This window comes from Coregonus clupeaformis, unplaced genomic scaffold, assembly GCF_020615455.1.
Source record: "Coregonus clupeaformis isolate EN_2021a unplaced genomic scaffold, ASM2061545v1 scaf0534, whole genome shotgun sequence".
Lineage (NCBI taxonomy): Eukaryota > Metazoa > Chordata > Actinopteri > Salmoniformes > Salmonidae > Coregonus > Coregonus clupeaformis.
Window position 1 is genome coordinate 100,760 of NW_025533989.1, and position 72,089 is coordinate 172,848.

The following is a 72,089-nucleotide window of genomic DNA, read 5'->3' on the forward strand; positions in this document are numbered from 1 at the left end:
AAGACGTTAGTGCGGCTGGCTTCGGGTTAAGACGTTGGTGCGGCTGGCTTCCGGGTTAAGACGTTAGTGCGGCTGGCTTCGGGTTAAGACGTAGCGGCTGGCTTCCGGTTAAGACGTTAGTGCGGCTGGCTTCGGGTTAAGACGTTGGTGCGGCTGGCTTCCGGTTAAGACGTTAGTGCGGCTGGCTTCCGGGTTAAGACGTTAGTGCGGCTGGCTTCGGGTTAAGACGTTGGTGCGGCTGGCTTCCGGGTCAAGACGTTGGTGCGGCTGGCTTCGGGTTAAGACGTTGATGCGGCTGGCTTCGGGTTAAGGCGTTGGTGCGGCTGGCTTCCGGGTTAAGACGTTGGTGCGGCTGGCTTCCGGGTTAAGCCAGCAGTGTGTTAAGAAGCAGTGCGGCTTGGTGGGGTCGTGTTTTGAAGGGGACAAGACTAACTAACAAATTGGGGAGAAAAAGGGGTAGAAAGTAACACAAAAAAAAAGAAAAGAACGGTCTTGAGTGGCAACCAATCTGCCCAATTAGCTGTTAGGTTTCCATACACCCACTTGTGATGATCCTCCCACTTATTTAGCAACACCCACTTTCAGATACACTCCATGTATGCAGTTACCCATGACTCCAAAGTCCTGCATGTCATGATGACACTACCTGGTCTCGGTCAATGAGAGAAGATTATTTGAAATAGACAAAATGGTGTACACATTGTTGGATTACTTCATGGAGCAAAACATTTAATAACAGAGCATTTTCTAATCTCAAAACGAACCCGGTGCAACTACACATGGACGTTTAGAAGACATGGGTTGTCTTCCAAGACGTCCTCTAGTGATTTGTTTTTACTTTTACTGTTGAAAAGCAATATCCCAAGTATAAATACAGTAAAGTACACACACTGAAAGGTTAGAAATATATATGTTTTCAGCAAAATAGTTTTTTTTTTTTTGACAACTGCAAAGTTCAAGGGAGGTAGGGTATTCAAGGGGTTGGCCTGATGGGAAGTTGTGATGTCATCGGCCTCCCCCCTTGCTTGAGGAACAAAAGAGGAAAGGTCCACCCCCACGTGTCTGTTTGTACCATGTCAAGACTTACCTGGACCACCTATTGAGATGTACCTTTTGTTAAGTAAATCAGGTGTTATATGAGGTGAAAAGGAGACCTGAGTGCCACTTTAAGGTTGGATGAGTGGCGCAGTGGTCTAAGGCACTGCATCGCAGTGCTAACTGTGCCACTAGATCCTGGTTCGAATCCAGGCTCTGTCGCAGCCGGCCGCGACCGGGAGACTCATGGGCGGCGCACAATTGGCCCAGGGTAGGGGAGGGAATGGCCGGCAGGGATGTAGCTCAGTTGATAGAGCATGGAGTTTGCAACGCCAGGGTTGTGGGTTCGCTTCCCATGGGGGGCCAGTATAAAAAAATATATATATAAAAATATATATATATAAAATATATATATATATATATATATATATATATATATATATATATATATATATATATATATATATATATATATATATATATGTATTCACTAACTAAGTCGCTCTGGATAAGAGCGTCTGCTAAATGACGTAAATGTAAATGTAATGAAAATTCTCTGCACTACACCCAACAGTACCTCACTTTTTTGGAGGTATACACCGTATCAATTAATAAGGCTGATGGAACAGATCACAATATTTAGCTTCAAATGTTGATAAACTAAATTTTTCTTCACATTTTAAGCGCAGCAATGTGCACACGGCGGTATGCCTATGCGCAAATGTTCCAAAATGCAATTTGCAGGAAAACACAGTTCTAAAATGCACACGCGAGATTCTAAAGTTGCAACAACTATCATGGTTTGCTAATATGACTAGGATAATGCTTTTGGCTGCTAGACAATTAAAAAAGTTGATAAGAAAACCAATACATGAGAGCGCGTGAGGAAGTGTTCATAGAATATTTCCCTCAACGTTTCTATGGTGTGATTTTGGCTCAGCTACTTTGAAGCAAGGTAAGACATGCCTCAATATGAAGTAAAACGTCCAGGTTTCAAACCATTTAGGAACAGGAAAAATATAGAGATGCTAATGATAGGCCTAACCATCTTCTGGTAGATGGAAAGGCTTCCCAAAAACCTTTCCAATTAAATGTTAACTAGCTACAAAGTAGCCTATGCCTACCTGGCAGAATGATATCATGATTATTTGCTTCAATTTAGTGGCAATTTGTTTTGCAAACTCCACCTCCATGTGTGCTACAGAAACACTGCTAACCAAACAACAGTGCCTGCACACTTAAAGGGTAACTACACTCAAAAATCTAAATGTCTTAATGGGTTCACTGCACCTTAGCCCAGGGCTAGGAGCCTGCTTAACCCTGGGATAAGGGAGCTTTTAGCCCAGGGCTAGGAACCTGCTTAACCCTGGGATAAGGGAGCTTTTAGCCCAGGGCTAGGAACCTGCTTAACCCTGGGATAAGGGAGCTTTTAGCCCAGGGCTAGGAGCCTGCTTAACCCTGGGATAAGGGAGCTTTTAGCCCAGGGCTAGGAACCTGCTTAACCCTGGGATAAGGGAGCTTTTAGCCCAGGGCTAGACCTGCTTAACCCTGGGATAAGGGAGCTTTTAGCCCAGGGCTAAGCGACTGTTCACACTTGCACATTCTAAAGTGGGCTAGCACCAACCTCAGCCCAGGGATAGCTGGCCCTGTTCCGGTGCAGGGTTAACACATTGCCAGTGTGAAACAGGGTCAAGAACAACGCCTAGAATGCTCACTGTCCAATCACAAATTCTCACTGTCACTTAATTTACATATGCTTGTGATGCCTGTAAGGCTTTTCTGGCCGTTTTGATAAGTAGCGTAACATACCATTTCATCCTTCCATCCGAGGATAAAAAAACGAAATACTTTCATCCATGCAAAAACATTGGTTGCTATGCCTAACAAAAATGATGACTATGCAGGCTGGCTATCATCTTCTCACTTATGTTATTTATAATGAGGGATACCTGGAGAAAAATCGGACCTCTCTGAAAGGAAAATGGATGGCCCTCCATTCAGTAAAATAGATTTTTACAGACTCTCCCTGAACACTTGAAAGAAAACTAATAATTAAACCAAAGTGGTTTAGATATGCAGTTTTAGAAACTGTTCTTCGTTCTGTAAGCATTATATGGAAAAGTAGCCAGAAGGTTGTGGATTCACAGACCACTGTGGACAAGGGTAGGGGTGAAAAGATATCCCTTATAATAAAAGCACTGCATGAACCTATCATCTTATTTGCGGTCCGATAATTTTTTTTTTGTTGCCTTTGATAGACGCATTTCATGTAATTCTACGTCATTTTACATGACCGGAGACAGGCTGAATATTTTTTTCATACCACAACAGAGCATGACAACGAATGAGCGCATGCTGCAGCACAGGAGATGTTTTGATTTCTATACAGGCTATTGTTTAAAAGGAGGAGATAGTCTGTGTTTGGAAGAGTGCTAAAGTTGTCTATCGACTGTAAAGACGGAGCGCAACAGAACCAGTTACAACTGAAGTATCTGATCATCAACGAATTCAAGAAAAGGCTATTAGTTGAATAACACAGCAGCCGCATATCATCAGGTAGGCCTATAATGCAGTAAAAAAAAATCATTTGGGAAAACTATCATTTTTGTAAATTATTCTATTTTATTCCATGACATTGTTGTTACAAAATAGATTTGTGTTGACTGTGATTAGGGTATGGGAATATAAGAGCAGCTGCTAGACTAAATTAACAAACTAGGCCTGCATAGCTCACCGCATGATCCTCAAACCAAAGACTGGCCAAAGTCCTGTTTCTAAAAGTGAATTCAAAGGCACTGTAGAATTAATGTATAGCCTAATAAGGCATTTTTTTTGTTTCATTATTAATTTTCATTTTATACATCCTGAATGCGAAACGTATAGGCATGTTGAAGTGCTGTTGTTGATGTGTTCTTGAAATCCTGAGCGCTCCTGCCAGCCTGTAGCGTGTCACAAATGTTTCACTATTTATTTCTTAAAATGGCGGGCTATAGCCTTGAAATAATACTAATAATATAGCCTAAATAAGGCTACCTGGTTTGCTCCTGACTAAAATGTAAATGTAAATGATTTGGGACCGACCGCCTCGATTCGGTCTTATGTAGTAAAATTTGGAAATTGTGTTTTTTTTTACATTGGATAAAAGTTGAGACTCGGAGCTACAAAATGGTATATCATACACTGCAGTTGATGAACAATGGGAAAGTAATTCTGCTTTGAAAGTTAATAAACTTGTAACACCACTTTGAGAAAATGGCTCTTGAATGTTTTGGTACCTACTGGAGAGCTCTTCTTTGTCTACACCCATTCAGCATCGTTCACACCCTCTTAAGCATTAGCCCGACCCATCCCTTTAAGGATTCACCTGAGGCCATGTGCTAAACAGAGTAAGGTAGTGTAGTAAACAACCAAAGATTTCAAGACTAAAAGAGGTGAAAGTAGTAGCCTACAATAAGGAAAAACGCCATGTAAAAATACACTTTATCTAGTCCTTGGCCTATATCCTAATCATTACAGTCTCTGGTAAACACACACTATATCAAATAAAATCAAAGTGTATTTGTCACGTGCACAGGATACAGGTGTAAACGGTACAGTGAAATTGTTACTTGCATATTTGCATAGTAGCAATATAAAAAATAAAAAGTGTCCAGAAAAAAATATCTTATAATTATTAGATGATGCTTACCCAGACACACTTGTCTAAATTGATGGGTCATGTGAAAGAAATGCTATAACGACTCCCCAGCCACATCTAGCTAAGTGGATGGATCACTCTTGTCTAGACATGTACACATGTTCATGAAATACAATAGATGGTCGTAATCACCCCCTGACACACCTGGCTAACTTGATGGGTCATGTAATCATCTAGCAAAGTGGAGTCTTTTGTTTAGACATGTAGATAGCTAGCTAAATAATTAACCATAATTACAACCCATAACTACAGTACAAACGGATTGTCATAGCTAGCCACATGCATGAAATGCTGTAGTATGAATCTACAGGTAGCTAAAGCTAACCAATTAGGTTCAATGTTAGCTAGCTAGCTAACATTAGGCTATAACTAGTAATTCAATTGGCTTTCTAATATACTAATAATATTACTACACAGATCATACATGTAACATTAGTTAGCGAGCCAGCAAGCTAATGTTTGCTAGCTAGCTAACAGTACGCTTTAACTTGCAATGAACATGACTTTGAGAACATTTTAAACGTATAATATCTGAAAATGGAGCTAGACTCTTACCCATATACATGGATGAATGTTGTTTGTAGCCGTTTGTAGCTAGCGACAGCTTGTTTGGCCCGTTGTGCCAAGTCACGGTTTACACTGACCGTGTGCAGAAAGTAGTCCATCACAACTTTTTTCCCACTGATCTTTGTCGATAGCGCCTGCTGAATTCAGGGCAGCAATGTTGTTGAGAGCAGTGGCGCCAACAGACATGGCAGCTCTGCTTCTAGCTCCTAAGCAACTGTGCAGTATTTTGTTTTTTTTGTGTGTTATTTCTTACATTATTAGCCCAGGAAATGTTTTGTGTTATTACATACAGCTGGAAAAAATATATTTTACACAAGCATTTCGCTACACCCGCAATAACATCTGCTAAACATGTGTATGTGACAAATACAATTTGATTTGAACACTTTTGCAGTTCTCCGTGGCTAACGTTAGATCTTTCAAAAAAAGCCACGGTGGCAAGGATTACCTAGACATACTGAGCAGCTCATGTTATAGACAGAAGCAAGTTACATGGCAGACCAATCTGAACTAATCTCTCGGCATGTCCAGCCATCCACTATCTCAGCCAATCATGGCTAGCGGGAAGGTTCCTGTCTTTTTCCGTGGCTTAACCAACTAGGCTCGTGATTTAACAATTTTATTCGTATTTACAAGTTTGTTATTAAGGCCCCAAAATGCATTTAGATAAAAATAAAATAAAACAAAAACATTAAAATGCCTCTCCTGTGAAGTAGTGACTTGCGACATACGCCTAGCTTCTTGAAACAGGTCACATTTAGAGTTAGTATGTTGTTTAATAGCCTGTTGAAATGTCGAACGTCAATTGATAGTGACAGAATCACACATTACTTCCCAAGCAAAGTTTAAAAAGAAATATCCTCGGCTATGGAAGGTCCGAATGTCAGAGACAAACCAAAGATATCTCATATGTTTCTAGCTCAAAGCATTGCGGACAAAAGCGTTGTTATAGATTGCTTTATTTAAATCAGGTCCATTATTTATTGTTTTATCTTAAGTTAACAAGGGGTAGGCCTATGCTTTTAGACATGTTCTTTAACAAAACCCACAAAACCCTCACACACCCCTTCAATTCGAGCCCAGGTTTTAACGTAACACACCAAGCTCTTCACTGACACTGAGCTATTTAAGGAGTGCATGGTGACTGAAGGAATTGGCTGACAAAGTATATGGATAGTAGACTATAATTTAGTCTGTCAAACAGGTAGGCCTACCTCTTGTTTCTTGAATAGGAAGAAATAGGCTCCAACACAAAGCCCTCTTGTTGTTAGAAGCCTAAAGTCAAATTAAAATGTTTAAATGAATAAGTATTCTCGAATTAGCCTACTTTCGGCACCCATGAACTGTCCATCTCCACAGATACCGCTTCATTGTAATGGAAGTTATGTAAAATACTCGAATATGTCTTATTGTGAGGTCAATAACTCTGATAAATAGCTTCATTATGGGCAACGAAACATATTGTTTTTATTAAAATCAATTCAAGCAGCAGCAAGCTTACCTCTGGTTCTCCTTCTCATCTTCGCGCTCTCCCTCTCAAACTGAACATCAGTAGACCTGGTCTCCCCTGGACTACATTTTTAAAAAAAATACTAAACCCTCCCATTGACTGACATTGAAAAAGCATGACCCTCCCCCATTTTCCTCAGGGTAACAATTGTATAAATTTCGACCGCTCCCCAGTATAATTATATTATAATTATATAATTAATTATAATTAGTCATTTAGCAGACGCTCTTTCCAGCGACTTACAGGAGCAATTAGGGTTATGCCTTGCTCAGGGCACATCGACAGATTTTCACCGGGGATAGAACAGAACCACAAGACTGGCCCTAAGCTACAAACTCTGCAGCTCAAAAGACAGTAAAAGCTAAATTTTCCTCTGTTTTCATAGCTTTTATATTGACTTTTAATTGGATATATCCATGATAATACTTGTTGCATGATTTCGCCTGGATCAGAAAAGGTGATGTCTCGTTTGTGCACTGCACAGCATTCTCTGTACAGGGGCCAGATCGAATTTCAAAATGCTAGGCTAGAAGCAAGAGGAACAATAATGTGTTAATAACTGTCTTATTGCTTATAGCATTGGTTGTGTGTCAGAGATAGAATGCTGGTCGCATGTCAGTTAGCCCAGGGCTTTGGAATACATGTGTGAATCCTTAGCCCAGGGCTAACGCTTAGTCCAGGGTTCACAAATGATTGTGTGAACACAGGCTAAGCTAGCCTGGGACTAAGAACAACACTGTGTGAAAAGGCCTTTAGAGTGGTCTGAGGTGGGTTAAGCATTGTTGTGGACTCAAATAACAAAATCAGATGTTCTTTCTATTAAAACAGTGTGACAGAGCGAAAACCTGAAAACAATGGGAAATCCTAAACCTGTGAATTTCTGACTCAGTTGACAACCTCATTTATCTATTTCAATAGTAGGCCTATACAGTACAGCTTGGGTTGCACTCTTAGAAAAAATGTGCTATCTAGAACCTAAAGGGGTTCTTTGGCTGTCCCCATAGGAGAACAATTTGAAAAAACGTTTTGGCAAAATGTGAGTATACCCACTTCTCCAGGCACCACTACATCACTGGGAGCATCACATTAGCCCGTTACAACCTGCTAGCTAGAAAGAAATGTGACTGCCTACGTAGGCACGACTCCCGCTTACCATCAGTCTTCCAGAAGGACTGTACAGTCAGGGTGGCATTATCTGACAACGCGAAGCGATAAACATGCGTGAATAATAGGCAACAGTGTATATATTGGATTGGCACACTCACCTGTAGTGGCTACAATTGCGGCATTAACAGAACGGGTCGACAGATCTGTTGAGTAGCTGCTTTCCAATCCCAGTACCGCAGAGATTACGAGTCCACGTAGCAATAGAAGCACTGCTTGGTAGAAGTAACTCATCGTGGGGGGAGCCACTAATTCTTTTCCGTGTGAAGAGAGAATAAATACAAAAATAATGGCTCTCCCGAAATGGATCGCTTTCTCCAAGGATTCTGCCGGGTGCCAAGACTACGTGGAGAATTGCGTTTGGGGTATAAATATTCGAATATGTCGAGTCACAAGAATGAAACGCCAGACAACAGTTACATAAAATGCATCAACTTTAAAAACCCGCTGTGTTTAGATAAATACCACAAATGAGTAGATAACAGCGAAATAGACTAGGAGCTGTTGGTGTTTAGAAATGCTCCAATATTTGTATCTATAGGCTATACATAATGACAATGAATAGGCTAGGCCTGTCTACAAGAAATAATTATCTAATTCAAGTGTTCGCAACGTCAAATTAGGCCATAATACTTCAAAACTCCATCCAAAAAATGATAGGCCTACTCCAGTGCGTTGTATAAAGTAGGCTAGACCTCAAGCGATTCCCCTCATGCGTTACTTGATACCAGATTTTATAGAACGATTTAAAGCTAGCTCTACGAGACAAACCGGTAGTATAGCCTACTTTGTTAAAGTCAACTTCCAAAAGAAAAAAAAAAAGCTTGGATAGAAGTATGGTTCTTCTGTCTGAAAAAAAACACACACGAACAAATAAATAGGCTATAGCTCGCTGCCACGAAAGAATGAGCTGCGTGTCCAACGCGGTTTAAAGTGTAATGTATCCGATCCTCATGATTTAATAAAGACAAAATAGTAGCCTATCTGTACTTCCACATACAGTATGCACACATCGGGCTTGCTTTCAGCATATTGAACACGCAGTCAGAGGTCCGCCTCCTCAAATGAAAGTTGGAAAATAAAAGGTATTCATCAGCTTCTCCCTGGCACCCTATTCCCTCCAGTTTCACCTCCGCGTCCACATACGACAGACGCCCACGACGACGTTTACTCTCTTTTCCTATTAAAAGTTAATGTCAGGTTTCCATTTCTTCGTTTGACAACATCTGTCTGTATACCTCCCCTGGCTTCGTATCTCAACTGCTTGCCGGCTAACGCTGAACTGAAGCCAACGGGCGGAAGTCGGTCACTTGACATCAGCCACTGTAAATGTAGTGAGCGAGTTCGTTTTGCATTGCTCGCTGCCCCGGGAAGGTAGATTTCTCTTTAGGACTAATGGAATCGTCTAAAATACTCAAATTCCGTTCACCCGGGGCACCGGCCAATGCAAAACGAACTAGCCTATTCTCTCCCTGATGTGTGGAGGAGGTTTTTTTTACGCGGGGATGATATGCTAGGCTACATAGTAACAATTTGTCCTTCGTTTGACTGCAGTGGGGGGGATGTGGCGGCTACAATGTGTCGTGTTCTGAACACTGTGGAAGCCCACGCCGCAGACACTGGCATTTCCTTTAACGACTCACGTTCCCCCCGGGGCTTGTCGCTATGTTCAACTGCCTTCAAAGCAAAGGAATTCTCCAAAACTTCGGGGGTGTTTTCTCGCCATTGTGATGCGGTCCATTCGCCACTTCACTTTTTTGTTTTCCTCCCCATCGTGCGACACCTATCATCCACGGTTTCCTCCTTGCAGAGCGCTGTCATTGGCCAGACTGTCCAACATGGCAGAGTGTGATTGGTTAATCGAGACACCCCCTTTGCCACTTTTTAACACGCGTGGCGCCGGGGAAAAGCGTCTCATTCCTTTATTGATCAGACATACGTGCATGGCCAGCATTTCTATAGGCCAGGGCTCTCTAACATTGTTTCCGTTGAGTCATCCTGTACATTTTCACTCCAACCCCTAATCTAGCACACCTGATGCTAATAGATAGTTGGTAGATACACTAAATCAGGTTAGTAACAACCCTAACCCACAGGAGGGTAATGTAACCTATAAGCAACGAAATAAAATAATAGGCTATTAGGCTTTAGTTTTAGTTGTCAGATGACTGCACATTTAATATTAATAATACAAAAAAAAATGAAATTAGGAGACCGATTTTAATGCAGTAGCCCATAAATCCACTGGGCACAGACGTCAATTCAACGTCTATTCCACGTTGAAATGACATGGAAACAACGTTGATTAAACGAGTGTGTGCCCAGTGGGAAGTCTGCATTCATGGTCTAAAGAAAATTATTAACCAGGCTACAGTAGCCTAATATGTTATCTCAATGGGTCCCCATTTAGGCTATACATTTTATTAGACTAATAGTAATGACTCATATGTATATAGCCTTCTGTAAATTCGAACAGTGGCAAGTTATAGGCTACATTTTCATGTTATAGCCTAAAAAAAATGCAAACGCTTTATTGGATGTTTCTTCAGGGGCGGACTGGCTATCTGGCATTTCGGGCAAATGCCAGATAGGCTGATTCATTGTTAGCCCAGTGGGCCTGTCTAACTTGTTTTGTTTAGGGCAAAATGATCTGGCTAATTATTGGGGCCTCAAGGGAAAAAAATGGTCTGGTGTGATAGAAATGCCAGGGCCGATTTCTGGTCCTAGTCCGCCCCTCTGCTTGTTTGACACTGAAATGAATACATTTGGCCCACTATTCCCATATCTGTATCATTACTATCAACTGGACCACGCTTGCATAAGCAGGAAAGGCCGTGGGAGTCTGGGTAAACGTGGAGCAGATGTAGCAGGCATGACCAGCATGAGAGAGGGAGAGAAGGAGGGAGAGAAGGAGGGAGAGAAGGAGGAAGAGAAGGAGGGAGAGAAGGAGGGAGAGAAGGAGGGCAGTAAAAAAAAGGAGCGACATAATTGGATAGGAGCGTCCAGAATGGATGTGGGGAAGGCAGCCAATACCAAGGCAGAGCAGACGCCAGGGTGTGCTGGGGGCGGATCGTGTAGTCGCTCAGTGCTGCTACCTGTCAATTACTGATTCTGCCTACTGACTCCTCGGGCTCAATGCTCTGGTGAGCGGCCAAAGTACAGTACACCACATCCAAATATTTACCCTATCCAATAAGAAGACTGACATTTAATTATGTTGGACGACGGAGCATTCATGCTGCTGCTTTGGCAGAATGGAAGGAGGCTGCCAAACAGAGATCCAGGCACCATATGTTACATCTTAGTGAAGGGCGATGGAATAATGAGTTTGTCAAGGTATTAAGCTATTCTACAGAGGTGAAGTCAAACTGAAGATAAAAACTAGTAATTATACAGTCGTTCTCATTGTATTTTAATTGAAAAACAAAAATAAAACATGTTATGATTGATTGACGTCCCCTTAACTCAGAGACATTGATATCATTGACATAGAAAGAAACTTAACCCTTGTGCTTTGCTGGAAAAAAATGACATCCATTATGTTACGGGTCAAATTGACCCGCACAGTTTAAACACACTCAAGACAGTCAAAGAATTAAGTAAAAACAGAAACAACTTTATTTTGTCTTATCAGACATTTCAGAAAGAAGAAATACAATACTTTTTATTTTTTTTAAACAATATTTAAGAACTATTTGTTAAACATATTTCCTTTCTCACAAACAAGATTTTTCAGTTTCCCCAAGTAGGTTTTTTTCCCCCTATTGGTCCATATTATCCCTTCAGTCTTTCTCTCTACATGTTGAACACAATGTGTGTGTGTGCTTTCTGCAGATGTATTTATTGCATTCTACACAAGTGGTGCTTGTTTTACTGTCTTGTCGAGGGGGCAGAGCTGGCATCTTTTCCGTTTCTTGCCACTGCCTGTATCCACTGGATCCATTTCTGGTTGATTGGAGGCATGTGTTGATGGTCCAGCTTGAATTTTCTGGACGGCAGATGCAGCTGCTGTCGGCCGAGGAGGCCGGACTCTCCTCTGGATCTTGGGAGTGATGAGAGCTTTGCCGAGCTCCTCTAGGAAAAGCCGAGGCGTCGGTACAATTTGCCACCATTCCATTGCTGGTTGATTTCAGTCCACAGGACATAGGCATTGTAAGCAGACACATCCACAATGTTGTAGAAAATCACCAAAGGCCAGCGGGCAGTCATGCGCTGACAACTATATGTTGCTGTGACTTTATCCAAATTGTCAACTCCTCCTTTGGTGGAATTGTAGTCCAGTATTATTTGTGGCTTGATGTCCTCTCTTGCACTCAGCGATGCATCTTTGTGCATTGTGCTCATTACAAGAACATTCTTGTTCTTCTTTGGGCAGTATGAAACAACAGTTGCATTTTCAGAGAAAGCAAATTTAGAGGAATGCACAGTTCTGCCCTGCATTTTCAGAAGCTCACTGGGAAGTTCAGGTTTGTTTTTTCTGATTGTTCCAACCATGGTCAGCTTTCTCTTCTGTAGTTCAACACCAAGGCGGTAGGATGTGAAGAAGTTGTCACACGTGATGTTATGACCTTGCAGCCCTTCACTCATGTCCAGCACCACCCGCATCCCCTGGTTTTTCTCAGGCACTCCGCCCGGGTGGCTTCCCAGTGTAAACTTGCATATTCCATGCATAGCTTGATGTGGCATCACATGCTGCCCATATTTTGATGCCATATTTTGCAGGCTTGTTTGGCATATACTGTCTGAAGGGACAACGTCCTCTGAATGGAACAAGGCGTTCATCAACTGTAACATGAGGACTGGGATTGTACAGTAACGGTAGAATTTCCACCCATTTATCCCATACATCTCTGATTGCAGCTAGTTTGTCTCTTTCACGTCGACCCGGTCTGGTATCACGGTTATCAAAGCGAATCACCCGAGAAATTATGTGGAATTCTTGTAGAGACATTGTTGCCCGAAATATTGGCCTTCCATTCTCTTCATTCCACAGGCTGGCCGTTGCTTCTCCGTTTGACCGGTAGACTCCAGCTAATATGAGCAATCCAATGTATGCATGCAAGTCAATCCGATCCAGTGGCTTCCAGTTCTCTTGAAACACACGGCTCCCCTCCAAGTTGGTCATGTCCAGAACAATCTTCTCTATTGCTTGGGGTAAAAAGAGCTCAAAAGCTGATTGTATGTCATGGACTCGAGTGACAGCAAATCGTGTAGGTCCTGGAACCATTTTTATTACATTGGAAGCTGAGAGTCTACCTTGACCTCGTTGTGGTGACGGTGACCATTCAATATGACCATCTTTAGACTTCCATGTCTTCTCTTCTCTTGATGATGCTTGTTGCATGCTCTGTCTCTCATCTGATGTAGGGGATGGTACGGCAGACTCCTCCTCTGAATCCTCTTCAATGAAGACAAAATCTGGATCATCAACAGCATTGTCCTCTATCTCTGAAATATCCTCTGTCTCTGAAACCTCTTCTTCTTTTTCACTGTCACAGTCCAGAATTTGTGATAAGACTTCATTGATTGAAAATCTTTTGGAGCTCATTTTTGAGTGTCTGTGTCAGGGACCTGCTGCTCTCACACTGAGGAGAAGCTTGGGAAAGCCCTTTTTAACCCAAACACAATTCTAAAAGTGCAACCAGGACCAGTCAAAACAAAATACATCAAAGACACTTTTTTGTTTTGCACCTGTGCAAATATATATACACATGAAAGCCTCCGGGTCAAAATGACCCACAACATCATGTTTGTATACAAAATGTACACAGACATTCCACAACACATCAGTGTGTCCACATTTTGCAGTTAGGTTCATGACCCTAAATGAGGAAAAGTCATGTAATTTCATGGCGAAAAAGAGTGGTTAACTAGTATTTTAGACAACGCAAAAGTGGAAACGGGTCAAATTGACCCACAACATAACAGGAGGGTTAAGTAATCTGGGCAGATGCATTTGACAATGGGTATAAAACTGAAGGAAACAGGTTATGGGATCAAATAGTAAGATGAGACAAATACAATTGTAAACTGGGTGGTTCAAGCCCTGAATGCTGATTGGCTGAAAGCCATGGTATATCAGACCGTATACAATGGGTATGCGAAAGCATTTATTTTTACTGCTCTAATTACGTTGGTAACCAGTTTATAATAGCAATAAGGCTCCTCGGGGGTTTGTGATATATGACCAATATACCACGGCTAAGGTCTGTATCTAGCATTGTGTCGTGCATAAGAACAGCCCTTAGCCATGGTATATTGGCCATATACCACACCCCCTTGGGCCTTACTGCTTAAATCTAAAATGTGAATGCAATAATTCAGGAAATCCGTAAAAAAAATGTTTACAGATTTTTTTTAATATATATAAAACAATACTGAGAAAAACTTGGTAGTATTGTAATGCGTATAAATACAAGTCATTTCTCATTATAATATCTGGCATATTAAAAACTAACATTATAATATTATTTTAATAATGATTAATTACGACCTAGATAATTAACTGAGATAATTTGTTTGAGGAAACCGGCACACGGCAGCTTCCAATCCGCTCCTAACACAGGATTATTATTGCAGGGTGCGCTTCACTAAAATAAGATTTTTAAGAGCCCATTCAAACACTTATCAGTGTTTCATGAACACTTATCAATGGTCACACTGTAGATAGCTACCACTGTCCTCTCTCACAATGCCAATTACAACCCAATACAACACTGTTCCATGCAATCCAGCTTTCATTTGACTCTTCAAGCTGGTTCCAAGAATGTGGCATACTGTATGTATCATCTTACTTAAAGGGCATAGCTTAAGGAGGTTAGGTCTGCTTAGCTTATCTGAGGGCTATACTTACATAATGTATAATATATCTAATAATATGATACATGTTGATAGCTATTTATGTAGCGTGAATGCAGAGGACATGCAGCTTTGACCCAGTCAAAGGAAAGGGCGGGATGAATATACACGGTTTCAGAGGTCATTTTTTGTGCCTTTTCATACTCCATAAACGCTGTGGTTGGCATCTCTGACTGACGGACAATCGCTGGCGTTGGCATGGAAACAGGCAATTTTTCACGTCCCCTCCGGTGCGCACAAACACATCTCTCTCTCGCACGCACACACGCACGCACACACAAAAAGATCTTCAGGTGACAGGTGGCGAACAGGAAGATCTGGATGAGGGGCATGACCTTCCGAGTTGAAAGGTCGGCGAGGACAGCCTGTGGTGAGGGTGGTCGTCAAAGAGAACATTTACATCAGTCAGCGGCCATTTTGTCAAAACACCAACACACAATCTCTGACCAACAGCAGACTCACACAAACCAACCAGTGCATGTAAAGAAAGTTCCACATTTTAAAAAACACTATTGAGCTGCAGATTGCCCTGGCATGCTTCATGCAGGGAATATGCCGTTCCCCCGCCCGGGCCTTTTGGGATTTACAGAAAGGGTCTAATATTTCAGGCCCTCGGCTCTGACTCTAAAAATAAGAAGCCATGTTATGATACCTTCTCCAGTGGATCAGGTGGTAAATGAGCAAGCAAATACTGCGGGCCAGCATCTTAGCATCAGGTCAACCTGATGCCTGTGTGTCACATTCTGGAGGAGGGAGGCAAGAGGGGACAGTGGGAGGTTCACCTGGTTTAAGGTTTATTATGGCTGTCAGTCAAATGCTCTGGGGAAACAGTGTAAGGTCTGTCTTAAGTGGGTTCATAGTTGGTACAGATCGTGATCTTATTAATGCTCAATACATATGTTCTTGTGTCATCTGTAAAAAATTAAATAAAAAGTCATTTAACAAGACTTAATGGTCTCTCTCACTCACTCACTCACACACACACACACACACACACACACACACACACACACACACACACACACACACACACACACACACACACACACACACACACACACACACACACACACACACACACACACACACACACACACAACCTGTGTACAGACCCGTGAGCGTTTCGGGTCTAGTAAGGGGGTAGGGTGGGCGGCAGGGGGTTTGAAATGACCACTCAGCGTTTTTAGGGCATGTGCATGCAGAAGACTGGGTTACTGGTGCTAGTTGGGAGTCCGGAGCTATTTCAGTCACCCCGGGCCAGAGTGGAGGCCAGTTTGTATGTGTGTGTGTGTGTACACTCGTGTGCGAGAGAGAGAGAGGGGGGGGTGAGGGGACCGAGCTGGAACCAGAGAGTCACCCACCCCCTCTCTCCCCCTCAGTGAACGGCACACTCACCTCAGCTGAGGCCAGAGAGGGGGAGAGGAGAAAGGGGGAGAGGAGAGAGGGGGAGAGGAGAGAGGGGGAAATGCCCTCACTACACTTAAGCATCAGTGCAGCCCTTTGATAATACAATATAACACACATCTAAATAATTATGTAGCAACTAGTGAACTAACTTTTAATACTAGAATGCACTGTCACAAAGTGTATTGTGTTATTAATACGTGATTACATATCTCTATTATCACTAGTATCACGTGAGGGCTGCCATACCTGCAGCTATCTCCAGTGAATCGTAACCCAGGATTCGGTCCCACAGCAGAAGGAGCTGGTCAGTGGAGAGGTACCCAGAAAACGCCCTCACCATCCACTTGAAGGCAATACGCAACCTGAGGGTACGTTCACAACCACACAAGAGTTAGAGACTGTTGCATCGTGCTTTCATGTATCATCTTCTGAATGAAAGACAATCAATTCTATTCATATATATTTAAAGGTATGAAGCAGGCTCCCTCTTTACTTTTCTATTTTATGTGCATTTCTGCGTTAAGACACTTTTGTTAGAATTTCCTACAACCACCAAACTCTTCTGGACATTAGATCGGAAGCAACAAATGTATCTTTCAACCTACCAGATCTGAAATACATTTGTTCCTTTGTCCCCTGTACAACGGACTTAACTGTTATGGGATCACACGATCGAGACGACCGAAGCAAGCGCCCCCTTTACAACGGGCTTAACTGTTATGGGATCACACGATCGAGACGACCGAAGCAAGCGCCCCCTTTACAACGGGCTTAACTGTTATGGGATCACACGATCGAGACGACCGAAGCAAGCGCCCCCTTTACAACGGGCTTAACTGTTATGGGATCACGCGATCGAGACGACCGAAGCAAGCGCCCCCTTTACAACGTGCTTAACTGTTATGGGATCACACGATCGAGACGACCGAAGCAAGCGCCGGCGAAGAAGAGAAAGAAAAAGGGGCCTCTGAGCGAAGCTGAAACGTCGGGCAACACATCCTTCTCTTCCTGGTATTATTCTGGCTAATGTCCGATCACAGGATAATAAAGTGGATGAACTCAGAGTGTGGCTAACATCACAACGAGACGTCAAGGAATGCTGTGTTTTTGTCTTCAAGTAAACACGGCTGACGGAAACTACAACGAACACTGCTATTCAACCAGATGGGTTCTCAATTTTTCTCATGGATCGAACAGCGGCCTATGGCAAGAGTTAGGGGGAGGAGCTTCCTCTTCTTGGTGTGATGATGTGGAAGTCATCTCAAGCTCCTGTTCACCCAATCTGGAGTTTCTGATGCTAAAATGCTGGCCCTACTATCTGCCGAGGGGATTGACGTCTGTTATCACCACCGATGTTTACATACCGCCACAAGCCAACACCACAACACTGAGTGGTACTCAGCGAACTGTATGAGAAAATTAGCCAGCAAGAATCCTCTCATCCAGAAGCAGTCTTTATCATATCAAGATATTTAATCTAGGCAAACCTAAAACGAGTCCTTCCAAAATATCATAAGCATGTCTCCTGTCCCACGCGAGAGCAACGCATACTAGACCATGTATACATAAACATCCGCAACGCGTAAAAAGCCATCCTCCGCCCCCACTTCGGCCAATCAGATCACGTATCTCTGTTCCTACTCCACGCCTACAAACAGCTACTCAAGAGGACCAATCAACAGAGAGAATAGTGAGGTGCTGGATGGAGGAGGCGGACTCAATGCTGCAGGATTGCTTTGATGGTATTGATTGGAATATGTTCAAAGACTCATCCACCCAGGACTCATCCATTGACATGAATGGATTAGACATCATCAGTCACAGGTTTCATCAGGAAATGTGTTGATGTTGTTGAACCTACAATAACAATCCGGACATACCCCAACCAAAAACCATGGATTAACAGTGAGATCCATGCTGACGGCCCGTACTGCAGCATTCATCACCGTTGACATGGATGTGTACAAGGCAAGCAGGTGCGAGCTCTGAAAATCCATTAGGGATGCAAAAAACTGGAATCAGAGTACGACAACTAAGACGTGCGGCGCATGTGGCAAGGATTACCGGCTATTATGGACTACAAAGGCAAATCCAGCCGTGTGATGTCCATCAAGGCCTCGCTCCCAGACAAGCATAATACATTTTATGCTTCAAGGCAGACAACACTGAACTAACCAGGAGGACTCTCGCTGTTCTGGACAACCATGTGCTTTCACTCTCCGAGGCTGACGTAAGGAAAACTCTCAAGAGTGAATACTCACAAAGCCACTTGCCCAGATGGCCCTGATGTTATATAATATACTAGCCTTAACAGTATATACAGTGCCTTCAGAAAGTATTCACACCCCTGGACTTATTCCAAATTTTGTTGAATTCAAAATGGATTAAATATTTTAAAAATTACCCATCTACACATTAATACCCCATAAAAAAATTTTTTTATGTTTGCTAATTTATTGTGTATTCACACCCCTGAGTCCATACATTGTAGAAGCACCTTTGGCAGCGATTACAGCTGTGAGTCTTTCTGGGTAAGTCTCTAAGAGCTTTCCACACTTGGATTGTGCAACATTTGCCCATTATTCTTTTCAAAATTATTCCAGCTCTGTCAAATTGGTTGTTGATCATTGCTAGACAACCATTTTCAGGTCTTACCATAGATTTTCATGTAGATTTAAGTCAAAAATGTAATTTGGCCACTCAAAGGAACATTCTCTGTCTTCTTGGTAAGCAACTCCAGTGTAGATTTGGCCTTGTGTTTTAGTTTATTGTCCTGCTGAACGGTGAATTTATCTCCCAGACTGAACAAGGTTTTCCACTAGGAGTTTGCCTGTGCTTTGCTCCATTTCGTGTCTTTTTTATCCTGAAAAACTCCCCAGTCCTTAACGATTACAAGCATACCCATAACATGACGCAACCACCACTACACTTGAAAATATGGAGAGTGGTACTCAGTAATGTGGTCTATTGGATTTGCCCCAAACATAACACTTTGCATTCAGGACAAAAAGTTAATTGCTTTGCCACATTTATTTGCAAACATAATGCATGTTTTGGAATATTTTTATTCTGTACAGGCTTCCTTCTTTCACTCTGTCAATTTGTTTAGTATTGTGGAGTAACTACAATGTTGTTGATCCACCCTCAGTTTTCTCCTATCACAGCCATTAAAGTCTGTAACTGTTTTAAAGTCACCATTAGCCTCATGGTGAAATCCCTGAGCAGTTTCCTTTGTCTCCGGCAACTGAGTTAGGAAGGACGCCTGTATCTTTGTAGTGACTGGGTGTATTCATACACCATCCAAAGCGTAATTAATAACTTCACCATGCTCAAAGGGATATTCAATGTCTGCTTTTATTTTTATTTTTACTCATCTACCAATAGGTGCCCTTTTTTTGTGAGGCATTGGAAAACCTCCCTGGTCTTTGTGGTTGAATCTGTGTTTGAAATTCCCTGCTCGACTGAGGGACATTACAGATAATTGTATGTGTGGTGTACAGAGATGAGGTATTCATTCACAAATCATGTTAAACACTATTATTGTAGACAGAGTGAGTCCATGCAACTTATTATGTGACTTGTTAAGCAAATGTTTACTCCTGAACTTATTTAGGCTTGCCATAACAAAGGGGTTGAGTACTTATTGACTCAAGTCATTTCAGCTTTTAATTTTTTGTAATTAATTTGTAAAAAACATAATTCCACTTTGACATTATGGGGTATTGTGTGTAAGCCAGGGACAAAAAAAATCTAAATTTAATCCATTTTGAATTCAGGCTGTAACACAATAAAATGTGTAAAAAGTAAAGGGGTTTGAATACTTTCTGAAGGCACTGTACTGACAAAAGTACATATCACAGCATGCTATAGGTCGCTGAGGGACCTACAATTTCTTTGCGGCTAGTGACTGTGAAAAGGTCAATTCTGGTGACATTTTAAAAGGACATTCTACTCCAAAATGAATAAAAATACAATGATGCTGACATCTAAAATATAAATTTCCCCCTCCAGAAATGAGCCCAATAACATGTTGGTCCATATTATCAGGCAGGTGTGCTATTCAGCAATAAGCATCATCGTTAGCCCAACTGATGCTTTATAGTGGCTATAAATAGGCTGAGGGTTGCTCATCTGCATTTACCCCATTTGGGCCAATCATGAGCTAGATCGCAAACTTTAAAGATTATCTTGTTGCCAGTTGGCAACATATTGATGACTTGAACGTCCCCCAAAAAAACTTCCCTGGCACTCAGACAAGGATCATACTGTGAATATAATGTAAGCCTACGTGTTACATTTCGCCCCGGTCTCCCCTATGCATTCAACCCCGTAGACGCCATTGGTTAGCGCTAACGCGCATAAACCATGCAGCAGCTAAAAACTCCTATTCTAAAATGATGCAGTTCACACATTTTTGGGAATTGAGCAATAAGTGTAGTAACCCTAGAAAGCTCTGTGCTCCTCCTCTTTTAACAATGGCCATCAACTGCTTTCAGAGGTGTGTTTTTCCCGTCACTTGCCGCTTCGAATGCAAACTGACCATTCTATTATTGCCACGTTTTTTGACCTCGTCAAAATGTATTTTTGATCTTTATCTCTGCGTTATTGAAAAAGGTCCCGTAAGTAAGCATTTCACTGTTAGTCTAATCATGTTATTTACGAAGCATGTGACAAATAAAATTCAATTTTATATGAAGCCACATTAATTTCCAAAGCCACAAAATAACGTGTTTGCAGTAGTTGGCCACTAGATGGAGGCATTGCTTGGAATACTGCCACTCATTTCGACAGAGTTGTGTGAAGGTTGGGTTGGTGTGTGTGGTGTGTGTGTGTGTGTGTATGTGTGTGTGTGTGTGTGTGTGTGTGTGTGTGTGTGTGTGTGTGTGTGTGTGTGTGTGTGTGTGTGTGTGTGTGTGTGTGTGTGTGTGTGTGTGTGTGTGTGTGTGTGTGTGTGTGCGTGCGTGCGTGCGTGTACTCACGGCTCAGCGTCTATCTCCCGTAGAAGACCTGTAGCAGCCTCTCACACTGGAGGCACAGAGACACTACACCCTCATATACACCCTAGGGAATAACATTAGTAATGACACTACACCCTCATATACACCCTAGGGAATAACATTAGTAATGACACTACACCCTCATATACACCCTAGGGAATAACATTAGTAATGACACTACACCCTCATATACACCCTAGGGAATAACATTAGTAATGACACTACACCCTCATATACACCCTAGGGAATAACATTAGTAATGACACTACACCCTCATATACACCCTAGGAAATAACATTAGTAATGACACTACACCCTCATATACACCCTAGGGAATAACATTAGTAATGACACTAAGCCCTCATATACACCCTAGGGAATAACATTAGTAATGACACTAAGCCCTCATATACACCCTAGGGAATAACATTAGTAATGACACCACCCTCATATACACCCTAGGGAATAACATTAGTAATGACACTAAGCCCTCATATACACCCTAGGGAATAACATTAGTAATGACACTAAGCCCTCATATACACCCTAGGGAATAACATTAGTAATGACACTAAGCCCTCATATACACCCTAGGGAATAACATTAGTAATGTGAAGACATGTACATATACTGTACACAAACAAGTACAGCTATCCTTGTGGGGACACACAATTCAGTCCCATTCAAAAAAATTTTTTCCCTAACCCTAACCCTAACCCATACTCTTACCCTTACCTTAACCCAAAAATCTTAACCCTAACCCTAGCTCCTAACTCCTACCCCTTAACGTAAATCTAACCCTAACACTAATTCTAACCTTAACCCCATAGAAATAGCATTTGACCTTGTGGGGACTAACAAAACGTCCCCAGTTGGTGAAATGTTTGTTTAGTTAAACACACACACACACACACACACACACAAACAGAGAGAGACACACAGAAACACAACCATACTAAACTGTTAACCAAACACTTAACCACCAAGACAACATACTTTAGTGAATACAAATAAAGTGTTAAACAAATCAAAATATATTTTATATTTGAGTTTCTTCAAAGTAGCCACCCTTTGCCTTGATGACAGCTTTGCACACTCTTGGCATTCTCTCAACCAGCTTCACCTGGAATGCTTTTCCAACAGTCTTGAAGGAGTTCCCACATATGCTGAGCACTTTTTGGCTGCTTTTCCTTCACTCTGCGGTCCGACTCATCCCAAACCATCTGAATTGGGTTGAGGTCGGGGGATTGTGAAGGCCAGGTCATCTGATGCAGCACTCCGTCACTCTCCTTCATGGTAAAATAGCCCTTACACAGCCCGGAGGTGTGTTTGGTCATTGTCCTGTTGAAAAACAAATGATAGTCCCACTAAGCCCAAACCAGATGGGATGGCGTATCGCTGTAGTAGCCATGCTGGTTAAGTGTGCCTTGAATTCTAAATAAATAACAGACGGTGTCACCAGCAAAGCACCCCCACACCATAACACCTCCTCCTCCATGCTTTACGGTGGGAAATACACATGTGGAGATCATACGTTCACCCACACCACGTCTCACAAAGACACAGTGGTTGGAACCAACAATCTCCAAAAGGACACATTTCCACTGGTCTAATGTCCATTGCTCGTGTTTCTTGGCCCAAGCAGGTCTCTTATTATTATTGGTGTCCTTTAGTAGTGGTTTCTTTGCAGCAATTCGTCCATGAAGGCCTGATTCACACATTCCCCTCTGAACAGTTGATGTTGAGATATGTCTGTTACTTGAACTCTGTGAAGCATTTATTTGGGCTGCAATTTCTGAGCCTGGTAACTCTAATGAACTTATCCTCTGTAGCAAAGGTAACTCTGGGTCTTCCATTCCTGTGGCGGTCCTCATGAGAGCCAGTTTCATCATAGCGCTTGATGGTTTTTGCAACTGCACTTGAAGAAACTTTCAAAGTTCTAGAAATGTTCCGTATTGACTGACCTTCATGTCTTAAAGTAATGATGGACTGTCGTTTCTCTATGCTTATTTGAGCTGTTCTTGCCATAATATGGACTTGGTCCTTTACCAAATAGGGCTATCTTCTGTATACCACACCTACCTGGTCACAACACAACTGATTGGCTCAAACGCATTAAGGAAAGAAATTCCATAAATTAACTTTTAAGAAGGCACACCTGTTAATTTAAATGCATTCCAGGTGACTACCTCATGAAGCTGGTTGAGAGAATGCCAAGAGTGTGCAAAGCTGTCATCAAGGCAAAGGGTGGCTATTTGAAGAATCTCAAATATAAAATTTGTTTAACACTTTTTTGGTGGTACTGTCCATAGAAACACAAATATGAACAGAGAAGAGACAGAACTCTCTCTCTCTCTCTCTCTCTCTCTCTCTCTCTCTCTCTCTCTCTCTCTCTCTCTCTCTCTCTCTCTCTCTCTCTCTCTCTCTCTCTCTCTCTCTCTCTCTCTCTCTCTCTCTCTCTCTCTCTCTCTCTCTCTCTCTCTCTCTCTCTCTCTCTCTCTCTCTCTCTCTCTCTCTCTCTCTCTCTCTCTCTCTCTCTCTCTCTCTCTCTCTCTCTCTCTCTCTCTCTCTCTCTCTCTCTCTCTCTCTCTCTCTCTGTCTCTCTCTGTCTCTCTCGTGGAGGAGGAGTGCAGCCTGAAGAAGTAGCGTACGTTCCTCTCCCTGTCCCCACTGTACAGCTTGGAGGGCTCGTTGTACAGGAAGCACAGAGGGGCCACTGCAGGACACAGACACACAGTAACACCTCAGCACTGGATCTACATACAACGGGTGTCATGACATTGTTCGTGCAAACATTACAGAGTGAGGCCTATTTCCTGGTTTTGAATTCAGCTGGTATGATATAGAAGGTAGAAACCACACGTACCATACATTGAGAAACTATGGACTGGGATGACACCTATATGGAGGATACATTGAAAATCATGATTATCAATTTATGATTGAGCACAAGTGAAAAGGGTTACCCACATATGAATAATATAGTGATTTGGGGTTAAGGACTGCTATCTCACCATTTGGAGGATAAACTAGAGCAAACTCCTCCCACCTTGCCTGCAAGGAAGCAATCATGACGTTAAGACCTTGTATGAATTTTCCCTTACAGATCACTTAGTTCAGATAGTATGCGTCCTCCTCAAGGGAAGAATGACTTACCTTGAATGTAGGCACTGTTATAGCTAAAGTGCTCCAAGACCGCAGTGTCTCCAAAAACACATAGCAGCACCTATGGAAATTCACACACACACACACACATAAACGCACACACAAAGTACACACAACACGCACGCACACACACACACACACACACACACTGTGATGTCACGAGAGGCTGTGTCCTGGAGGGACGTTACATCCCCCTGAGGTGGCTGCAAACCCAGACAGCTATGGCTCCATCTGCTGGTATGGTCGGGAACTCCACCCCTCTATGGCCAATCTTCCCACGCAGCTGAAACAAATGAGGAGCTGATGAGCTGAAGGTTTGGGAAGGGAAGAGACACAGTCTCCAACCTGGGCTCTCTGGAGGACAAGAGTGCTGCACGTCCACTTCCATGAGGAATATAAGGATTTGGAGATACTTACCTTTGGGAAATACTCACCTTTGGATATATGCACCTGTGGAAATACGTGAGAGACATTTGGAAGGACTTTTTGCTGGGTTGGCCACTAGCTGCAACGTGGACTACAGTAAGGCTGGGGAAAAGTTATCTGAGCGAGTGAGAATTATGACTTTGGATGTGGAAGAGACATCCCTGAACTGTTAACCCTTAAAGAGCCACAAGAGAACAGAATTTTGTTATATTTTCGTTAATTTCCCAAGACCTATAATAAAATCCTTGTTTTGTTTGAACCTTGTCTCCTTGCACTACTTGAGCAATCCCGCTGAAAGCTGTGTAGCCTCTCGTGACGTCACAGATGGTGGAGAATACGGGCACGCTCAAGCGTTAATAGTGCATGTCAGAGGAGGATACCGAAGGTTTGATCACCCAGTTTTCCAAGTTGGCCGTAGGCTCCCCGCCGACTGAAATGGAGGACATATTGAAAGCCCTTGTTGCTGGCCAGCAAGCCCAGATGCAAGCAAACGTGGCTCTCTTGGAGGAGCAAAAGAAAGCCAACCTTCTGAAGGCAGAGGAGTTGCAGTTGCAGAGACAGAGGGTGGTCCAAAATACCCGCCCAATAAAGGCAAGTGACTTTATATCTAAGATGGGAGCTACCGATGACATTGAGGCATACCTGCATGCATTTGAGGCCACGGCCACTAGGGAAGCCTGGCCCAAGCAACAGTGGGTTGGTCTGTTAGCCCCCCTTGCTAACCGGGGAATCGCTGAATGCTGTCCGGGACCTGGGCCCTGACCAGGTTACTGACTATGATGCCCTGAAGTCTGAGATCCTCAGCAGATATGGACTCACAAAGTTTGGTATGGCCCAGCGCTTTCACAGCTGGACCTTCCAACCAGACCAACCTCCTCGGGCGCAGATGCATGAACTGGTCCGAATCGCAAGGGAAATGGCTGGATCCGCAGAGGAATACAGCAGCGGCGGTGGTGGAGGCCGTTGTGGTGGATCGTTACCTACGCGCCCTGCCTTATGAGGCAAAACGGGTCATCAGTCAACAGGCCTTGACCACGGCTGATCTGACCGTGGAAGCTGTGGAAAAGTACCAGGCCACAGCGGAGATGCTGAATGCTTCCCGAAAAGACCCCAGGAGTGCGGCCCCACCACAAATGGGAAGAACCCGTCCAAAGGACCCCCAAGGTCTCGAACCCAGCCACGTCAGGAATTATCCCGGCTCCAGGGGGAGCCAGAAACCAGGCGGGTCCAAGAAGAGTACACCAGGAGGGGGGAAACTCGACAGTGTTACCGGTGTGGGGAGATGGGACATATCTCCTGGCAGTGTGGGAAACCAGCCGATGAACCTATGCCCACTGCGGAGTCCTCCAGCTCAGCACCCACACACCGTTTTGCCTCGCTCTTGGGAGTCGTAGATGGCGGCCCAGATCGACCCCCCACCTGCCCGGTAACTGTGAATCACCATGATGTGGAGGCCTTACTGGATTCTGGTAGCCGGGCCACCCTGGTGCGTAAGGATTTGGTGGGCCCAACGTGTCTGACCCCGGGGAAAGTCCTCCCAGTTTCCTGTGTCCATGGGGACACCAGAGAATACCCCATTACTGAACTTACAATGACCAGCACACGGGGAACCATACACACGACGGCGGGCGTGGTTGATTCCCTCCCCGTCCCTGTCCTAATTGGACGAGACTGCCCAGCCTTTTACCCACTCTGGAGAGAGTCTCAGGAGAGGATAACCCGAGTACCTCGGAAACGGAGAGGCAAGACTCATCCTGGGAAGGCTCCGGTGCAATCCTCCGAGTTACTCACTCCCGCCCGGGCTCTGATAGGGATGGCAGGTGCCCAGACCGACACAGAGACGGAGCTACAGAATCTGGACAAAGAACTGTCTGGTCTGAAGGGGACCGCTGAGAGGTATCGTTTGTTAAAGCAACAGTTAGACATGAAGACAGAAGAGTTAGATATCCTCCAGGCTAAACTCCAACAGAGCTCCTTCCCTAAGCAACAGGAGGAGCTGGAGAGGCTGCGCAGGACCATCGAGGAGTGTGAGGAGACCCTGCGCAGTAGTAAGGAGGTCCAGAAGAAGGCAGAGGAGAAGTACAAGGTGTTGGAGAACAAGATGAAGAATGCGGAGGCAGAGAGAGAGAAGGAACTGAAAGCTGCTCAACAGAAGCTAAACTCTGCTAAAACCAAGGCTGATGCGTTCAGTAAGAAACTCAAGGAGAGACAACAGGAGGCTGAGTCCCTGGTCCTAGAGTTGGAGGAGTTGAAGAGAGAGCAGTCTGGGAAGCACCACGGCAATGCGGACGCCCTCTCCCGGCGTGATGCCTTCTTCGCTGCCTTTACCCGACGAGGACGTCGGTCCCGAGGAGGGGGATGTGTGATGTCACGAGAGGCTGTGTCCTGGAGGGACGTTACATCCCCCTGAGGTGGCTGCAAACCCAGACAGCTATGGCTCCATCTGCTGGTATGGTCGGGAACTCCACCCCTCTATGGCCAATCTTCCCACGCAGCTGAAACAAATGAGGAGCTGATGAGCTGAAGGTTTGGGAAGGGAAGAGACACAGTCTCCAACCTGGGCTCTCTGGAGGACAAGAGTGCTGCACGTCCACTTCCATGAGGAATATAAGGATTTGGAGATACTTACCTTTGGGAAATACTCACCTTTGGATATATGCACCTGTGGAAATACGTGAGAGACATTTGGAAGGACTTTTTGCTGGGTTGGCCACTAGCTGCAACGTGGACTACAGTAAGGCTGGGGAAAAGTTATCTGAGCGAGTGAGAATTATGACTTTGGATGTGGAAGAGACATCCCTGAACTGTTAACCCTTAAAGAGCCACAAGAGAACAGAATTTTGTTATATTTTCGTTAATTTCCCAAGACCTATAATAAAATCCTTGTTTTGTTTGAACCTTGTCTCCTTGCACTACTTGAGCAATCCCGCTGAAAGCTGTGTAGCCTCTCGTGACGTCACAACACACACACACATAAACGCACACACAAAGTACACACAACACGCACGCACACACACACACACACACACACACACACACACATAAACGCACACACAAAGTACACACAACACGCACGCACATACACATTTGCACTTCCACTTCCCTGATACACATTCATATTAATATTTGGTCAGTGGCAAATTACTCTGTTTGAGTTGTTTCGTTTCACTCGAGAAGAAAGTCTATACTGAGGAGAAATCACTTGGAAAATAGAAGAAACTCAAGTGGCAGCTCGGTTCTTCAGACGACAACATGAGAGGAATTTTAGATGGTAATCTTATCTTCTCTTCCGATTGGGAATACATTTCAATTACTTAGACCCACTTGTGTTGCATTATGTTCAGAAAATTATACGACCGCTCAATCAACCGCTCAATCCCAAAAAAATAAGATAAGATCATACATCTCTACAATTGTGTGTGTAACTATACACTTAGAAAAAAATGTGTTATCTAGAACTTAAAAGGGTTCTTCGGCTGCCCCCATAGGAGAACCCTTTGAAGAACCCTTTTTGGTTCCAGGTAAAACCCTTTTGGTTCCAGGTAGAACTATTTTGGGTTCCATGTGGAACCCTTTCAGAGGATTCTACATGAAATCCAAAAAGGGTTCTACCTGGAACCAAAAAGGGTTCTACCTGGAACCAAAAAGGGTTCTCCTGTGGGGGCAGCCGTAGAACCCATTTAGAACCCTTTTTTCTAAAACTGTATGTGTTAGAATGGAAGGTTGTGTATGTAGGAGTGAGAGTAGTTTAGTCTAGTGGTATTCATGTTATTATTCCAACCATTACCTCCCCTCTATGTACACGCTCTAACACCCCCTACATATAACACTCCAGCTACTGTATGTATGTGTTTAGTCATGTCTAGTGCTACAAAGACATGGTAATGGTATGGAGTACTACTGCTGAGTGTTTGATTGAGAGAAAGAGGGAGGCAGAGAGAGAGTAGAGTGGGAGAGATACAGGGAGAGAGAGAGAGAGAGAGACAGGGAGAGAGAGAGAGAGAGACAGGGAGAGAGAGAGAGAGAGAGAGAGAGAGAGAGAGAGAGAGAGAGAGAGAGAGAGAGAGAGAGAGAGGGAGGGAGAGCGAGAGAGAGAGAGAGAGAGAGAGGGAGGGGGGAGAGAGAGAGAGAGAGAGAGAGAGAGAGAGAGAGGGAGGGGGGGAGAGAGAGCGATAGAGAGGGAGGGAGAGCGAGAGGGAGAGAGAGAGAGAAAGAGAGAGAGCGAGAGAGAGAGAGAGAGAGAGAGAGAGAAATTAAAGAGGGAACATTTGTCACCCTCACCTGATACAGAAAATCTTCAAACACAAAGTAGAAGTCGTCATTATTTGCAGTTAGTTTCAAATCCTGGAGAAAACAAAGGGTAATTGGGAGAAAAATAAAGCTATAAGAAATAAATACCTGACACATCACCACAATACTGAACACAAATATAAACACAACATGCAACAATTTCAACGATTTTACTGAGTTACAGTTTATATAAGGAAATCAGTCAATTGAAATAAATTAAATTAGGCCCTAATCTATGGATTTCACATCACTGGGCAGGGGCACAGCCATGAGTGGGCCTGGGAGGGCATAGGCCCACCCACTGGGGAGCCAGAACCAGCCAATCAGAATGAGTATTTCCCCATAAAAAGGCTTTAATACAGACAGAAAAACTCCTCAGTTTCATCAGCTGTCCGGGTGGCTGGTCTCAGACAATCACGCAGATGAAGAAACCGGATGTGGAGGTCCTGGGCTGGCGTGGTTACACGTGGTCTGCGGTTGAGGGGCCGGTTGGACGTACTGCCAAATTCTCTAAAACAACGTTGGAGGTGGCTTATGGTAGAGAAATTAACATAAAATTCTCTGGCAACAGCTCTGGTGGACATTCCTGCAGTCAGCATGCCAATTGCACACACCCTCATAACTTGAGACATCTGTGGCATTGTGTTGTGTGACAAAACTGCATAATTGTGACTAGTTTCAGGAAACTAGGCATATGTCGCACGCATCACTACTTCACAGGAGAGCATTTGAACGTAAACATAATAATAATAATAATAAAATGCGTTTTTTGGCAAAAATGCCTTCTGGAACATGTGAATTTTCAAATGCCTTAATAACAAACTTGTACGCCATCTGTAAATACAAATACAATTGTTAAATTACGAGCCTAGTTGGTTTAGCCACGGAAAAAGACAGAAACCTTCCCGCTAGCCATAATTGGCTGAGATAATGGATGGGCTGGACATGCCTAGAGATGAGTTCGGATTGGTCTGCCCTGTAGCACGCTTCTGTCTATAACAAAGGGCTGCTCAGTATGTGTAGGTAATCCTTCCTAACGCGGCTTTTTAAAAAATATATCACGAATAACTGCAAAAGTGTTGCTCTCCACTTCCTGGATGACCAAGTTTTGAAATCAGTGGAATGCCCGGTGGAAGCAGAGTATGATAGCTGGAGTATGATAGATGGAGAAAATGTTGGCGTTTGATTGCAAATATACAGAGGGAGTCGAAAAGAGAACAAACAGAAGGCTGTTATATAAAACACCTGTCTTACATCTTCAAACTAAGGGCAACCATGGCATCCGTGACAGAGAGGGAGAAGCATTCATCCATGTATACGGGTAAGAGAGTCTAGCTAGCTACATTCAGATATTATACGTTTCTAATTTTGTCAGAAAGTCATTTTCATTGCAAGTTAAAGCATACTGTTAGCTAGCTAGCTAACGTTACGTTTATATGATCTGTGTAGTAATATTATTCGTATCACAGAGCCATTTACATTGCTAGTTATAGCCTAATGTTGAACAATGAATCTATTTGGTTAGCTACCTGCAGATTCATGCAGGTTAGTAACGTTAGGAGTTGGGATTAATGACTTAACGTTAGCTAGCTAGCTAACAAGCTAGAAACATTTTTTGGAAAGTTGCTTTTAGTTGCCTTGTTTGCTAGATTGACATATACGGATGGGATGGGTTTATTGGTGTTAAACTACACCAGCTATGCTATTGTGGACCACATTCCGTCCACATTCCATTCACTGATGTCATGCATGTGAATCCATAAAGAGATGGGTGGGGCTAAGGCTTGAGATGGTGTGAACGATGCTGAATGGGTGAAGACAAAGAAGAGCTCTCCAGTATGTGTACCAAAACATTCAAGTGCCATTTTCTCAAAAGTGGGGTTACAAGTTTATCAACTTTCAATGCAGAATTACTTTACAATTTCAAATGTTGCTACAGAAGACCCAATCGAGCCGGACGGTCACAGTTTAGAGTGGCCTTTTATTGTCCCCAGCACAAGGTGCACCTGTGTAATGACCATGCTGTTTAATCAGCTTCTTGATATGCCACACCTGTCATGTGGATGGATTATCTTGGCAAAGGAGAAATGTTCACTAAGCGGGATGTAAACAAATTTGTGCACAACATTTGAGAGAAACAAGCTTTTTGTGCTTATGGAAAATTTCTGGGATATTTTATTTCAGCTCATGAAACATGGGACCAACACTTTACATATTTTTGTTCAGTACAGTTTTTAAAGAACATACTGTTGGGGGCGGTTGATTTCGGACGGAGTCAGGCGCAGGAGGGTAAATCACAGAATATATAGTTTAATCAGGAACACAGCGGTACGCATCAATGTGTAATACACTCCAGTACGGACTGGAAAAAACAAGGCACACAGGTGAATATCCCAGCGATACATATACAAAGTAGCTCCACCGAGCTATAGTACCTCCACAATAAACAATCACACACAAACACAAGGGGGGGAAGAGGGAACACTTATACAGGTACTGATGAGGGGATATGAACCAGGTGTGTGTAATAAACAAGACAAAACAAATGGAATGATGAGATGAGGAGCGGCAGTGGCAAGAAGGCCGGTGACGACGAACGCCGAAGCCTGCCCGAACAAGGAGGGGAGGCAGCCTCGGAGGAAGTCGTGACTAGGTCCTCAACGACCGCACGTGTTTGTATGTGATGGGTTGGACGTGTTTGCATGCTTCAATTGGTCCCCCAAAAGCCTACCTTGTAGATGAGGTTATCCACCCACAGGTCATGTTGTATGACCTCAACCTTCAGCTGCTCATAACGCATCACATCCTGTCTAACAAAACAGTCAGTCAGTCACTTATAAATAACATCAACCTAAAGGATAAAACCTCCACAGTATATAATATGGGCCCCCTAAACAGCCTACAACCGTTCATTCAAGTCGTTGACCACTCATTCCAATACAGGAAGTAAACACAATTCAAGCACAGGAGGCTGGTGGAGCCTTAGTTGGGGAGGACTCGCTCGGGGTAATGGCTGGAGGGGAATGGTATCAAATACATCAAACACATGGTTTCCATGGTGTTTGACGCCATTCCATTCGCTCTGTTCCAGCCATTATATTATGAGCCGTCCTCCAATCAGCAGCCTCCACTAAATTAAAGATAGCAGCGTTCCTTCCATGTTTGCCCTCTTATAATACGATCATCTATCTGAATCTACTGTCTGATGTCCTTAAATCACCTTGTGTATTTTGTTATTGATGTGGTCGTTGACATTGACATGACCGTGATTTATTCAGACAAGGAGGCAAGGTTAGTGCAACGGGAAGTGCTTTGACACCGCTCACCACATAGTTATTTAACATCAGACATGTCTCCGGTCTGAGATGAGCTATCATAAAAGAACGAGGGGACAGAAGACAGGGAGGAAAAGAGGAATAAAACTTAAACTCTGACAGACTTCAAGCACTTTGGAAATGAGAGAATGGTGGGGAGGAAAGGAGAGATTGGGTTCGGGTTGCTCGTCCGAGTCAAGAGGTAGGGCTTCCCAGACATATTCAAAACACAAAGATTAGATTTTAAATTATCTGGATATCGTCAATTTGAGACATTAACATTTCCTTTAAAACATTAATAAATGACTATCTTCTTTTACTATCTCAGATATGAGGGTCATTCCCGTTCACAATAATTAAGATACTGAGCAATATAATACATGTTTTACTTTTTTATATTTTTTTATTGTAACTCAAACTTGACATTCACATTAACTTTCCTCCCTATCCTTTGGATGAGAAGGCAAATATATCCACAACAAATATTTCTAGAAGTCTCTTTCGGATTGACGTTTCAGCCGTTGACATTCCAACTTAACTGCTTTGTCATTCTTGACTTACAGTACCTCAGGGACATGGAGTATACATACAGCTGCCTCTGTGCCTCAAGACAGCTGTAAGAGACTGTACATAAGGAGGCTATGCCATCACATAGTGGGTGAGGAATGGCCGCCCACCACCTCCATCCATCACCCCGTGGGAAGCCCTGTCTCCTGGGCGAGGACCCTTAAAGGCGTCCATCCATTAGCCTATCTGCGACAGACAGCATTTACCCTTTACTAACATGAAGGATTGGGGGATGCAGGCAAGGCCACAGTACGTCACCAACTGGGAATGAGATTTGACGGATGGTTGTTTATGGGATGTAGTGGGCGTGTTCTGTTTAAGAGGATGGTGGTGATTGGTTAATACAACCTGGAGGCTGTCCTTGAAGATGTTTAGGTCATACTCTAGTAACATAAAGCTCTGTGCATTGACACAATATCCTGAGTATCCTTACCTGTCATACAATACCTCCATGTCACACTAGACTCCAGATAGTGGTACATATAGAGTATGGATAGCGGATAGCTCTCTCCTGTCCTGAACATAACCTGGTGAAGGGGATACTCTCCAGACCTCCCCTGGATCCCTATAATCTCCTTGAGGATCAATCTTGCCACGGAAGGGGCCTTGTTTGATCGGCCTGCAACAAGGCGGAGGTCCCTTCCCTGGGTTATACAAACACGGGGGGCAAAGCCATTTGCCACACAGGGAGCTGGCCCAATTGTTTGAGCTAACTTTGCTAAATCGCACCCGTTTGATTACGTTGGCGGTCACAGCGCCCCGGGACGAGTTACGGCAGGATGGGGTAAACACAAGCCTAGCTCATTTACTATGGCACAGGGATGCCATCCAACTGTAGAAACCTGTCCGGTGAAATAGGCCATCCAACTGTAGAAACCGGTCCGGTGAAATAGGCCATCCAACTGTAGAAACCTGTCCGGTGAAATAGGCCATCCAACTGTAGAAACCTGTCCGGTGAAATAGGCCATCCAACTGTAGAAACCTGTCCGGTGAAATAGGCCATCCAACTGTAGAAACCTGTCCGGTGAAATAAGCCATCCAACTGTAGAAACCTGTCCGGTGAAATAGGCCATCCAACTGTAGAAACCTGTCCGGTGAAATAGGCCATCCAGCTGTAGAAACCTGTCCGGTGAAATAGGCCATCCAGCTGTAGAAACCTGTCAGGTGAAATAGGCCATCCAACTGTAGAAACCTGTCCGGTGAAATAGGCCATCCAACTGTAGAAACCTGTCCGGTGAAATAGGCCATCCAACTGTAGAAACCTGTCCGGTGAAATAGGCCATCCAACTGTAGAAACCTGTCCGGTGAAATAGGCCATCCAACTGTAGAAACCTGTCCGGTGAAATAGGCCTATGGCATTCAGTATATAAAAGATGCATATGCGTATCTACATGTACAGTATGTTAATTTCTTGAGGACATTGTCTAATGTCCAGGGTTGATGGTTCAACCAACTGCAAGGCTTCCAAAATCTTGACGCATGCAAACCTTTTTTTATTGGAGAGCTTGTTTGAAGCTATGTAGGTTGTAACGTTCATGAACATATAAGAAGCTATAAACAGAAAGTATTCACACCCCTTGACGTTTTCCACATTTTGTTGTGTTACAGCCTGAATTAAACATTAACTAAATTGAGATTTTGTGTCACTGGCCTACACGCAATAACCTATAATGTCAAAGTGGAATGTGTGTGTGTCAAATCAAATTAAATGTATTGGTCACGTACACATATTTTGCAGATGTTTTTGCTGTTGTAGCTAAATGATTATGTTTCTAGCTCCAACAGTGCAGTAATACCTAACAATACAAAACAATACACGCAAATCCAAAAAATTTAAAGAAATTAATTAAGAAATATATAAATATTAGAATGAGCAATGTCAGAGTCTGGAATATAAATTATTATTATTATTATTTTATTTTTTTGTCATTTAGCAGACGCTCTTATCCAGAGCGACTTACAGGAGCAATTAGGGTTAAGTGCCTTGCTTAAGGGAACATCGACAGATTTTTCACCTAGTCGGCTCGGGGATTAGAACCAGCGACCTTTCGGTTACTGGCACAACGCTCTTACCCACTAAGCTACCTGTGTATATGTATATGATGGTGTGTATAGACATTATGGACAGTATATGAATAGAAAAGGTGTGTACAGCAACAGTTACAGTGCCTTCAGAAAGTATTCACTCCCCTTCACTTTTTCCACATTTTGTTTTGTTACAGCCTGAATGTAGCCCTTTCCTGCATCAGTGGAATTTTATTAATATTTTTCATAATTCCATAATAAATAAACATTATTTCAAAAAACACGCCGAAAAAACGGTTTTGTTATACTTCAGTCTTCTGTGATGTATATAAAGTGTAATATCGGGATGCAAACTCAAAATTGTACATGTGCCTTCTTTGTAAGCCCATAATCATGTGTGTAAGTTATAAACTTTTGTTTCAAAGTAGATTTGTTTAAGTCTACCAAGAAACACTATGTGACCCTGATTTACCCCAATGCAGTAAAAGGTAAAAATTGATTGAATTTAGAATTTAGAAATTTTTTGTTCAGTGGCCTACACACAATACCCCATTATGTCAAAGTGGAATTATGTTTTTCAAAATCTTTACAAATTAATTAAAAATTAAAAGCTGTAATGGCTTGAGTCAATAAGTATTCAACCCCTTTGTTATGGCAAATAAATTCAGGAGTAAAAATGTCCTTTACAAGTCACATACTAAGTTGCATGGACTCTCTGTGTGCAATAATAATGTTTAACATGATTTTTTAATGACTACCTCATATCTGTACCCCACACATACAATTATCTGTAATGTCCCTCAGTCAAGCAGTGAATTTCAAACACAGACCAGAATTTCAAACAAAGACCAGGAATGTTTTCCAATGCCTCGCAAAGAAGGGCACCTATTTGTAGATGGGTAAAAAAAATCCCTTTGTGCATGGTGAAGTTATTAATTACACTTTGGATGGTGTATCAATACACCCAGTCATTACAAAGATACAGGCGTCTTTCCTAACTCAGTTGCTGGAGAGGAAGGAAACCGCTCAGGGATTTCACCATGAGACCAATGGTGACTTTAAAACAGTTACAGAGTTTAATGGCTGTGATAAGCGAAAACTGAGGATGGATCAACAACATTTTGGTTACTCCACAATACTAACCTAAATGACAGAGTGAAAAGAAGGAAGACTGTGCAGAATAAAAACATTCCAAAACATGCATTCTATTTGCAACAAGGCACTAAAGTAAAACTGCAAATAAATGTAATTTATGTCCTGAATACAAAGCGCTATGTTTGGGGCAAATCCAACACAACACATCCCTAAGTACCACTCTTCATATTTTCAAGCATGGTGGTGGCTGCATCATGTTATGGGTATGCTTGTCATCGACAGCTAAGCACAGGCAAAATTCTAGAGGAAAACCTGGTTCAGTTTACTTTCCAACAGACACTGGGAGACAAATTCACCTTTCAGCAGGTCAATAACCTAAAACACACGGCCAGAAATACAGTGGATTTGCTTACCAAGATGACACTGAATGTTCCTGAGTGGCCTAATTACAGTTTTGACTTGAAAATATATGGCAAGACTTGAAAATGGATGTTTAGCAATGATCAACAACTAACTTGACAGAGATTGAAGAATTTAAAAAAGAATAATGTGCAAATATTGTACCATCCAGGTGTGCAAAGCTCTTAGCGACTTACCCAGAAAGACTCACAGCTTTAAATCGCTGCCAAAGATGATTCTAACATGTATTGGCTCAGGGAGTGAATACTTATGTAAATGAGATATTTCTGTACTTAATTTTCAATAAATGTGCAAACATTTCTAAAAACATGTTTTCACTTTGTCATTATGGGATATCGTGTAAATTAAATTTTAAAAAATAGCCCTTTTGAATTCAGGCTGTAACAGTCAAGGGGTATGTATGAATACTTTAGAGAATGTGTACACAGAATACTCATAAATATCAATCAGGATAAACATACGTGTCCCTTCATTCATATTCTGTCAATGAATGGAGAACCAACACAGGTGGATATACATGACCTAAGTCTCCTCTCTACCAGAATGACCCCACTAAAACAGTCCCTCTCTTCCAGTCTGAACGATGGAAATCATTAACCAGTGGTGTAAAATACTTAAGTAGTACTTTTAAGTATTTTTACTTAAGTCGTTTTGGGGGTATCTGTAATTTACTATTTATATTTTTGACTACTTTTACTTCACTAGATTCCTAAAGAAAATAATGTACTTTTTACTCCATACAATTTTCCTGACAAGTACAAAGTACTCGTTACATTTTGAATGCCTAGCAGGACAGGACGCACTTATCAAGAGAACATCCCTGGTCATCCCTAATGTCTCTGATCTGGTGAACTCACTAAACACACATGCTTCATTTTTAAATGATGTTTAAGTGTTGGAGTGTGCCCCTGGCTATCTGTAAACTTAAAAAGCAAGAAAATGGTGCCGCCTGGTTGGCTTAATAAAATAAATGTGAAATATTTATACTATTACTTTTGATTCTGAAGTTCACACACACACACACACACCCAGTATAATTGACATATAGTGCATTCGGAAAGTATTCATGCCCCTTGACTTTTTCCACATTTTGTTACGTTACAGCCTTATTCTAAAATGGATTAAATAGTTTTTTTCCTCTTGTCAATCTACACACAATACCCCATAATGACAAAGCAAAAACAGGTTTTTAGACATTTTTGCACATTTATTAAAAACACAAAACTGAAATATCACATTTACATAAGTATTCAGACCCTTACCCAGTACTTTGTTGAAGCACCTTTGGCAGCGATTACAGCCTCGAGTCTTCATGGGTATGACGCTACAAGCTTGGCACACCTGTATTTTGGGAGTTTCTCCCATTCTTCTCTGCAGATCCTCTCAAGCTCTGTCAGTTTGGATGGGGAGTGTCGCTGCACAGCTATTTTCAGGTCTCTCCAGAGATGTTAGATCGGGTTCAAGTCTGGGTTCTGGCTGGGCCACTCAAGGAAATTGAGACTTGTCCCGAAGCCACTCCTGCATTGTCTTGGCTGTGTGCTTAGGGTCATTGCCATGTTGGAAGGTGAACCTTTGCCCCAGTCTGAGGTCCTGAGCGCTCTGGAGCAGGTTTTCATCAAGGATCTCTGTACATTGCTCCGTTCATCTTTCCCTCGATCCTGACTAGTCTCCCAGTCCCTGCCGCTGTAAAACATCCCCACAGCATGATGCTGCCACCACCATGCTTCACCTTAGGGATGGTGCCAGGTTTCCTCCAGACGTGACGCTTGGCATTCAGGCCAAAGAGTTCAATCTTGGTTTCATCAGACCAGAGAATCTTGTTTCTCATGGTCTGAGAGATTTTAGGTGCCTTTTGGCAAACTCCAAGCGGGCTGTCATGTGCTTTTTACTGAGGAGTGGCTTCTGTCTGGCCACTCTACCATAAAGGCCTGGTTGGTGGAGTTCTGCACAGATGGTTGTCCTTCTGGAAGGTTCTCCCATCTCCACAGAGGAACTCTGGAGCTCTGTCAGAGTGACCATCAGGTTCTTGGTCACCTCCCTGACCAAGGCCCTTCTCCCCTGATTGCTCAGTTTGGCCGGACAGCCAGCTCTAGGAAGAGTCTTGGTGGTTCCAAACACTTCCATTTAAGAATGATGGAGGCCACTGTGTTCTTGGGGACCCTTCAATGCTGCAGACATTTTTTGGTACCCTTCCCCAGATTTGTGCCTCAACACAATCCTGTCTCGGAGCTCTACGGACAATTACTTAGACCGCATGGCTTTTGCTCTGACATGCACTGTCAACTGTGGGACATTATATAGACAGGTGTGTGCCTTTCCAAATCATGTCCAATCAATTGAATTTCCCACAGGTGAACTCCAAGTTGCAGAAACATCTCAAGGATGATCAATGGAAACAGGATGCACCTGAGCTCAATTTCTAGTCTCAGAGCAAAGGGTCTGAATACTTGTGTAAATAAGGTTCTTTTTTCTTTTTTTTTCTTCCCCCCCCAAAAAAATATTCTAACAACCTATTTTTGCTTTGTCATTATGGGGTATTGTGTATAGATTGATGAGGAAAAACATTTATTTAATCCATTTTAGAATAAGGCTGTAATGTAACAAAATGTGGAAAAAGTCATGTGATCTGAATACTTTCAGAATGTGCTGTACACTGAGTACACCCAACATTAGGAACACCTTCCTAATACTGAGTTGCACCCACCACTTTTGCCCTCAGAACAGCCTCAAGTCGTCGGGGCATGGAATCTACAAGGTGACGAAAGCGTTCCACAGGGATGCTGGACCTTTCTTGATACAAACGGAAAACTGTTGAACATGAAAAACCCAGCAGCGCTGCAGTTCTTGACACAAACCGGTGCATCTGGCACCTACTACCATACCCCGTTCAAAGGCACTTAAAGCTTTTGTCTTAACCATTCACCCTCTGAATGGCACACATACACAATCCACGTCTCAATTGTCTCAAGGCTTAAAAATCCTTCTTTAACCTGTCTCCTCCCCTTCATCTACACTGATTGAAGTGGATTTAACAAGTGACATCAATAATAATAATAATAATAATATGCCATTTAGCAGACGCTTTTATCCAAAGCGACTTACAGTCATGCATACATTCTTTTTTATTTATTTTTTTTATATTTTTTTTTATTTTTTTTTTTTTTTTTTTTTTTTTTTTTTTGTGTATGGGTGGTCTCGGGGTTCGAACCCACTACCTTGGCGTTACAAGCGCCGTGCTCTACCAGCTGAGCTACAGATAAGGAATAATAGCTTTCACCTGGATTCACCTGGTCAGTCTATCTCATGGAAAGAGCAGGTGTTCTTAATGTTCTATATACTCATTTACTTTTGATACTTAAGTACATTTAAAACCAAATACTTTTAGACTTTTACTCAAGAAGTATTTTACTGGGTGACTTTTACTTGAGTCATTTTCTATTAATGTATCTTTACTTTTACTGAAGTATGAAAATTGGGTACTTTTTCCACCACTGAGACACCACAGGTTCACATCAAACACAGGCAGACAGAGTGAAAACCACAGGTTCACACCAAACACAGGCAGACAAGTGAAAACCACAGGTTCATACCAAACACAGGCAGACAAGTGAAAACCACAGGTTCACACCAAACACAGGCAGACAGAGTTAACACCACAGGTTCATGCCAAACACAGGCAGACAAGTGAAAACCACAGGTTCACACCAAACACAGGCAGACAAGTGAAAACCACAGGTTCACACCAAACACAGGCAGACAAGTGAAAACCACAGGTTCACACCAAACACAGGCAGACAGAGTTAACACCACAGGTTCATACCAAACACAGGCAGACAGAGTTAACACCACAGGTTCATACCAAACACAGGCAGACAAGTGAAAACCACAGGTTCACACCAAACACAGGCAGACCGAGTTAAAACCACAGGTTCATACCAAACACAGGCAGACACGAGTGAAAACCACAGGTTCATACCAAACACAGGCAGACAGAGTTAACACCACAGGTTCATACCAAACACAGGCAGACACGAGTGAAAACCACAAGTTCATACCAAACACAGGCAGACAGAGTTAACACCACAGGTTCACACCAAACACAGGCAGACAGAGTGAAAACCCGCAGTAGCAGATTCAACATACAGAGAGGGAAAAAAGTATTTGATCCCCTGCTGATTTTGTATGTTTGCCCACTGATAAAGAAATGATCAGTCTATAATTTTAATGGTAGGTTTATTTGAACAGTGAGAGACAGAATAACAACTAAAAAATCAAGAAAAACGCATGTAAAAAATGTTATAAATTGATTTGCATTTGAATGAGGGAAATAAGAATTTGACCCCCTCTCAATCAGAAAGATTTCTGGCTCCCAGGTGTCTTTTATACAGGTAACGAGCTGAGATTAGGAGCACACTCTTAAAGGGAGTGCTCCTAATCTCCGTTTGTTACCTGAATAATAGACACCTGTCCACAGAAGCAATCAATCAATCAATCAGATTCCAAACTCTCCACCATGGCCAAGACCAAAGAGCTCTCCAAGGATGTCAGGGACAAGATTGTAGACCTACACAAGGCTGGAATGGGCTACAAGACCATCGCCAAGCAGCTTGGTGAGAAGGTGACAACAGTTGGTGCGATTATTCGCAAATGGAAGAAACACAAAATAACTGTCAATCTCCCTAGGCCTGGGGCTCCATGCAAGATCTCACCTCGTGGAGTTGCAATGATCATGAGAACAGTGAGTAATTAGCCCAGAACTACACAGGAGGATATTGTCAATGATCTCAAGGCAGCTGGGACCATAGTCACCAAGAAAACAATTGGTAACACACTACGCCGTGAAGGACTGAAATCCTGCAGCGCCCGCAAGGTCCCCCTGCTCAAGAAAGCACATATACAGGCCCGTCTGAAGTTTGCCAATGAACATCTGAATGATTCAGAGGAGAACTGGGTGAAAGTGTTGTGGTCAGTTGAGACCAAAATCGAGCTCTTTGGCATCAACTCAACTCGCCGTGTTTGGAGGAGGAGGAATGCTGCCTATGACCCCAAGAACACCATCCCCACCGTCAAACATGGAGGTGGAAACATTATGCTTTGGGGGTGTTTTTCTGCAAAGGGGACAGGACAACTTCACCCCATCAAAGGGACGATGGACGGCGCCATGTACCGTCAAATCTTGAGTGAGAACCTCCTTCCCTCAGCCAGGGCATTGAAAATGGGTCATGGATGGGTATTCCAGCATGACAATCACCCAAAACACACGGCCAAGGCAACAAAGGAGTGGCTCAAGAAGAAGCACATTAAGGTCCTGGAGTGGCCTAGCCAGTCTCCAGACCTTAATCCCATAGAAAATCTGTGGAGGGAGCTGAAGGTTTGAGTTGCCAAACGTCAGCCTCAAAACCTTAATAACTTGGAGAAGATCTGCAAAGAGGAGTGGAACAAAATCCCTCCTGAGATGTGTGCAAACCTGGTGGCCAACTACAAGAAAGGTCTGACCTCTGTGATTGCCAACAAGGGTTTTGCCACCAAGCACTAAGTCATGTTTTGCAGAGGGGTCAAATACTTATTTCCCTCATTAAAATGCAAATCAATTTATAACATTTTTGACATGCGTTTTTCTGGATTTTGTTGTTGTTATTCTCTCTCTCACTGTTCAAATAAACGTACCATTAAAATTATAGACTGATCATGTCTTTGTCAGTGGGCAAACGTACAAAATCAGCAGAGGATCAAATACTTTTTTCCCTCACTGTAATTGTCTTTAACATTGACATAATGATACGTTAAACTAGGGTGTTTGTGTTTGTGTTTGTGTGTGTTACCTCACGCTCATTAGTAGAGTTGAAGATGTAAGTCCAGAGGTCAGCTCGTAGGTCAGCGGGACGCCCCTGTCTTCTGTACTGCTGGGCTGCTCCACAATGCCAAGGCACACCTGTTCACTGAAATACATTCCAGGTGACTACCTCATGAAGCTGGTTGAGAGAATGCCAAGAGTGTGCAAAGCTGTCATCAAGGCAAAGGGTGGCTATTTGAAGAACCTCAAATATAAAAAATTTTTTGTTTGTTTAACACTTTTTTGGTTACTACATGATTCCATATGTGTTTTTTAATAGTTCTGATGTCTTCACTATTATTCTACAAGTCCACCATAATTTGCAAATAAATTCATTAAAAATCCTACAATGTGATTTTCTGGATTTTTTTCTCTCAATTTGTCTGTCATAGTTGACGTGTACCTATGATGAAAATTACAGGCCTCTCTCATCTTTTTAAGTGGGAGAACTTGCACAATTGGTGGCTGACTCAATACTTTTTCCCCACTGTACATCAATACAACACACACAGAGTAGGATATACATCAATACAACACACACAGAGTAGGATATACATCAATACAACACAGAGAGTAGGACATATATCAATACAACACAGAGAGTAGGACATACATCAATACAACACAGAGAGTAGGACATACATCAATACAACACAGAGAGTAGGACATACATCAATACAACACAGAGAGAGTAGGACATACATCAATACAACACAGAGAGTAGGACATACATCAATACAACACAGAGAGTAGGACATACATCAATACAACACAGAGAGTAGGACATACATCAATAGAACACACTAACACACAACATTTGGAGGGGATAATACATTTTTTGAGTATGTCTAGAATACCACTCACCCCTTTCATATTCAAGTGTAATAACCAAATGACTCACTATGTAATAACCTCACTTACAATGTGTCAGTATAACAACACTCCACAAGTCCCTTTCACATTCCATTGACCACACAACTACAACTCAACGCATGTGATCAGACCACATCAGAACCATCCCTCTTCCTGAGACAGATCCCAAACACACATGACCCTTGACTTTACTCAGTCCAGGTGTTGGAGAGCCAATAACACACTCCAACATAAACATTCTGCCCTCCTCTACCCTCACTTGGCCAATGGGATGTTAAAAAACATTCCTACCCATGTAGAACAGACAGCGAGGGCACTAGGGGTTGTATACAATATGGGTGCCTGTGTTACTATGTGTTCCCAGGCCAGGTACAGTGTACATGGGCAGGGTAGAGTGCAAAAGTGCGGCCCTCGCCTATTTGGAGAAGTGTATGCGAGACTAAGCCACTTGAGAGGGTGAAGGAGAGGATTAGTTATGGCAAGAGCTAACTTTAGGGGTTTCCCAAGGGAGGTGTGTGTGTGTGTGTGTGTGTGTGCGCGTGTGTGTGTGCGTGCGTGGTCTCCAAATGTGCCACTTTCATGTCAGGAAGACATGTTCCAGAGAGGACCAACTGGCTATGTTACAACACCAAAAGACAGATACACACTATTAAATCCCCAAAATGAATCTTCAATCTATATATCTTACCTTTCTTTCCAATGCGAACATGCTCGCTTTCAAACAAATCTGCCCGGTGATAGGAAAGAGAGAGAAAACAAAAATATATAATTTTGTCAGCCTGAAGTGGATCCGTTTCCAGAACCGACTACTGCATCAGTAGGATTTGCAAACAGAAGGCAATGAATACAATGCCATTTAAACCTTTCTTAGACACACAGATATTGTTTGAGAGATGAGGAACGGCCGAAATGCAAGAGAAACAGTGACACAAACTGATAAGATATCAACTGAGCTGTTCTTTCTCAATCCAGCTTTATTTCTGTATTTGCTAGGTTTAAAAAAATCTCTCTGATGATTTTGACTGATTTACTATACAACTAGAAGTTCTTCCAACTAAATATGGAACATGAATTGCCGGTAAATGATCCATCATTCTCAATTTCAAGCTGTATTTTCATCATGACACAGAGAGCTAGCTCAAAACATGTTGGTCAGGTTTTACCTGGAGGTACACTACCAGTCAAACGTTTGGACACACCTACTCATTCAAGGGTTTTTCTTAATTTTTTACTATTTTCTACATTGTAAAATAATAGTGAAGACATTAAAACTAGATTATTCAAATATGCCTACATGACAGCTTTGCACATTCTTGGCATTCTCTCAACCAGCTTCATGAGGTAGTCACCTGGAATGCATTTCAATTAACAGGTGTGCCTTCTTAAAAGTTAATTTGTGGAATTTCTTTCCTTCTTAATGTGTTTGAGCCAATCAGTTGTGTTGTGACAAGGTAGGGGGGGTATACAGAAGATAGCCCTATTTGGTAAAAGACCAAGTACATATTATGGCAAGAACAGCTCAAATAAGCAAAGAGAAATGACAGTCCATCATTACTTTAAGACATGAAGGTCAGTCAATACGGCACATTTCAAGAACTTTGAAAGTTTCTTCAAGTGCAGTTGCAAAAACCATAAAGTTCTATGATGAAACTGGCTCTCATGAGGACCGCCACAGGAATGGAAGACCCAGAGTTAACTCTGCTGCAGAGGATAAGTTAATTAGAGTTACCAGGCTCAGAAATTGCAGCCCAAATAAATGCTTCACAGAGTTCAAGTAACAGACACATCTCCACATCAACTGTTCAGAGGGGACTGTGTGAATCAGGCCTTCATGGTCGAATTGCTGCAAAGAAACCACTACTAAAGGACACCAATAAGAAGAAGAGACCTGCTTGGGCCAAGAAACACAAGCAATGGACATTAGACCGGTGGAAATGTGTCCTTTGGTCTGATGAGTCCAAATTGGAGATTGTTGGTTCCAACCGCCGTGTCTTTGTGAGATGCGGTGTGGGTGAACGTATGATCTCCGCATATGTATTTCCCACCGTAAAGCATGGAGGAGGAGGTGTTATGGTGTGGGGGTGCTTTGCTGGTGACACTGTCTGTGATTTATTTAGAATTCAAGGCACACTTAACCAGCATGACTACCACAGCATTCTGCAGCGAAATACGCCATCCCATCTGGTTTGGGCTTAGTGGGACTATCATTTGTTTTTCAACAGGACAATGACCCAACACACCTCCAGGCTGTGTAAGGGCTATTTTACCAAGAAGGAGAGTGATGGAGTGCTGCATCAGATGACCTGGCCTCCACAATCCCCTGACCTCAACCCAATTGAGATGGTTTGGGATGAGTCGGACCGCAGAGTGAAGTAAAAGCAGCCAAGTGCTCAGCATATGTGGGAACTCCTTCAAGACTGTTGGAAAAGCATTCCAGGTGAAGCTGGTTGAGAGAATGCCAAGAATGTGCAAAGCTGACATCAAGGCTAAGGGTGGCTATTTGAATAATCTCAAGTATAAAATATATTTTGATTTGTTTAACACGTTTTTGGTTACTACATGATTCCATATGTGTTATTTCATAGTTTTGATGTCTTCACTAATATTCTACAATGTAGAAAACAGTAAAAATAAAGAAAAACCCTTGAATGAGTAGGTGTGTCCAAACTTTTGACTGGTACTGCATGTGTGTATGCTCGTCAATTCCCAGCTGCCCCGTGGTCAGGCTCAGCTCTGACTAGGACTTTCTGGGACAAAACATAAAAATTGAGTAAACATCATTGAAACATACTAAACACCATCTGGGACCATGAGTAGGTCATAAATGATATTGCGCCATACATTACGTGCACGGTATGAAGGTAAACATGCAGACAAATAGTTCCTGTTCCCCTAAAGGATATAGGTTGTCTCATTAATGATGCTTCTACAGAGGCAGTAGAAATGCATAAACACACACGCACATATTATGTTTCGACACATACGGATGGTACAGGTCAAGTGTTTTTTTGTTTTTTTTTGTTTTTTTGAGTGAACTAATTAAATGTATTTTCCTTCTTTATTATTTTCCGCTAACCCTACCGCCTCTCCCCTAATTGGAGTAAACTAATGGACAACAATACTTCCACTTCCAGCTTATACATACTACATACATTTCACAGACAGTATATTTTACATTAGTTATCTTTTGTTTGTTTTTAGTCCCAGCGTTCAGCTACCCTCAACCCCTCCCATCTATCGCTGAAGGATTTCTAGCTGCCATATATTTTTCCACTGTGCTGTGATGCTTCACAAAAGTTCTGAACCTTTCGATTCTCATATAGTCAGGTCAAGTGTTTCTCTTTCTCCTACCACCTGTGGAATAACACACACACACGGCACACAACACAGACACACAGACCCAAAAGAGTCCAAAACATTGTCAGACCTTAACTGCATTAACAGTTACAACAGAGACATAGACACTCAGACACACACAGACACACACAGACACACACAGACACACACAGACACACACACACACACAGACACTTCCATCTGAGGTATGTCTCTGACGTGGAGGGGAGCCTGGGTGAGGCCCCAGTGACTCTTAGCGCTGGCCCCCTCACTGCTGCCATGGTTAGGGTTCCGTAAGCTGATCAGCACCTGTGAATCATGGGAAATTGAGTCTTGTAAGAACTGCAGTCTTACCGCATTTAAGGTTGCCAGTCTGAATGATGAATGAAACCCACTTACCTCCAGAAAGTATTTTGGGGGAATAGGCAGGCCTGAAACTGCTGAGATCTGTAGAGAACCCAAGACAGAAGAACATATGTCATAGTTGCTTTTGATAAAAACATAATAATAATAATAATAACAATAATAATTGTAATTAAATAGACATCATGTAATTGCAACTTGGCAGAGATGCTCGGGTGGATGGTTGCAACAGGTTTGCAGCTCACTAGCTTTTCTCAAGAGTTGGTGGCCATTGAATAGAATATGTGTTGGTAATTGGACATTCATTTTGATCTCCAATGGAAAACCTGGCATAACATCTTCACTGAAAGGAAGATTCCCAACCTTCAGTCCAAGTCAAGTGCATGGTCCATCCAGAAAGAGGGCATGTTAAGGTTGAGAGAGGAGTTCCACTCGTTATCGGAGCGAGGCCCAGGAGTCTGGTTATCCTCTGGATTCACAAGGCTCACTGTTTATACCAATGCCCGGCACACACTGGTAAATGTTATCATACCCCCTTCTCTCAGATAGCATTGTTAGGAAACTGTCATGTTACAGAGAGTACTATGCACAAGCAGAGGAAACGTAGTGTAATTCACCTACGCAAGAGGTATATACAGTAAGTATGCATGGCACACACAAACAGGCACGAGCGCGCGCACACACACACACACACACACACAGTCTTGATTAAAATCACAAGAGTTACATCCTACGATACATCCAGAAATAACTCCAGTTAATCTTATAAACATTGTCATCAACATAGAGTTTGTATGTAGATGTAGGTCAAGACCTGGTTCGTCTGTCCCCATTTCACTCCACTTGTTGGTCAACTCCCTCTGTTCTTCTGATGGCCTCTAGAAAACAAACAATGAAGAATGTGCCATTTCAGTAAAGCAACTTGTCTAAAAGACTAAACATTTTTACAAGTTTTACAGACATTCTGGATGGCCTCATCTTAGGTTGAGTACCCTTTTACATGTTGCCATGTACTGCTATTCACTGTTTACCTTACCAGCCAAGGGCACACCCAGCTCTGTGCACATGCTGTTCAGGCTTATGAGGATATGCTTCACCCAGCTTGCCTGTAGGGAAGACACACACACAGACACACACACACACACACACACACAGTTAACTTAAAGACATTACAAAGACAATGCTTAAAAGGTCCAATGCAGCTGTTTTTGTCTCTCAATATCAAATCATTTCTGGGTAACAATTAAGTATATTACTGTGATTGTTTTCAATTAAATAATAATACATTTAAAAAAAAAGCTTCTTAGCAAAGAGCAATTTAGCTAAGACCGTCTGGGAGTGGTCTGAGTGGGGAGGGGAAAACTGAAAACTAGCTGTTATTGGCAGAGAGGTTTGGAACTCTCTTTCTTATTGGTCTATTAACTAATTTACCGCCTGGTAAATTAACTCCATCCCACCAAAACAGGCTGACATTTCAAGAGGTCTTTTCAAACAGCTCTTACACTTCTAAAAGGGCATTATCATAATTTTCACAATTTTACAGTATTATTCCAACCTCATAGTGTGGAAATATATATAAAACACAGGAAAATCGCTTTTTCGACTGCACTGGGCCTTTAAAGATGCGGCCCGGGATCTTAAGCACAACGAATTTGTAACATATCATACGAATTGCACAAAAAATTCATAATCATAATTTTGCAAGACATAACATATCATATGAAATGGATGAAGTGGTTCACAATTGGATGATTTAGTACACAAACAACGGGTACCCGTTTTTGGCTCATAAGCACCACTTTAAAAACTACTGGCTGAAATCATACAAAGGTTCGGGAGCATCAATTTAACTAAAAAGTAGGGCACATCTGCTAGGGTAAGTCCCCAGACAAATCTGAGAGACAGAACCACAGTGAATATTATGACATGAGGAGTGATGGAGAGAGGAAGAGGAGAGAGTGATGGATAGAGGAAGAGGAGGAGAGGGTGATGGATAGAGGAAGAGACAGACCCACCTGGGTCTTGCACATGTACGCCAGTGGCTCCTTTGGTGTGCTCTGGGGGAGCTGCAGGGTGGCTGGGGGAGGGGGGGCTGAATAGAGAGAGAGAGAGAGAAACTGTAAAAAGAACAGAGAGATAGTGGAAGAGAGAGAGAGAGAGAGAGAGAGAGAGAGACAGAGAGAGACAGAGACAGAGACAGAGACAGAGACAGAGACAGAGACAGAGACAGAGACAGAGAGAAATGGGGGGGGGGGGGAGGGGGAGGGAATAACAAATGGATTTATGCAATTAAATGACTGTGGAAAAAGAAAAAGAACATTCAACCAAGACCATCTGTAGGCTTTCTCTCTTCAGTTGGGTTCATACACGGAATCCTGTCTCCTGTCTGGAGTCCTCTGGACCAAAACAGGATAATTTCAGACGGCCCTAGCACTTGTGTTATAAAACATTCATCTTTATCTAAACATGTCACCTAAACGAGGACATACACGGATGACTCATGTTCAAGAGAGGAAGGCATAAGTCAACTTTTTATGTCGCGGTGAAACTGGACGTCCTCAAGTTCAGTCAGATGGTACAGACAAGGCAGAGACTGCAGGTTTAACACTGTAAAATTGCACTTAGGAACGATTACTCAACAGCCAGCTGAGTTTGTTTTCATCTCACGACAGAAAGACACCATGGTACTCTTGACTGACATAAGGTAACTTGGACTAGATTCTGTCAAATGGAATAACAACTCATGATTTGCTCCAACAGATAAGGCCTATTATGAAAAGCAGAGACTCTGAAAGGGTTATCCGTTTTGAAAATAAACTGTAGCAATGCACTGAACAACAACAGTCTTACTGTCCATATCTGATACAGACAGGTCTAGACAGACAGACAGACAGACATAAAAGAAGGATAAATGCATAAGACCTCATGGCATAAGGTTAGGCTATGGTTGGAGTGTTGGTGCCAGTTTTGGGGTCTGGTCTGGGGTGTGGCTCTTGGAGTCTGTTTTAAACTATCGTTGGCTGAACATTTCAGGTGATTCCCTCATAAATGTTATATAAACAGCCTCTCCCTGCCTGCTCTCGCTCAATCTCACTCTCTCTCTGTCCCAGTGGCGATTTTAGCATGTAAATCTTGGTGGGGCAAAAAAAAAAAAAGCTAAGACACCACACAACACAACACTAACCAATACATGAATTGCACTATAACGGTGACAAACGGTGCCCACAAACTGTTAGGGCCTACATAAAGCTGTCCCAACAGCAGAATCCCAACAGCAGTCCCACTCCCAACACCTTACTACTACTACACCTGGCTATCAGCTGAGCCTTGTCTGGCAGCGAAACAGTTCATTCAGCCTCATGTACTACCTTTAAAAAAATCATATGGCTGACTTGCTTAAACAAATGTGCTTTCTACTGACAATTGAGATGTACAAACTATGGCATAAGGGGATGACGAGCAGATAAGAGGCAATCAGTAATTTCGATTAAGACATTAATGAGCGAGCTAGGACGGACGTAGTCAATATAACTATTTGTTCAGCACTTTTGAAATGTACAGCGACAGAATTCAGAACATGGGCCGTTCTTACAGTGTTCTCCCTGTACACCAAGTCAGAACCGTAGGATAAATAAAGGGGGCATATAAGCAGACAATGAAAGCTCTTACAATATTCGATGATTACATTTCTCTAAAACAGGTTATAGGCTACATGTGCACCACCAAGTCAGAACAGTAGGCGAAATTAAGAGGGGAAAATAGACCAAATTATAAGGGTGAGGCACATGGGCTACTAACAGCTTACTACACAACATACACTTAGTATTACTTTCTTAGCTGCAGTATACATATCTCCCTGGCATATTACATAATTTATGCAGCAGCATAAAATACGTTTTTGGACTCCCCTTGTTGTGCTGTGCTCACTTGAACAGGAAGGTGGCGCGGCGGTCATTTGTGGGCAAATTTTGACATCAAACAAGCAATGTTGAATCATGATGACGTCAGTGATCTTCAGGTCGTAGCTCTAGAAAGAGGCCCGGGTTCCGGATTTACAATTCCGTGTTGGATGACCGTTCAAAACTTATTTTCCCAGTCGGAGCTCATTTTTCCCGAGATCCCAGTTGTCTTGAACTCACTGAAATCCGATTTTGCAGTTCCGGGTTAACAGTTGTTTTGAGCATGGCACAAATCATGCTTCATTGACAGCATGGCCAATGTTGAATGTTTATCATTTTAAACTTGGAAAAGAGACCCTTAAATCCCAGACTTGGGACCACACAGCCACTCCACTGAATATTTAGGCTAGTGATTGTTTTGCAATGCTTTCAGTTAGCCACTGATTCCTTCCAAACCACTCATTGTTGAATTTGCGATTTCCAACTTGTTGTGTAATGTTCATGTCCAATGGCCAATGAGCACCGATACGTTTGATCTATAATTTCTCTTCGTTATTGATCTTCATATGACAAGGATTAAAAAGGATTTGCCAGTAGATTGTCGACTTGATTCATGATGATGACTGCTAGCTAAGATTTTGAAAGTATGATGTTGACATGATCAGTCCAATCAAAGCTACAGTAGATATAACATGATTTGACGTGATTTTATCTGGGGCCAATGACCTTGAGCCTTCTCGGTGGGCACTTCTAATGTAACTCTATGTCGGCACCCAAGGGGCTTTTTTTGCTCTACCCTTAGACTTGGCGGTGATGTAGTGTCCCCATGTGTGACAGAACACTGAGCCAATCACGGCACAACTAGAGAACATTACCAAACCCTACGCTCCGTATTTTCCGCTGGGTGCCCCACCACCACCACAGAAAGCACCGAGCTAGTCTGAAACACCTGCATTTTGGAGCTGCCTTACTCAAGAAAGCAAAAAAATAGACCATGTTTGTATGCGGCTTTATTAACTCAATGATCTTTATTTATTTTCACATTGTTTGCAACTCCCAAACTGCAACACAAAATAAAGGTACTGCAACATGACATGCATGATATTCAATGCATGTCCAGTCCATGACAACTGAAGTACCCAAAAAACATTTTGTTTTGCATTCACGCGCTTACCTGATGCTTTGAGAAAATTACGAACGTCCTCTTTTAGAGATTCTAATTTTATCTCAGGTCTATGCAAACACTCCTAAATAGAATAAGAAAACAGTTCAGCAAATTCGCTATGTAGATATTTTGACATGTCAACCGGTTACTGATTGTAAAAGCAATATTATAGCTAGATAAGGCAAAATATTGGTATGGCTTTGGTAGCTGTCAAATATATAATAATATAATATGCCATTTAGCAGACGCTTTTATCCAAAGCTACTTACAGTCATGTGTGCATACATTTTTACGTATGGGTGGTCCCGGGGATCGAACCCACTACGCTGGCGTTACAAGCGCCAGTCTCTACCAATTGAGGTACAGAGGACCACAGCGGACAAGAAGGAAAACATTCGGTGGTGCACACTCCTTTCGGTTCTGGAGAGCAGCTACTCACTTTTGCCTGTCTCTCTATTTGAGAGTGTAAATGAGTTCCTTTAAATCGCTGGATAATGTGCGCAATTGTCAGTGATAATTCCTATCCCCCATCCATTATTTTCAAAGCTCGTTTTGGTGTAACTATGAGAGGGCAGTTTGATTTTCAGAATCCATTGGGTATCCAGTCATTGGACTGTACGGTGACGCTGCCTGGTTACTTAACAATTACAGACTATACATATAGAGGAAAGCGAGATTAGGTCCTAGCCCAGAGATTAGGTCCTAGTCCATTATAAATGTCAAGATTATGTTTATTTTGTTGCCTGGTAATTAGTTATTGCAGTACCAGTGTGTTAATAGCCTGCAAGCTCTACCTCTCTTTTTATTTTCTATTTTTAACCAAGTCATTACTAGTAAAAATCCCTGAATGAAAAACATGTCCTTCCTTCTTTGCATAATCAAAAGATAAGACCATATATATATATATATATATATATATATATATATATATATATATATATATATATATATATATATATAACATGGTACATCTCTATGGATAAGACATTGTTTGGACTCACATTTTCTAGATTATTTATGTTTTTGTGGTGCTGTATCCAACAACATCTCATTATCATAGCATTACTTAGCCTATAAAAAGGTAGAATCATTTGAGTAAGCCAAGCTTAAAATAACAATGACCTGCTACATGTAGCCTATATCTCTGCTATGACTATGTCACCGACGTCCAAAGGTAAGAACAGTGGTGTAAAAAACTTAAGGAAAAATACTTGAAAGTACTACTTTAGTCGTTTTTTGGGGTATCTGTACATTTCTATTTATATTTTTGACAACTTTTACTTTTACTTCACTACATTCCTAAAGAACGTGATGTACTTTTTACTCCATACATTTTCCCTGACACCCAAAAGTACTTGTTACATTTTGAATGCGTAGCAAGACAGGAAAATGGTTCAATTCACACACTCAAGAGAACATCCCTGGGCATCCCTACTGTATCTTATCTAGTGGACTCACTAAACACACATTTTTCATTTGTAAATGATGTCTGAGTGTTAGAGTGCGCCCCTAGCTATCCGTAAATACATTTTAAAAAACAAGACAAGTGTGCCGTCTGGTTTGCTTAACATAAGGAATGTGTTATTATTTATACTTGTACTTTTAGACTTTTACTCAAGTAGTATTTTACTGGGTGACTTTCACTTTTACTTGAGTCATTATCTATTAAGTTATCTTTAGTTTTACTCAAGTATGACAATTGGGTACTTTTTCCACCACTGTGTAAGAAATCAATTTAAAAGTTTGTGGGTGTCCACCATATACGGTGGGGAAAAAATGTATTTAGTCAGCCACCAATTGTGCAAGTTCTGCCACTTAAAAAGATGAGAGAGGCCTGTAATTTTCATCATAGGTACACGTCAACTATGACAGACAAATTGAGCATTTTTTTCCCAGAAAATCACATTGTAGGATTTTTAATTAATCAATTTGCAAATTATGGTGGAAAGTAAGTATTTGGTCACCTACAAACAAGCAAGATTTCTGGCTCTCACAGACCTGTAACTTAATAATAATAATAACTTCTTCTTTAAGAGGCTCCTCTGTCCTCCACTCGTTACCTGTATTAATGGCACCTGTTTGAACTTGTTATCAGTATAAAAGACACCTGTCCACAACCTCTAACAATCACACTCCAAACTCCACTATGGCCAAGACCAAAGAGCTGTCAAAGGACACCAGAAACAACATTGTAGACCTGCACCAGGCTGGGAAGACTGAATCTGCAATAGGTAAGCAGCTTGGTTTGAAGAAATCAACTGTGGGAGCAATTATTAGGAAATGGAAGACATACAAGACCACTGATAATCTCCCTCGATCTGGGGCTCCACGCAAGATCTCACCCCATGGGGTCAAAATGATCACAAGAACGGTGAGCAAAAATCCCAGAACCACACGGGGGGGACCTAGTGAATGACCTGCAGAGAGCTGGGACCAAAGTAACAAAGCCTACCATCAGTAACACACTACGCCGCCAGGGACTCAAATCCTGCAGTGCCAGACGTGTCCCCCTGCTTAAGCCAGTACATGTCCAGGCCCGTCTGAAGTTTGCTAGGGTGCATTTGGATGATCCAGAAGAGGATTGGGAGAATGTCATATGGTCAGATGAAACCAAAATATAACTTTTTGGTAAAAACTAAACTTGTCGTGTTTGGAGGACAAAGAATGCTGAGTTGCATCCAAAGAACACCATACCTACTGTGAAGCATGGGGGTGGAAACATCATGCTTTGGGGCTGTTTTTCTGCAAAGGGACCAGGACGACTGATCCGTGTAAAGGAAAGAATGAATGGGGCCATGTATCGTTAGATTTTTAGTGAAAACCTCCTTCCATCAGCAAGGGCATTGAAGATGAAACGTGGCTGGGTCTTTCAGCATGACAATGATCCCAAACACACCGCCCGGGCAACGAAGGAGTGGCTTCGTAAGAAGCATTTCAAGGTCCTGGAGTGGCCTAGCCAGTCTCCAGATCTCAACCCCATAGAAAATCTTTGGAGGGAGTTGAAAGTCCGTGTTGCCCAGCGACAGCCCCAAAACATCACTGCTCTAGAGGAGATCTGCATGGAGGAATGGGCCAAAATACCAGCAACAGTGTGTGAAAACCTTGTGAAGACTTACAGAAAACGTTTGACCTGTTTCATTGCCAACAAAGGGTATATAACAAAGTATTGAGAAACTTTTGTTATTGACCAAATACTTATTTTCCACCATAATTTGCAAATAAATTCATAAAAAATCCTACAATGTGGTTTTCTGGATTTGTTTTTCTCATTTTGTCTGTCATAGTTGACGTGTACCTATGATGAAAATTACAGGCCTCTCTCATCTTTTTAAGTGGGAGAACTTGCACAATTGGTGGCTGACTAAATACTTTTTTTCCCCACTGTAGGCTACCATGGCTGAGGGTTTAGGAGGGGCATTTTTTAAATATGATATGCATCTTAGGTCTAACTATAGTCAACGTGATACAATTACTGAGAGGAGAATATTTTTATGCAAAACATGCATGTGGAGTTATGGCATGTTGATGGATTGCGATCATCGGGTGATCCTCTGTCCAGTCCTCTCCCATAATGACAGCCTATTATCTCTCATGCGAACAACCAATTACGGGAGGAAATTGTCTTTGACATTGACTCTGACATTATTACGTCTCGCAGATCCTGCATGTAGTCCGTTTTTGTTGTTGTTCAGATAACAATCTAAAACTATTTTAGTTTTGTTGAAAACATTTGATGTGATATTCTTGAAATATTGTCAGTAATACGTTTACAAATCTCCATTAGAAAATGTAGAGGCTGCTGTTGCACCTTGCACGACCAAAGGTTCGAGAGGCGGGGTCTCTTCAAAAGCAGAGTTTCTCTATGGTTCTCCTGTATTTCTCATATCAACATTGAAGCGCCGGAGGGAGCGCAACAGGAAGCGCGGGAGGGAGCGCAACAGACTGCATGCAGCGGACGCTTGACTTCAATCATTTTTGCTCACTGACTCGGTTACTTGTACATTTCGTTGAAAAACGGGACAATTCTCTTAAATCAAATAGAAATGGAGTCATGCAAACTTCTTTGAATAGGACATCTTCAGTTCTAGGATCTTTTAAGACTTCTCCCCTGGAGAATATGAACATGACGTTTGGGAAGTGTGATTTGCTGACATTATAATGTCAAATTTGGCGTCGTCATAGACTGCGAAGGATGGACGGAATGGGTTCCTTTACATGGCCTATAATCTCAATTTAAGCATCAGAAAAAAATAGATAGAACAGCGAAAATGGAACCATTTACATTGCATGATATGCTCATAAACTCAACAAATCTTAATAAGATATTATGTGACTCTGGAATCAAGAATGTCTCAGAGTGTGAAGATGAAAGCGAGACGGCTCCGGAACCGAAAGGTAACCAATCCTATTGATAATCATAAATTGGGGGAAATTAAATTAACAAAAAGTAAACTAATTGTACATATCTTTTAAATCTAAATAACTATGTTTTAGTGGAAATATTGATGAAAAGTCATAAAACGGTTTTATTTTGAGATCATAACACTCCCCAGCCTGTTACACACACGTTGTGTCATTTGTTTTTGTTTGTGAAAATGTATTTTGTCTCAAATAATACATATTTTAAACAGAGCGACCCTTTGGACACCACCAAGCAGGGCCACTGCGCTTTACGCGCGGTTGAAGTAGCATGCGTTCTTTCGGCTCCTCTGCTTGGATGGAGTGCCCGAGGGCTGAATATCATTTTTTAAACATAAATTAATACTATAAGTTAGTACCAGATCAACACGTATTGTATATTTGCTTAAGTCAAAATGGTCTGACTGTTACATTGACGGAAATGATCTCTGAATTATCATTGAAATTAAGCCGATATGTATAATATAGATCTATAATCATTAAAATATTAAATACGAGACAGGACATGTTGAATTTAGTGTTGCTAATTCAAGCACCACATTTGCACACACTGTTCCCCTGAGTGATGCGGCCAACCAGAACTGACTCCAACTGAATTCCAGCTTGCCTTTACTAACGCTGGCTCTAAAATAACCAGGATGAGTAATGCACAACAAAAATATTTTATAATCGAATTAGGATACACTTAAATTAACGTCAACCTCTTTACACAAGGGCCATGCCATTAAAAACAGACAATTAATTTATTTTTTGAAAGTTAAGACATTGATCATGATGATCTAAATAATATAGGGATGATAATGATGTTGATTATTATTAAGATAAGGATGTTTATGATAATGATTATGACAACGATAATAATAATAATAATAATAATAATAATAATGATGTTCTGGATAAAAGCGTCTGCTAAATGACTAAAATGTAAACGTAAATGATGATCAGGACAATTATCACAACAATGATGTTGACCAATTCTCTCTCCTCTGTATAGATTTGAACCAGACGGTCCGTATCTTCCTCTACGGCCTCATCTTCCTGGTCAGCGTTCTAGGTAACAGCCTGATCATCGCCGTGTTGGTCAGGAACCGCCGCATGCGCACCGTCACCAACCTGTTCCTGCTCTCCCTGGCCGCCAGCGACCTGATGCTCTGCCTCTTCTGCATGCCCTTCACCCTCATCCCCAACCTCATGAGGGACTTTGTGTTCGGCTCGGGCATCTGCAAGGTGGCCATGTACTTCATGGGTGAGTTTACTGAACACGGGTCATGACCCTGGTGCCGATGTGGTACTTGAGAAACAAGGTTGTGGCCATGTACTTCATGGGTGAGTTTACTGTACACAGGTCATGACCCTGGTGCCGATGTGGTACTTGAGAAACAAGGTTGTGGCCATGTACTTCATGGGTGAGTTTACTGTACACAGTTCATGACCCTGGTGCCGATGTGGTACTTGAGAAACAAGGTTGTGGCCATGTACTTCATGGGTGAGTTTACTGTACACAGTTCATGACCCTGGTGCCGATGTGGTACTTGAGAAACAAGGTTGTGGCCATGTACTTCATGGGTGAGTTTACTGTACACAGGTCATGACCCTGGTGCCGATATGGTACTTGAGAAACAAGGTTGTGGCCATGTACTTCATGGGTGAGTTTACTGTACACAGGTCATGACCCTGGTGCCGATATGGTACTTGAGAAACAAGGTTGTGGCCATGTACTTCATGGGTGAGTTTACTGTACACAGGTCATGACCCTGGTGCCGATATGGTACTTGAGAAACAAGGTTGTGGCCATGTACTTCATGGGTGAGTTTACTGTACACAGGTCATGACCCTGGTGCCGATATGGTACTTGAGAAACAAGGTTGTGGCCATGTACTTCATGGGTGAGTTTACTGTACACAGGTCATGACCCTGGTGCCGATGTGGTACTTGAGAAACAAGGTTGTGGCCATGTACTTCATGGGTGAGTTTACTGTACACAGGTCATGACCCTGGTGCCGATGTGGTACTTGAGAAACAAGGTTGTGGCCATGTACTTCATGGGTGAGTTTACTGTACACAGGTCCTGACCTGGCACCGTATTCACACAGCGTATCATAGTTGGAGTGCTGATCGAGGATCTGTCCATATCATTTTATTCATTACAATCTAAAAGGCTAAATTGATCCTAGATCAGCACTCCTACTTTTTGTTTTTATTTTATGTTATTTTTTGGGTTACTTTTTCACCCCAATTTCGTGATATCCAATTAGTAGTTGCAGTCTTGTCCCATCGCTGCAACTCCCGTATGGACTCGGGAGAGGCGAAGGTCAAGAGCCACGCGTCCTCCGAAACACGACCCCCGCCAAGCCGCACTGCTTCTTGACACACTGCTCGCTTAACCCGGAAGACAGCCGCACCAATGTGTTCGGAGGAAACACCGTCCAGCTGACGACCCGAAGTCAACGTAGCACTCCTACTCCGAGAGGCTTGGTGGATACGGGCCATGGTCACGTTTTCACAAAGCATAATGGGTTTGTCTGTTGGGATTTCCGTGGTACTGCAATAGAAGGTGTTTACATGCTCATAGTTAAGGTATGTGTACTGTATTGTACATGATCAGTAGGGTCAGAAACATGCATGGTCTCACCTTGTGATTGTCTTCTACACTGATGTCACTCACTTCAAGGGGTCAGGTAAGGGAAGTGAGTACAGTAGGTTCTGTCCACATAGCCACATAGGAAGATACCTTCAAGTTCCAACCACTCACTCACCGAACTATCATGAACACATGGGGGGGGCTGATAATAGAACATCAACAGAGAAGCAGATCCCAGAATCCATTGAGACAATAAAACCTCCCTTTTGTCTCTGACCTGGGGCCCAGTGTGAAGAGACACCAAATAAAGTAATCTGATGGCTATTGGTCATGGCCGCGTTCCCCCATCGCCTCTCCTCCACCGGGGCTGTAAATGTACTGGCCCGTCTCCTGATTTACTCGGAGCAGAAAGGTCCAGGTCACAAGGCAAGAAGATGAGGAAGAAGAGTGATGTTTGTTGTTGACAAGTGTCTCAATGACTTGAAACTCTCAGGCACAGAAATATCAATGTCTATTCTAGTTGATGATCCATTCTCTAGAGCCATTTATAGTCAAGGCTGTACCGTTCTCATGCTTGATAACCCGCTAGAAAACATTCCATTGATATTTTTTGTCTAGATTTTGTATGGATAGACAGGTCCTGGATACAGCATAGCCCTATGCATAGCTGGAATTTTAAGCGCTCTTGTAGTTCAAATCTTTTTCAACAATATTTCCTGACTGGATATTACATGGATATATCCTAGGTAAATACATTTCTATCAGCTGGTTTAAGGTTGTATTATTCAATGTCTTTGGGAACATTTTCTACTGTGGTGTTTGTTAATAGTCAGATAGTTCACAGCCTTCCTGATCTGCGGTGAGATCACGGCCATGTCAGTAGCGATGATTACCTCATCTGTCACGGTGTGTATTTATTGGTGCCGTTGTTCGTTATTATGACTTTGTGAGTTTGGTAACGTCCACCGGTTAACGGATGGGTTTGTTGATCATCCACAAGTGCTGGAACTTACCTCTGTCTCTACACGCTCGTAAAGTACAAAGTGACTAGCCATGAAAGTGTCAGGCCAGCTATTAGAAGTATTACTGTAGAGAAAGTGTAAGGCCAGCTATTAGAAGTATTACTGTAGAGAAAGAGTTATTCCCACCTGCTGTTTGTACAGTATTACAATAGACATTGTACAGGGTTTAAAGGGGCAATCTGCGATTGCTACATTCATTTTTGGACTTTTAAATTAATGATATACAGTATACCCTGATTCTTGAAAAATGTAACTTATAAATGCCTTATGAGCTTAGTTGAACTGAGTGTACTGCATTAGCATCGAACAGTCCCCGCGATATGCAACTTTTCAGGGAAGTCAGGAACCAATATACACAATCAGTTAGGAAAGCAAAGGCTAGCTTTTTCAAAGAGAAATGTGCATCCTGTAGCACTAACTTCAAAAAGTTTTGGGACACTGTGAAGTCCATGGAGAATAAGAGCACCTCCTCCCAGCTACCCACTGCACTGAGGCTAGGAAACACTGTCACCACCGATAAATCTACGATAATCGAGAATTTCAATAAGCATTTTGCTACGGCTGGCCATGCTTTCCACCTGGCTACCCCTACCCCGGCAAACCAGCTCTGCACCCTCCACTGCAACTTGCCCATGCCCTCCCCCCCGCTTCTCCTTCACCCAAATTCAGATAGCTGATGTCCTGAAAGAGCTGCTAAATCTTGACCCCTACAAATCAGCTGGGCTAGACAATCTGGACCATTTCTTTCTAAAATGAGCTGCCGAAATTGTCGCAACCCCTATTACTAGCCTGTTCAACCTCTCTTTCGTATCGTCTGAGATCCCCAGAGATTGGAAAGCTGCCGCGGACATCCCCCTCTTCAAAGGGGGTGACACTCTAGATCCAAACTGTTACAGACCTATATCCATCCTGCCTTTCGAAAGTATTTGAAAGCCAAGTTAACAAACAGATCATCGACCATTTCGAATCGCACCGTACCTTCTCTGCTATGCAATCTGGTTTCCAAGCTGGTCATGGGTGCACCTCAGCCACGCTCAAGGTCCTAAACGATATAATAACCGCGATCGATAAAAGACAGTACTGTGCAGCCGTCTTCATTGATCTGGCCAAGGCTTTTGACTCACCAACTACTTCTCAGATAGAGTTCAATGTGTCAAATCGGAGGGCCTGTTGTCTGGACCTCTGGCAGTCTCTATGGGGGTGCCACAGGGTTCAATTCTCGGGCCGACTCTATTCTCTGTGTATATCAATGATGTCGCTCTTGCTGCTGGTGACTCTCAGATCCACCTCTACGCAGACGACACCATTTTGTATACATCTGGCCCTTCATTGGACACTGTGTTAACAAACCTCCAAACGAGCTTCAATGCCATACAACACTCCTTCCATTGCCTCCAACTACTCTTAAACGCTAGTAAAACTAAATGCATGCTCTTCAATCGAACGCTGCTTGCACCCTCCCGCCCGACTAGAATCACTACTCTCGGCGGGTCTGACTTAGAATATGTGGACAACTACAAATACCTAGGTGTCTGGTTAGACTGTAAACTGTCCTTCCAGACTCACATTAAGCATCTCCAATCCAAAGTTAAATCTTGAATCGGCTTCCTATTTCGCAACAAAGCCTCCTTCACTCATGCTGCTAAACATGCCCTCGTAAAACTGACTATCCTACCGATCCTTGACTTGGGCGATGTCATTTACAAAATAGTTTCCAACACTCTACTTATCAAATTGGATGTAGTCTATCACAGTGCCATCCGTTTTGTCACCAAAGCCCCATATACTACCCACCATTGTGACCTGTACGCTCTCGTTGGCTGGCCCTCACTACATATTCGTCACCAAACCCACTGGCTCCAGGTCATCTATAAATCACTTCTAGGCAAATCCCTGTCTTATCTTAGCTCACTGGTCATCATAGCAACACCCACCCGTAGTCTGTGCTCCAGCAGGTATATCTCACTGGTCATCCCCAAAGCCAACACCTCCTTTGGCCGCCATTCCTTCCAGTTCTCTGCTGCCAATGACTGGAACGAATTGCAAAAATCTCTGAAGCTGGAGACACTTATCTCCCTCACTAACTTTAAGCATCAGTTGTCAGAGCAGCTTACCGATCACTGCACCTGTACACAGCCCATCTGTAATTAGCCCACCCAACTACCTCATCCCCATATTGTTATTTACATTGTTATTTATTTTGCTCATTTGCACCCCAGTATCTCTATTTGCACATCATCTTCTGCACATCTATCACTCCAGTGTTAATACTAAATTGTAATTATTTTGCACTATGGCCTATTTATTGCCTTACCTCCATAACTTACTACATTTGCACACACTGTACATAGATTTTTTATTGTGTTATTGACTGTAAGTTTTGTTTATTCCATATGTAACTCTGTGTTGATGTTGTTTTTATCGCACTGCTTTGCTTTATCTTGGCCAGGTCGCAGTTGTAAATGAGAACTTGTTCTCAACTGGCTTACCTGGTTAAATAAAGATATTTTTTTATAATAATGTTACGTACAAAATCACAGTCGTACAAAATCACACATGCTAGTGTAGCCTACATTCTTGTCTGTTATCGATCTATTAAATCAGATTCTATACTCACTCCTGTGGTATAAAACTGTGGACCGTTATCCCTCGTCATCTCTCCAGGGATCTCGGTGAGCGTCTCTACCTTCAACCTGGTGGCCATTTCTCTGGAGCGCTACAGTGCCATCTGCAACCCCCTGACCTCCCGTACCTGGCAAACCAAGTCCCACGCCGCCAAGGTCATCTCTGCCACCTGGGTGGTGAGCTTCCTGTTCATGCTGCCCTACCCAATCTCCGGCACCCTGGTGCCCTTCACCCGGGTCAACAACAGCACGGGCAACATGTGCCGCCTGGTCTGGCCCAGTGATGTCATCCAGCAGTCCTGGTGAGAGGAGAGTTTAAATTTCGGCAGACGGATGCCATCACAAAAGAGGGGTTTCAACTGTTAGGTGATTTTCACTGTAAATAATGGAGAGGTCTGTGCAAAATATGAAATGGGATTTTCATGTCTATTACTTTAAGGGGGAAGTATCTAATTCATTGATTTGTTGGTCTGTTAGATTATAGATACTTAAACAATCTAATAAAGATAAAGGTCATTGCTGAGCTCAGAGATCTGTTCTCTGTAAAGTCGATTCACTTTGATGCACTGACTGGACACTTGCTTTCGACCAATCCGGTGACACCATCGACCCTTTCTTCCTTCCAGGTATGTGTCCCTGCTGCTGCTGCTCTTCCTGGTTCCTGGGATCATGATGATGACAGCCTATGGCCTCATCTCCCTGGAGCTCTACAGGGGCATCACGTTTGAGGTGGCCAACAGGAAGTCCAGCAGAGGTACGTATATAAAACCTCAACTGACCTCTTGAAAATGTCCAACTCTGGCCATATTATCATGTCATATGAATTTGGTGGCCTCCTTATTGGTAATTGTTTACAATTGGCTAATCTTTGGTAAATCTAATTTGCACGGGGTCAGTCATTATTCACATATTTTTATGAGCTATTACAGAGATGATTTCTTTATCTTTATTAGATCCACCTCTGTCAGCTATAATTTTTATTCAGAGAAATCAACTTTAGTTTAAGTTAATTTGTATTCATCTCTACTGTTATGATCTGTCACAGAGAGACAGTACAGCACAGGCAGCATCAAACCCGGCGACAGCGACGGCTGCTACCTTCAGCCCACCAAGAAGAAGAAGGGCGAACTCGCCCACCTCCAGAACCCTCCGTCGACCCCCAGCTCTAACGTGACCATCAACGGCAGAGACAACACGGGCAGTGCTAGCACCAAGTCCAAGCTGAGTCGCGTGTGCAGCAACAGCTCCACCTGTAATCTGATGGCTAAGAAGCGTGTGATCCGCATGCTCCTGGTCATCGTCTGTCTCTTCTTCCTCTGCTGGATGCCCGTGTTCGCCGTTAACGCCTGGCGGGCCTTCGACCGCCGCTCTGCCGACAAGCTCCTCTCGGGGGCGCCGATATCCTTCATCCACCTGTTGTCGTACACCTCCGCTTGTGTCAACCCCATTATATACTGCTTCATGAATAAGCGTTTCCGCCAAGGGATTCTGTCCACCTTCACCTGCTGTAGCCGCCCCAAGGGTGGTGGGGTTGGGAGGAGGATGGGGACGGGGAGAGGGGGAGGAAGAGGAGGGACGAGGAGCGGAGAGGAGAACGGGCACACGCCGCCTAGAGGTAACAACACGCGCTTCACCTACAGTAGCATCCGTGGTTCCGCCCAGGCTTAGCCCCGCCCCCCCCCCCCTCCGCCCAGGCTTAGCCCCCCCCCCCGCTCCGCCCAGCCCAGGCTTAGCCCTCCCCCGCCTCCGCCCAGGCTTAGCCCCCTTTTTCAGAGCCATGTAAGATCTCCATGTGCATGTGGAGCGGATGAACCCTGGATGACCCTTGTGTGTGTGTTCTCCTCCTCTCTGCATAATATTCTTTCTGGACACATTCTTGTCAGGGACTTGAAAGTTACAAACCACAGCCCAGTGATGACACCACGTTCCCCAAGACATTTATAACTTCCCATACCTCTGACTCCCTTTTGCAGGCAGTGTGACACAGAAATATGCCCAAATGTGTAAATACTTACTGACTAATCGTTCCCATCCCTGGCAGTTTTGTGTCCTAGTGTCACGCTGAAAAAACACGTTCCTCGTAGCATAGCGTCATGCTGAAAAAACACGTTCCTAGCCTCGTAGCATAGTGTCATGCTGAAAAAACACCTTCCTAGCCTCGTAGCATAGCGTCATGCTGTGATACACCTCGTGGGCGCACAAAAAGCTGTGTTTTCTCGTCCTTGACCCAGTCAGCTTTTATCGTTGTACCACGTGTACTATTGTAAGTGACATGACTGTGGCCTTATCGTGGTGTGGGACTCTGTGCACCTGTCTGTACCCCTACTTCAAAAGGGACCTTTCCCAGCATTCCCTGTCAAGCATACCGCATCTGGTCTTCGTTGACTTGGGTTGTTAAATACACTGCAGCACAAATGTTTTCCTCGCTGTTGTTTTGTAGCATCATGTCAAATGTTAATTGGATTATTTTAGTGTTGCTCTAAGGGAAATTGTTATGTAACGTGCATGGGATACATAACTGAAAAAAAAGTAAATTAAATATTAAAAGTCTGTAGTGTTGTATGAGAATGTCAGAATGCATTTCTGTTCTGCTACACTACTTCCTGGTCTCTGGGGGGGGCCTTTCAAATCTGAGTTATGAGCTACAGTAGAGAGGTGTGCTGGTGGATTGCACTGGAAGGGCCAGTGGGGTCTTCTTCAACATGAGGCTTCAGAGAAGCATAAACACCACTGGGCATATCACGTCATTTCTACGCGGAGAATTGGGTAATATTTAGTAGATACGTTGATCAATGAGATTCCAACCTATTTTCACCCACTCAAAAAGACAGCCAAAAGTTTGTTACATTCCCAACGTGTTATCACTATGCTTTCAACCATCGAAAAGCACAACCAAATTCAAAATGAAAAATAAAATGTCTGATTTTGAGTATAGTTGTCACATAAATGTGTTATCACTGCGCTTTCAACCATTTAAAACCACAACAAAGTTCAAATGGGAATACAATGTCAGACATTTTGTTTATTTATAAAAAAAAAAACTTAATGTGTTATCATCGTGCTTCATCTAATAGCACAACCAAGTGACCTGGATTGCAGTTGAGATTACATTATAGTACATGGTGCAAATGATTAATGCCGTTTGAGATTCTGTACAAATTATTATAGCAATTGTGAAGATTTCCACAGACCTGTGACCCCTGAACGCTTTCCGATTACATAAGACGTTTAATGTTACAGGAACCTCAAAATGCGGCCACTGATGTGTTCCTTATTTTACGGTTGAATAAATACGGTTACATTAGTTTGTAAGCCTTAACATTAGGCTATTTACAGTTTTGCAAAAGTGATATTGAATTGTGTTTGGTTGTCAACGCAACCAAATATCAACATTTGAAGGAGATGCATCCATCTTTGCTACTGAGTCTGACTTTAATTCGAGTTTGTCTACACATTAATAATCAATATGTTGGATTCACAGCTCCATTTCAACCAAAATTCTAAGTTAAAGAATAGGACTAAATCAAATCAACTTTAAAATGCACTTTAAATACAGTTTGATTTGATACAATTATTTGACGGAGCAGTCCACTATTTTACAACTTGATGTTCGATGGTTCCTCACCCTGAAAGTAGTCTATGGGCCAGGAGAAACTGTAATCCATGGTTCAGTTTTCTTTAAAAAGCCACTACAAACTTCAGCTAACCTTAGCCACCACAAGCTAACAATCAATGGGGGTGTCGGGAGCATGAACATGTAATAAATAAATAAAATCAAAATCACCTTTTACTTAAAAGGTGATTTGGCCATAAAAAATTAAAATAAAACATGCCCCCATCACTCCCATTGATTGTGAGCTTGTGGTGGCTTTGGTTACATTTCATTTCCTCTGTTGAACCTACTACCCTTTGGAATGACTTCGATAGCAACAGTGAATCTATTAAGTGGAGATTTCTCAACAATTATTCTCATAGTAGCACATTGGTAATAGTCAGTGACTAATATCCAAGCTAAGCAGGGCTTGGTTAGGACCCTGGATGGCAGACCGAAGGGTAGCTGTAGATGTATCAACTCTCCAGTACAAGGTGCTGCCCAGCCTACTGCTTTTTTCTTATAGTGGAAATTACATTGGAGACCTGACATTGTTTCAAAGGTACAAATTCAACATATTTTATACAAGGTTGGTCTATGTTGAAAATTGGTTACCATGATGACATAATCCTGTGGTTACAATTTTACCATCAAAACAAGTTTACTTTGTTCAAATACACTACATGACTAAAAGTATGTGGACACCTGCTCGTCGAACATCTCATTCCAAAATCATTGGCATTAATATGGAGTTGGTCCCCCCCTTTGCTGCTATAACATCCTCCACTCTTCTGAGAAGGCTTTCCACTAGATGTTGGAACACTGCTGCGGGGACTTGCTTACATTCAGCCACAAGAGCATTAGTGAGGTCGGGCACTGATGTTGGGCGATTAGGCCTGGCTTGCAGTCACCGTTCCAATTAATCCCAAAGGTGTTTGATGGGGTTAAGGTCAGGGCTCTATGCAGGCCAGTCAAGTTCTTCCACACCGATCTCAACAAACCATTTCTGTATGGACCTCGCTTTGTGCACGGGGGCATTGTCATGCTGAAACAGGAAAGGGCCTTCCCCAAACTGTTGCCACAAAGTTGGAAACACAGAATGTAATTGTATGCTGTGGCGTTAAGATTTCCCTTCAATGGAACTAAGGGGCCTAGTCCGAACCATGAAAAACAGCCCCAGACCATTTTTCCTCCTCCACCAAACTTTTCAGTTGGCACTGCATTGGGGCAGGTAGCGTTCTCCTGGCATCCGCAAAACCCAGATTCGTCCATCGGACTGACAGATGGTGAAGCGTGATTCATCACTCCAGAGAACGCGTTTCCACTGCTCCAGAGTCCAATGGCGGCGAGCTTTACACCACGCCAGCCGACGCTTGGCATTGCGCATGGTGATCTTTGGCTTGGGTTTGGCTGCTCGGCCATGGAAACCTATTTCATGAAGCTCCCGACGAACAGTTATTGTGCTGATGTTGCTTCCAGAGGCAGTTTGGCACTCAGTAGTGAGTGTTGCAAGCGAGGACAGACGTGCTACGTGCTTCAGCACTCCCGTTCTATGAGCTTGTGTGGCCTACCACTTCGCGGCTGAGCAGTTGTTGCTCCTAGACATTTCCACTTCACAATACCAGCACTTACAGTTGACCGAGGCAGCTCTAGCAGGGCAGAAATTTGACGAACTGACTTGTTGGAAAGGTGGTATCCTATGACGGTGCCACGTTGAAAGTCACTGAGCTCTTCAGTACGGGCCATTCTAGTGGCAATGTTTGGCTATGAGATTGCATGGCTGTGTGTTAGATTTTATACACCGGTCAGCAACAGGTGTGGCTGAAATAGCCGAATACACTAATTTGAAGGGATGTCCACATACTTGTGTATATAAAGAGTACATTCCACGTCACAATACGTTGACAAATTACGTTGAAACAACGTTGATTTAACCAGTTTGTGCCCAGTGGGTGACCTCTGAACTGGTTGTACAAACGCAGTAGAGTTGCATCACAGATGGACTATTTGCAGTGCAATGTCAGCCCCCCGATACTACCATGTTTTTGTATACTTTAGGTCATCCAATGTAAAAGACAGTTAATCTCACACATAATTTTGTAACTTTTTTATTTCTTGATTTTTTTTATGCCAGTATTGCAACTTTTTTCTTGTTTTTACCTTTAAATGACATGGAATTGCAATATGTACAAAAAACAAAACAAACAACCTATCATAATGTTATCAAAAACCAGTCCCCTTGTTTCACGTTATTGCTAAAAATGTTACAAACTGCACAGGTTTCTACCATCAGCAACCCTTCGATCACTGAGTATACTACCACTGACACCTCTGTTTACTATTACTAGAACATTACACACAGAGTGAGAGAGAGGGGAAGATGGAGCGTGTGTGAGGGGAGAGAGATCCAGAGACAGAGAGAGGTGAGAGAGAGCGAGAGGTAAGAGAGAGAGAGAGGGTAAGATGGAGCGTGTGTGAGGGGAGAGAGATCCAGAGACAGAGAGAGGTGAGAGAGAGCGAGAGGTAAGAGAGAGAGAGAGGGTAAGATGGAGCGTGTGTGAGGGGAGAGAGATCCAGAGACAGAGAGAGGTGAGAGAGAGCGAGAGGTAAGAGAGAGAGAGAGAGGGTAAGATGGAGCGTGTGTGAGGGGAGAGAGATACAGAGTGTGTGAGGGGAGAGAGATACAGAGTGTGTGAGGGGAGAGAGATACAGAGTGTGTGAGGAGAGCGAGACACAGAGACAGAGAGAGGTAGAAGAGAGAGAGAGGTGAGAGAGAGAGCGAGAGGTGAGAGAGAGCGAGAGGTAAGAGAGAGAGAGAGCGAGGTCAGAGAGAGAGAGAGCGAGGTCAGAGAGTGAGAGAGAGGTGAGAGAGAGAGGTGAGAGAGAGAGAGGTGAGAGAGAGAGAGGTAAGAGAGAGAGAGCGAGGTGAGAGAGAGAGAGGTGAGAGAGAGAGAGGTGAGAGAGAGAGAGCGAGAGAGAGAGAAAGAAAGAAAGAAGAAAGAAAGGGGACTGCAGCGAAGCTAAGTGTACAGAGCTAAGAGAGTGTAAAGTGATGAGAGGGAAGTAAAACCATACGTACACAGAGAGGGAAACATTAGCACTCCATAATGCAGCCAGCCAATCGTCTTGAGGAAGGCTGAGCGTGTCAGAGAAAGGCTCCTCCCACACGCCTTTTCATCTATTTAAAGCTACCTCTCACTCCGTCCTATTTAGTTTAGCAGAGAAATCTACATTATAAAAAGACATTTGGCATATTAGAGGATACATACATACATAGTTCAGAGCTCATTACCCCCCCAAACAAACAGCTGCTTTTGGAAGAAAACAATATGACTGACAAAATTAAAAACCGCTTGCAAGTACAGTATGTACACATTATTTGCAAAAACTTTCTCGCAAGGTTAAGAGAGTATTTATCATCAGCTTCTGTTACCGGGTTAATACAGTTTGTTGATAACAACATTCCACCCCTGTAAGAGAGAACTGCCTTCCCCTTGTTGAGTGAAACGTGAGGAAGAGGAGAACTGATGCTCTTCTTGACCATGTAGTTACTGTCTGGACCCCCCCCTCCCGCCCCCTCTCCTCCTGTTCCAATCCTCCATGCCTCCGCTGTTCTATAGAGTACATGTAAACAGTTCAACCAGTTACAATTGTCAAAGGGATGCGCTTGAGAATACTCACTCCCCTTCCACTGTTTAAGAGACGCAGCACAACACCGAGTCGTGTTCATTAGGCACCAAATGGAAGAATACGGAAAAAACAGGGGATGGACTTCCTGCACTTGTCAGATAAGAAACACCCATTTCCATAGCAAAACATTTACATGTTTCCGTTGTGTGCCCTGATGAACACGACCCTGCTCTGTCCAGACTCAGTGATAAAACGGATGGAGCAGGCAGGGGAGAGCCCTGAGCATCAACAGAACGTGTAAACACAAAAACCCCGAAGCAGAAAGACCGGTGACACTGACTGGAGGACGACTCAGGCATTAGACAAAGGCTTTCCAAAACTCACCTCTACCAGCTGACATCATGACAACACTGAGCAAACCTAAACAGATTCAGGTGACCACCTTATTGACATGACACCACAATAAGAGTTGTGGGTTTGGAAAGGCCAGTAGCTTTTCTCTTTGTTGTGTAAAGAAAATTCCATAGTAAGGTGATAGGTGACAAAGCTCATGTTGGTTTCATGCTGCAAACTATTCAATTCAGGTTGATAGCACCCATTCTTGAATTAATTAAAAACGTAAAAACAACTGTTGCTGGACCGACAGCAACCAGCCTTTTGTAAATCGACTACCGGGCAAAAGTAGGCAGCAAGGGCAATAATGCACTTATTTCTTTGACATAAAATAAGACAAGGGGGAAACTTTATACCAATAATTTAAAAAATATATCAATATTACACTGTTTACATTAACATCAATGGCTGATGAAAGGGGGGTCAAAAGCATCCCATCTGTTAAGTTTTTAGGGGAAATTTAGCACTTTTTTTGTTCCCTTTTATTAAAGGGATATGACTGCTAAATGGGTACATGATGAGAGAGGCCAGAAATACTTAATTAATAAGCAGACATATTCAAGTTTCAGCATCATAGTTCTTCCTGGAAGTGCATGCAGTTCTACCGTCGCGCTATGATCAAAGTATTGCCTTTTACCTTTGTCCACATATTATTATGCGAGAGAAAGAGTCACTTGTTTTATATTTGGATCAAGTCAGAAGATGGCCAACCAATCTCCAAAGTACATCTTCACAAGAGCATTGATTGTTTTGAACATGAATGGTGTACACACGCACAAACACACTGAAATGGAACGAGTCTCGCTCACCGATCCATCGTTACAGACTACACAGCAGAGAGCGGGCAAACACACACACACACACACACACACACACACACACACACACACACACACACACACACACACGTACACGCCGCTGAACTAAATGGTCAGGCAGACAAACCCCAAGAGACACGAAGACATGACCTGTACAATATTGCTGTACGTTTTTTTCCAAATAGACATCATCAATAATACAGCCACACACACACACACACACACACACACATCTAGAAGGCCTTGTTACTTCTAACAGAAGAATTGATCACCATAAATACATTGGGTGGGTGTGGCTACTTTCAGACAGTGATGTAATTGTTTTGTAAGGTGAAAAACCACAGGAGGTTTAGTTAAAAGGCTTTTAAAGAGGCCTCAGAGAGGAGTCACAGCGCTCACAAGACAACTGATCTAAAATGGAGAAAGCAGATTGCTGTGATGATGAAGTAGATATATAAGTGTTGTACTTTTACACTGAACAGAGTTCTCATTACCAACAAATCCTCCAGAAGGCTGATCGTATGTATGACAATGTGGTTATGGAGCAGTGGCACAAAGATGGCATTATGGGTAATGTTGTCCAATGAAACGACTTCCTGTAATGAGTCTAGGTGAAAAATATACAGGTTAGGACAACGTAATAATTCCATCCCGCCGGCATTAGAAAACAAACAACTTAAATTGGACTAGTGCCGTTGCTAACTAGCATAGCTGGTCCCATTGTTGCAAAGAGTTATGGGATATTAGAATCCCTTTGTCATCTTCAACTTAGTAACGAGTGGAGATAAGACAGACTTTCTGCCACACAGGTTCTTTCTAGTTACGTAAATGAAAAGGGCAGGTCGTTGGAAAGGTAATGCTACACTGACATTTAAGTTAGCGGTAAGGCCACATCGAATTGGAAGTGTCTGTCTTCTCCGTTTTCTCAAATCAACGAAGGTTTTAAATGCCACCAGAACTACACACAGGAAGACACCAAGGCCGGGTAAGACAATATACTGACT

The 72,089-nt window shown here is 42.7% G+C and overlaps 2 protein-coding genes and 1 pseudogene across 2 annotated transcripts in view; 1 reads left to right on the forward strand and 2 right to left on the reverse strand.

Annotated features, from left to right (window-relative positions):
• The window catches only part of LOC121559005 (stromal interaction molecule 2), a 95,255-nt gene extending 85,874 nt beyond the window's left edge, over nucleotides 1-9,381 (reverse strand). Inside the window, 1 exon segment of the mRNA XM_041872301.2 lies at nucleotides 8,075-9,381. Coding sequence (XP_041728235.2) covers nucleotides 8,075-8,207 — 133 coding nt within the window. The 5' untranslated portion in view covers nucleotides 8,208-9,381.
• A 7,083-nt stretch (nucleotides 9,382-16,464) lies between these two features.
• LOC121559003 lies at nucleotides 16,465-52,541 on the reverse strand (annotated as a pseudogene).
• Nucleotides 52,542-55,911: 3,370 nt separating this feature from the next.
• LOC121559006 (cholecystokinin receptor type A-like) lies at nucleotides 55,912-64,320 on the forward strand. The gene is made up of 5 exons (XM_041872302.1): nucleotides 55,912-56,401; nucleotides 57,420-57,671; nucleotides 62,693-62,954; nucleotides 63,279-63,406; nucleotides 63,698-64,320. Exons 1-5 carry the CDS (start codon nucleotides 56,275-56,277, stop codon nucleotides 64,318-64,320), a joined length of 1,392 nt encoding a protein of 463 aa, XP_041728236.1. The 5' UTR covers nucleotides 55,912-56,274.
• Nucleotides 64,321-72,089: the final 7,769 nt, after the last annotated feature.

Excerpts from the sequence above, each read along its gene's own strand:
- LOC121559006 (XM_041872302.1), top strand. The coding sequence starts at position 56,275 with ATGGAACCATTTACATTGCATGATATGCTCATAAACTCAACAAATCTT. Across the intron at positions 56,402-57,419 it reads GACGGCTCCGGAACCGAAAG|ATTTGAACCAGACGGTCCGT; the intron begins GTAACCAATCCT and ends TCCTCTGTATAG. Across the intron at positions 57,672-62,692 it reads GGTGGCCATGTACTTCATGG|GGATCTCGGTGAGCGTCTCT; the intron begins GTGAGTTTACTG and ends TCATCTCTCCAG.